The sequence below is a fragment of the Eutrema salsugineum genome, unplaced genomic scaffold (assembly GCF_000478725.1).
Source record: "Eutrema salsugineum unplaced genomic scaffold, Eutsalg1_0 scaffold_3, whole genome shotgun sequence".
In the NCBI taxonomy this organism is placed as follows: Eukaryota; Viridiplantae; Streptophyta; class Magnoliopsida; order Brassicales; family Brassicaceae; genus Eutrema; species Eutrema salsugineum.
In genome coordinates this window covers 6,209,971-6,281,560 of record NW_006256756.1, presented here as the reverse complement: position 1 = coordinate 6,281,560, position 71,590 = coordinate 6,209,971, and the positions used below count along the sequence as shown (strand labels likewise).

Sequence of the window (71,590 nt, the reverse complement as noted above, 5' to 3'; positions counted from 1 at the left end):
TCCATCAGCTTCAGCGCCAGAACCAGAATCTCTCTGATTCGAATCGACGAGCATCGATTTAGAGCCATGACCTTGTTGTTGTTGCTGCTGGGTTTCTAGTTTAACGATTGGATGGTGCTTCTTCTCCACCTTGGGTTCAGGTAAAGGAGGCGTGGCGACGAATGGTCGATTGGTGAAAGAAGAGATGAGCCGGAGGGAGAGATCGAGAGACGGGACTATATCGGGAACAATGGATTGTTGAAGCGAGGAGAGGAGATCCAAGTGAGCATCGTGCTGGGTTTGAATTCGATTCTCTAATCGAGCTCGCATGTCTTTGACGGCGATAATGGTGGCATCGTCGTTTCTCTCCGATTCAGTTTCCATTGTCTCCAAATTGAAATTTACAAAAGCTTCAAAACCAAAAGAAAAAGAAAATCAAGACTTGCAGTCTCAGCTTAAACGGTTAAAAGGGTTTAGCAAGCACGGAGAGTAAAACGATGTCGTCGAATTAAGTAAGACTAGACTCAGTTTTAAGTCAAAGTTTATAAATTATAAGAGCATATACATTAGTGAATCCCTATGACCATTATTATCTCAAAACTCTTTTATGGGTTCTTAAATAATTAAGAACCCATTTTAAAAAACTTATTGCTTTTAATGGATTATTGGTAAAACTTTTATAAGGATTTTTTAAAAAAAAAAAAAATTCTTCTTCACCGAATACAATTTGGATACGGAGCCATTGTTTATCATCTGTGTGCTTTGCTTCAATAAAATTTACAGCATTTAGGTAATATCGAGTGAATCTTGCCTCTATTGTTCTTTCTGGTGTTAGAGTTTAGCTTAGCTTTGTCTTAAAATACAAGTTTTTTTTAGGAAGAACGAACTATCAAATTCATTTACTCATAAGAACATAGAATCCAAAAAAAAAAATCAATTCTTCTGCGATAAGCTTTCGTCCACCTGAAGCACATCGCTCACCGATCCAATTCTTCTGCGAATTATGTTCGAAATGTGTAGCAGTCCAGTGTGGAAACATTTATTGGAAAACGAAATGAGTTCAAAATTACTAGTCACTTAAGAATAATAACGAATAGACTTGAACTAACCTTCTACTACTCTCACCGAGTTTAACTTGAGCTCCATATGGTAAGATTTTAGCAACTGTACCTTGTAAGAGCGTTCCTTCTCGAAGGTTCAGCTTCTCCTGAGACAGTGTGCGATATCATCATTAGTCTCATTGTTGGTTTTTCGTATAAAAGCAAGACCTAAAAGTAAAACCAACCCAGGCTGTTTTTTCACTCAATATCAAGTCGTTTTTGTCTTTGTTCAATCGCGTAATCTGCACAATGAGTCTACGACCCTCCTGTCACATGAAAAAGCTTGAGCAAACGCAGAACGGTGAAACCAAAATCTTAGTGTGACTAAACCTAAAAAAAATAAAACCCAATTGTTACCGCAGAAGAAGAAACTCTTGCTTTACGTTTTCCTTCAACTCGGTGAAACTGTTAACTCTCTTCACCAGCTCTTGCTTTGGAATAAAAGCTCTCAAACCCTGAAATCAAACCAACAAAAAGCTACTGATTTTCTACTTAAAGTTATGGTCTTATGGAGTCTAAGCAACATGTAAAGCCCCAAAAGGAAACAGCATTAGCCATTAAGAGATTCACAACTACCAACTATCAAATTACTCGAACCAAAATCAAAATCAAATATTACCAAAATCAAAAATTAAAAACCAAAAGTGGAGATGACTTTGTTCGACGAAGGTACCGAGGAATTGGTTGGGATATGGTAGAAGAGAAACACCGGCGTCATAGGCATCTCCACCCGGAGGAGACGGGCCTCGCGCCAGAGATAACGCCGGAGATCACGACGAGTAGTCGGTGGAGACGATTTGGTCGGCAAAATTGAAGAGTCGGAATACGAAGAGAAATATGTCCCAGGAATGCAATTTGGCCGAGGAAAGAAAAATTTAGCCGAGAGATTGGTCTGTCCAATGTCTGTTTGCCACGTGTGCGAGAAGAACCGGTTCTCCCAACTCCAAAATAAAGATCGACTCTTCTTACTTTTGGACTTCTGTTTATTATTTTACTAATTTTTTTGGCTAAGAAATCCACTATAATATATGCGATAATGATGCGATTAGAATATAATATTATTATTTTTTGGTTTTGAGTTTTTGGAAGAACATGTCCTAATTTGTTGGTTCAACCTCAAAATGGAGTTCATAAAAAAAAAAATATTTTTAAATTCAAATTTTTTAATTTTGATTATAAATTTAAACACATATTTATTTTTTGTTTTGTCTCAACATTTGTGTTTGTAACGTGATGTGTAATAATAACATAAATGTGTGTTGTTAATCTTCATCTTTGTTCTTTCTTTGAAACATTTGCTATTATGATCCTTCATGTTTTGTTATTGGAGTATTACAGTGTCATATATCGACTGTAAATTGGTTTCTATCTACCACATATCATCGTCAATTTTATTTTTCACTATAAGTCTTAAATGGAGACTATAAGCCATGAGAAGAAGACAATACTAACGTAGCATATTTCTGACATTCTGCGGTTTTCAAATTAATGTACCAATCACAGCAAATAATCTAACTTCAGTATCTTATTAACTTTCACCATGTGTTCGTGATCATCTATATGCTAACAACTAGCATATTCCCTTGTGTAGATATTAGAAAACTGAAACAAAGAAAGAAACAAATGAAAGATTGATTCGCAAAGCGCCACAGCTTCCTCCATTTCACTCAAGTCACAAGGGCTTTGTTCTCCAATGGAATGAAGGAGAAATTTCCAGAGAATATGGACTTTTTATCTGTGCATCACAAAACAGAACATTATAGGAAATGCATATCTATTTAAACTGCAAAATTATACAAGCAAAATTATTTGTATGTTGCAGCTAATAAAGCATTATAAGATAATGGGAGGTTAGTAATGCACCTGTTAAAGAAAGAGAACCAACTTCTCCCCGGACATACCTGGCCATTTCCTGAAACACACAAAAGCAATGTATCTCAAAACAGTTTGATACACAAAGCCTAAATTTGTATGTATGCGTATGTGTATGTTTGTGAGAGAGGTAGAAAGAGTAAAGTCATGCCTTTTTTAAATCCGTTTCATCAAGTGTTGTTATTCCATCATCAGAAAATATGTTCCTACAATCCAATTTACTTTCAAATAAAGCAGCATCAAGTTCTACAAACACATATAATCCATTGATGGATCAACTTGGAACTCTCCTCCTTCCCATGGAATCTTTTAATTGATATATACCTCCCTTCAACTCCAACCAAAGCAGATAAGAGATCATCAATGACAATAAGTTCCTGCATGCCAAAACAGACAACAAAGTCATTGAATTTCTCGATTCATCATCTGTATAACAATTTCAGTACTAAAATAATATGGGCCATTGAGTTTGAAACTCTGATCAAGCAAACTTCTTTAAATACAAATTTGAAACTCTGATCAAGCAAACTTCTTTAGATACAAACTCTGATCAATCCAAACTATACGATCATATGTGAACATCTATACCATCTAGAACCTACGTTTATGAAACTTTACACATTGACCAAGTTTAGCGTATCCAATAACTGAAAAACACTGAAGAGAGACCAGGTACCAATATTACTACGGAGATGGGAAGACATCTTTCACTGCAGAAGCTGCGGTCAAGTAATTGAGTGTATTCCTCAGCGTCTCCCTCTCTCTCTTTAACCTAGCCTCCGTGTCCTCAAGCTCCATCAGCGCTTGCTGCTCCATTGGAGCTCCTTCCAACGTGCTTCCGACGAAGAACGAGAACGGAGTCGGAAACTGATTCTTCCTCAGATCCTGCGCCTCTTTCTCTAGTTTCCCATTCAATCTGTTCGACAATCGGATCACTTCCTTCATCAGAACCTCAATCTCGTTGGCCAATTCGTCCAGATTCTCCTCACCGGACGGTCGATCCTCCAGCCACGTCACCTTCGCGACGAGGTAGGGCTTCGTACGGACGAGATCCGTGATGCAGAATTGCTCCTGGCCTTTACAGATTATGAAGAAGCGATCGTCGACGAGTCGCTTGTGCTTCACGATCTCTCCGAGGCTGCCGATACCGACGGCGAAACCTGATAAGGCGTCGGAGTAGACTTCGCAAACGAGGAGAAAAAAGTGTGGAATGAAAGAAAATGAAATAAACGAAGAGTAAACAAAAAATTTGTCCTCACATTCTTGACGAATCACGTGGCCGTGATATCGTATCTTCAGCATCGTCCAGAAGAGACGGTATCACGAAAAAAATGCTCTTTTTCTTTTTTTCTAAATGGATTGTGCATATGATTTTGGGCCATAATCCTGGATTGATCCCCCGATGGACATGCTTTAATGTCATAGCGGATTAGATAAGTTACAAAGCTGGACTAGATATCCGATTTGATAATGTATGATTCTTGAACATCTTTGAGTTATGAACCATTTTATGATACTTAATTAGTTTGTTATCAAGAATATAGGGGAGAAGAGAAAATACTCGGGGCTGGCCCTGAGCCCAAGCAAAACAGGAACAGATTTGCCGCCTTATTTTTACGACCTATTTTGTCTCTCTAGCTTCTGGCCATATTAAACTTAGGACCGGCTATTCCGTCCTAATATGGGTTTACGTAATAATTTTGGTTTTACCGGTTTCTTCACTTTCGTTGATCAAAATATTTGGTAGGTATGGTTGGTCTAGTTCTCAGCATTGTGTTGGAGTTATAGTATGGGGGATAGCAGCGGTGGATCTAGAACATTTTTTTGTTGGAGGTATTTTCAAGAAAATACATATATTTTTAATAATTGGGGACACTTTTCTATTAACTCATTTAAATACCATACAAAATCAATTTTTTAAAAGTTTATTTAATAAAAAAACAAAAAAGAGTAGGGAGCATATCACCCTATACCCTCTAATTTGCCTCCGCCCCTGGGGGATAGCAAAGAGCTATATAACTGAGATGTGGGTTTCTTTAATTTTCGGTTTGGATGCTGATAGTTTTTTTTTTTTTTTTTTTTTTACCAATGCTGATAGTTATGGTGGCTTCTGTCCAATGTGGCCAGATCCTTTGAAAGCAAGGAGGTTTCTATCGATAATATTCTTGAACAAGTTTTGGAGAAGTTATGAACCATTTTATGATACCTTCTTATCAAAGATTATAGGAAGAAGATACTACTCCCTTTTTATATGGCAATCCCTTGTTAGCATAAGCGTACATGTTATTACACAAAATCGGCATGTTTATAAGCTTGATCCATTCTTACCTAGGGAATTATAGTTAAATCCATCATTGAATAACACACACTAGGTTTCAATTCGATTATGAAATTCAAAAGTTCAAGACAGAATTAAAATTATAGAAGAATAAAAATAATAGAACCAATCAAACCAAACGGTTGAATATCCCTCCCTAGTAATTAATCATCTTTACAATATATATACACAAGCAATCTCCCAACGTAAATGAGAATGAAGGGAAACAATGATATATCTTTGTCAAACATAGGCTAGAGACAGCCGCCATTTCCCCCCACCAAATCCACAGCCAAACTTGATCATTGCAAAGGCCTTTGCCATTTGCCAATCGAATTGAAACGCAAACGCTTTTTTGGTTATGTATATAGCGGGCAACCTTCAACAATAATACCAGGCGCGGTTGGACAAGAGGCCAAAGGGCAACCATCAAGCTCATTTCCCCACCAATCCAAACTCACATTCTCAAGTCCCAAACACATATAAAGCAAAACACCCATGAATGCTAATCCAGCATCCAACGCTCCTGACAAAACATAATTATACCTCTGCCATAGATTTGGTCTGTACCTAAACACAACAAATCCGGATAAAAATCCAGCAAGAACCCACGTCGTGTAGTTCACGGCTGTTGCCGGTGGCATCGAGCTTGTTGCGCTAATAAGAACCGGCATGTTTATAAGCTTGATCCATTCTTGTCTAGGGAACGTCCTTGAGGCTAACCAAACAAGAACCGGTGCAATAGCGCCCACGAGGAAGAACCAATTAACTGATTTGTATAAACCAAGATCTCCAAATATTCTACGTGGTCCAATAAGTCCCCATATCACAGATGCATCGTAGAAGACTTTATCTCCTGGACATGTCCAAACTGAATTAGAAACCGAATCACATATGTTGGGGATGGTCTCCATTAGCCACCAAGCCGTTATGAGGTAAACCAAACATGAGATGAGTGTTCCAACAATCTGAAAATCAATCCTTAATGTGTGAATTATCACATTAAGAGAATGGTATATAATATAGTTGAAAATAGAGAGTGTAAACCTGTGCCATGAACATGGTTCTAGGTGGAATCTTCATGTAATGACCAAGTTTGAAGTCTTGAAGAAAAGTGATGGCTTGTTGCATGCTTATGTATCCATATACTTTAAAGCACATATTTGCAACTGGATATCCTGGATAGATATATCCTATGATATATTCCGTAATAATGTTCAATCCTGGAGCCTACAGAAATATTTACCGGATCGAAAGAAATTGACATAATTATAACCAAGACCGTCTTTTAGGACGTGCAAGTGGTGCATTGCCTCTGATCATAACATTTACATAGTTGATTTATTTTAGTTATTGGCTTTACCTGGTTGGTTATGGCGGTGAGGATACCAATAGGAAGTGTAAAGATAATAGCGATTGTACATGCCAAAAGAACACCCCACCATGGTAACTGAAGTTGGTCTTTGTAATACTCACAAGCAAAGATTGTGACTCCAATATTGGTAGCGAGTATGCACCAAAACCACCACTCCGGGACTTGCTTGTACCTTTTCATTAGCTTCGCGTGTATGTCCAGTTTCTTCTCTTTGAAACTCTCTTTGCTTTGCTCCCATATCTCTCTACATATATCAAGAAACCATTCAGGACCTAAATCCAAACATTTACATGTATAGTTCATAAAATTTGTTTTGATACATTGTAATGTATGAGCTTTATATATACCTTCCATGGAAGAGAGCAACGTGCATGATGGTAGCGCTTAAAGCGGCAAAGCCAACACCGTAACTAATGGCGAAGAAAGTGCTGAGATACAAAGGGCCTTCACGCTCGTAAGCTTGGAGATCAAGGTGGAATTTAGAGTCTATAATGGATGTGATGTTGTATTTTGAACCTTCGTTTGTAAAAAGAGAGCTCGAGAATAAAGGGAAGGTCTTGGCCTTATACACATCGAGCCAATAGCATATCGGTACCAAAACGTAGACCAACAGCACAAATCCCACACCCACATTAGCCGTAGCAAACCTGTTACAAACAAATTCAACACATTTCTTGTAATACAAATACTAAATTGAATTTAAACCAAGACCGAAACCGGAGTTGATTATTCGGTTTGAGTTCCGGTTTAGTCCATTTTGGGATATCATTATTTTTATTCGATTTGGAACCGGTTTATTTTTATTCGGTTCAGTTTGTAGAAAACTTTGTCCGAGCTGGGTCCGTTTTGGATAAAATAATAACTAAAATTGCGTTTACCCATTGGCCATTACTTTAATGTAATTAAAATCTGTTTTTAATAGTATGTTTTTGATAAATGTCAATTTACTAAGTTTGGTTATACTAATAAGGCTTTAATTCAAAGTTGTTCGACACATAAATCATAAACCGAATGTAAACCGGAGTGAGTTGGGACTAACCATGGACTAGCGAGTGGACTACCCAAGTAAGAGGAGATGGTTGACCAGTCGAGTCCAATGGCTCCAACACCTAACCCGTGAAGACCCGACCCGATCTGTTGGGCCATGACTGATGCTGGAAAGAACCAGCAAATCCACGACAATGACGTCAATATCTGAAACAAGTAGCCCGGAAACACATAATACGCGAAACTGCAAACGAATGCTATCAGGAAGAACTGTGTACGTGTCAGCCCTCCTTTGGTCCGTTCTTCTTTCTCGTGCAACGCCCTGTCATTTAGCCAACCACAAAAATAATATGTTAGATCAAGAATTAATATCTCTTGCTTCTAAATGTGATTAATTGGTTATGTTTTGATACATACTGTATGTGACATATGAGGTTAATTGGTTATGTTTCGAGTATGTGTACGAAAATATAAACCACATAACTACCTACTTCTCGATAATGTCTTTATCAGGAATTAAATGTCATGAAATTGTTTGTATTTTCGAAAATATCTGGTAAAACTTTTTTCTTTAATCTGGTAAAACTTGGTCCCATGATAAAAAATATATTTCTTATTTAAAATATGTTGAACATAATACCTTGAAAAAAATATTTTTTAATCTTTTCGCTTACAGTTTGAAAAAATAGACAACCTTAAATGAAAATAACTTTTTCCATATTATATTCAAAGTCTCTATATCTCCTTATTCTTTTTTTTTTTCTTACATCTTGTTATCTAGGTGACTAGGTGAGTAGGTGGGTCTAGTATATTTATTGTTGTAACACGGCACAATCATTTTAACTGAAATGACAACTCCAATTATTGTGACATTTGGCCAAAACACAATTATGCCCTTTGTATTTGTTTGTATATATATAGAAAATATCGAAAACTCAATAACGACTAAAATGAGTGTATTTTACCTGAAAAGTGAAACTTGAACAAGATTCGCCGGCCACCACATCGCCGCCGGTTCAACAAGATATTTCCTGAATATTCCGGCCCAACCAAACCCTAACACCTAAACATCAACCACACTTTAATTGATCAGAAACCATAAACACGATCCGATTCAAACCCAATTTTTTTTTTTTATAAAAAAACTACAAAACTAAAAGCTTAAAAATACGAACTTGGGTGGTAACGATAACGATGAAAGATACGAAGAACGTTAGGTTCTTCATGTAAAACGCCCTCACAACGGTGACAATGTGAATTGCGTAGACAGATCCAGCTCCGGCGTTAGCGAAAATTGTGATCAACACATGCTCTTTAACATTAAATGGACCTGAAAAATAATCAATAAAAGATTACAACTTCTTGTTCTTTTATATAATCTAACCAATAATTAAGAAACATCTAATTTAAAATCGATGCTAAAGTTGACCTGAAATCAATCAAAAGATTAAAACCTTTCTATAATCCAACCAAGAATCAAGAAACATGATTCAAAATCGATGCCAAGGTGGAGCTGAAATCAATCAAAAGATTAAAACTTTTCTATAACCCAACCAAGAATCAAGAAACATGATTCAAGAATCGATACCAAAATGGACTTTGATCCATGTTGATATACCTACCTGGATTCAAGGTGAATTCCCACTTTGACCCTTGAAGGAAAACTCTATCGGAGATTTTAGCAGCCATGAGTCGACCGAGAGGTACTACGGCGATTTGGGCGGAGATTGCGGAGATCGTGAGAGGCTCTGTTCTGTACCAGAAGAACTGGTTGAGAAACGACAAGAGGATGCAGGAGAGAGTTCCTAAGACCCACATACGAAATGTTAAGACAGGTAATGAAGGATCGTCTGTTGTCGGAACGGTGAGTGCTACTTGTCGAATTGGTGAGTTCTCTTCGTCTTCTCCTGAGTCGCCGGAGATTGGTAAACAGAGACCCTCTGTTTCGTCTCTGGTTTCGCATGATGAAGATGATGAGCCCGAGGATGAGTTTTTCTGATCTTTCGGTTTTGTTACTGTCAGAAAATTAAAATGTTTTGTTAGTACTGCGTTATCGATTTAACAATTGAAATTCAAACGAAAAAATATATAGGAGTTGAGTATTGTAATTTACACAGAGGAAGAGCTTGTTCTGATTCTTCCATGGCTGTGTTTCTTCTTCTTCTTGCTCTGTTTTTGTTTTGTTTTTTTTTTGAGATTTAAATCTGACAAGCTGTCTATCTTCTAGTCTTCTTCACGTCTTGTGAAGAGTTGGCCCATTTTTTAATAATTTTGTTGAAGATATCTTAATTACAAACTTTAATTTCTTTGTCAACGGATTTTTTTTTTCCTTTTTAACAACGGTAAGTTGGGAAAGAATAATTATACTGTATTGTTGGAACATGATGCAAATAATTGTCATCTATGATCCAACTACATGATGTATATTCTCATTTTTATTTGATTTTTTGGACACTTAGTTTTTTTTTTAAGAGGATTCCCTTCAATATAAGTACAAACATTTTATTCTTCTTGAAACAATTTAAAAAAAAAAAAATTTTGCGTAAAGACATTTTGTTGTCGTTTTATAAAGCTACACATTTGTACAATAAGTTAGCTATCAACTCATTCAAGTATTTTTTGTTATATAAAAATATCAAAGATACCCATGCACAGTCCTAATTCATTATTAATTTTTTTTTTGAAGGAGATACAAAATATTTGATCTGGACTCAATTTTTTTACTTATAGTTAAAAGTTACTTGTAAATCACCAGAATCTAAATTATTGAAAAAGGTAGAATCCAAAGAAAAGAGAATCTTTTTCCTCGCAGTTTAGTATGGCCACGCTCATATTGCCACGTAGGCAGATCGAACACCTTTCATGTCATTTTCTTACCACTTTTCGTCTATTCTCTCTCAAACACATATTTGTCGGATCAGACTTAATTTTCAGAATATGTAGATACAGTATTAGCGTCACTTGATTACCAACTATAAACCGAATAGACTTTGTTTTTTTTTTGGTTAAAAAATAGTCTTTGTTCTTTCTTATCCTTGACCTCCAAAATCCTAGAGTGTAATTTACATCTGCTCTCTCCAAGAACCTAACATGTTAAATATAAAACAATATTACTTATAATACACTACAAGAAAGAGGGGGTTTTTCCGTCGAATTATTTACGACGATTCGTAGTCGTCGTAAATTTACGACGACATTACGTCGTATTTACGACGATAGAAAATTTCGTCGTAAATTCGACGTAAAAAATAACCCTCGTAAAATCGTCGTAATGTTACGACGATATTACGACGAATAAAGAACGAATTTTATTTCATCGTAATCTTGTCGTAATATTTACATCGATAATACGACGAATTGTCCTCTATCTTGTAGTTGACGTAAAATCGATGTAAATGTGATGTAAATTTTATTTCGACGTAAATTTGATGTAAATATGCAATGGTAATATGTTGGTAACCAAACAAAAAATTCTATATATACCCTTTCTTCTCTCATTATTCCATCAACAAAAAAAACATATAAAGACACAAATTTTTTGAGTCTTTGAATGTTTAAGTAAAATTTTTAGTAGTTGAAATTTCTATCAAATTTCAGAAACAAAAAGTCAAATATTTGTTTTTGAAATGTCTATATACGATCTACGAAAGTGGATGTATACGCCCAAAAATGGTGATGGGTCGTTGACTGAAGACTTCAAAAACGGATTGGAAATATTCATGTACCAAGCCGGCCTTCTGGAAACTGTAATTGAAAGCGGCAAAATGTATTGTCCTTGTGTGAAATGCAAAAATAGGAAACATATTCTTATTGACACTGTCTGGCAGCATTTATTGAATAGAGGGTTCATGCCCCAATACTTTATTTGGTATCAGCATGGAGAGGGATATGGTCAAAGTAGTGGTCATATGGCTGCACGGAGTAGTAGTAATCATCAAGAACATGTGGATTTTGAAGCGTCCAATGATTATCAAAGTAGTCAAGTTCAGGGTGAAGATCATGATAGGATGCATGAAATGATTACTGATGCATTTCATGAAACACATGCTGATACTGTTGAGGAGCCCAATGCAGATGCGAAACGCTTTTATGATATGTTAAACGCAGCAAAACAGCCTCTGTACGAGGGATGTAGGGAAGGTTTATCAAAATTTTTATTGGCAGCTCGGATGATGACAATAAAAACTGATCACAATCTATCTGAAGTTTGCATGAACGATTGGGCAGATCTTATTAAAGAGTATTTGCCAGATGATAATTTGGCTGCTGAAACGTATTATGAAATTCAGAAGCTGGTTTTTAGTCTTGGATTGCCTTCTGAGATGATTGATGTTTGTGTTGATAATTGTATGCTTTTTTGGAGAGATGATGAGAAGCTTGAAGAATGTTGTTTCTGCCAAAAGCCAAGATATAGACCGCAAATTGCTGGGCGTAAGAAGATTTCTTACCAACGAATGTGGTATCTTCCTATCACTGATAGGTTAAAAAGACTATATCAATCCGAACGGACATCTGCGTCGATGAGATGGCATGCAGAACATTCACAAACAGATGGCAAAATGACTCACCCGTCTGACGGGAAATCTTGGAAACATTTTAACACCGTACATCCAGACTTTGCTAGGTCTAAGCGAAATGTTTATCTTGGTCTTTGCACTGACGGGTTTAGTCCATTTGGTATGTCTGGTAGGCAATATTCATTATGGCCTGTGATTCTTACGCCATATAACCTTCCTCCAGATATGTGCATGCAAAGAGAGTTTTTGTTTCTAAGTATATTAGTCCCTGGTCCAAATCACCCGAAGCGGGCCCTTGATGTGTTTTTGCAACCACTCATACATGAGTTAAACCAGTTGTGGCATGTTGGAGTACGAACATATGACTGTTCGAGTGGTAAAAATTTTACGATGCGAGCGGTGCTTATGTGGACAATAAGCGATTTCCCGGCATACGGAATGCTATCAGGTTGGACAACGCATGGGAGGTTATCATGTCCTTATTGTCTTCATAGGACTGATGCATTTCAGCTTAAACATGGTAGGAAAACCTGTTGGTTTGATTGCCACCGTCGGTTTTTACCACCAAACCATCAATATAGAAGAAATAGGCGTTTGTTTATAAAGAACAAATTGGTTCGTCTCCCTCCACCAGTGTACCTAACTGGAGTAGAGCTTGAAGCGCAAATAGATCATTGGGGTGGACTTGAAACGGTCCCCCTTGGAGGAAATTGGCACACTCCTGCGAATATGCCTGACGGATATGGGGTTCATCACAATTGGCACAAGAAAAGTATATTTTGGGATCTGCCTTACTGGAAAGATCATTTGCTTAGACACAATCTTGATGTTATGCACATTGAGAAGAATTTTTTCGATAACATCATGCATACTGTTTTGAACGTCCAAGGAAGAACCAAAGACAGCGTTAAATCACGGATGGACTTACCTGATATATGTAACAGAATTGAGTTGCATATGGTGAGTAATGGGAAAGCACCTGTTCCTGTATTTCGGTTGGGTGCTGAACAAAAAACAGCATTGTTTAATTGGGTATCATCAGCCGTGAAATTTCCTGATGGATATGTATCTAATCTGGCTAAATCTGTGGATAAAGGACAAAATTTTTCTAGAGGATCTTGTAGAAATGTGGTTTTATTACGACGAATGGGTGTTAACGTCGTAAATCCGTCGTAATATACCATCGAGATTACGACAAATGGGTGTTAACGTCGTAAATCCGTCGTAATATACCATCGAGATTACGACGAAATGTAACCCCTAAATCTTATAATCTATCTTTTCTGGGGTTTAGGGGGGATTTTGATGAAGAGAATGAAATGTCTTACCATCTCATAAGGTAAAACAACTTTCTAAACAAAAAAAAAAAATTTCAAAATTTGACATATATGTGTTTATCAAATAATCTTAAGGTGTTATATACATTTACACAAGATGTATGGATTTATCTTACATCTTACTAAATTCTTCATTAAGTTATGTAAACATGCTATAAAGTTATACACACCACATTTATCATGAATAGACATGCTTGTATGTCCTTATGGATGTTTCAATTTTTGAATTTCATCAGTTTTGTATAATTCGTCGTAAATTCGTCGTAATATTACGACGAATTTACGACGATTTGTGGATATACAGCCGTCTTAAATTTTTATGATTTATACGATTCGTCGTAAAATCGTCGTAACATTACGACGATTTTACGACGAATAACACGGATCATCGTAAAATCGTCGCAAAGCCCAGATACAGCCACGTGTGTTTGTCTTATTCGCTTTGTTATACGGTGGGACCTTTGCGATGAATTTACGACGAATATAAATTCTATATATAGGACCTCACCCCTTCCTCATTTCGTCGCTTATCTCTCCTTCCTCTCTCTCTGCTTCGTCCTCTCTTGCATTCCTCCTCTTTTTGACGCAAAAAAAAGGTAATTATTTTTTTTTAATTACTTTAAATTATTTTATTATTAAATAGTTTAGAAATTCAAACGGTTTAGGTCGGGAATTAGTTTAGGCTCGGAATTTGTTAGATTTAGGATAGGAATTTCTTAGATTTAGGATCGTAATTAAAAATTAATTGTAATTAACTTGAAAAATAAAATTTTATCGGTTTTGCAGACGATGACTCGACGGAGGACGCATTACATCAATTTCATGGCGGACGGACACTCTTCCCGGGCGTCTGCCTCGGGAAACACCGGGACCGATGTCCCTTCATCTTCCGGAGCCTCCCAGGTTCCGAATACCGCGGAGCCGTCTCCACCACCGCCTCCACCATCGCCTCCACCACCACCTCCACCGCCGGCTGCCGAACCGGTACCCGCTCCTCCTCATCCGTATGCCCAGTTTACGGTTGAGGATTTACTAGCCCTACCGGGACGGGGGGCTTTACGACGTCTGGTTCCCGGAAAAGCGGAACTGGGCTCTTATTGGTAAGTAAACTTTTTAGTTTTTTATATTTTTTAAATTAATGTTTTAATTTACTTAAATATTAATGTAATAAGTTTTTTTTTGTTTCATAGGTTTAGTTTGGATAATTGTGTCGGTCGGAGCGTTTCCGACACAATTAAGAGTCATTTCGTGGAGCCACACTACAATTGGAGCAAGGTGTCGCAAGAGACGTTCGACACCTGGTACAAGTGCTTTGCGGTACGTAATATTTTTTAAATATTATTTATATCATTTTAAATTGTAGTAAAATTCAATTAATCTTACTTTTATATTATTTATCTAATTTTTTGTTTTCTTTTGCAGCAACGGTGGAACTGGGACATCGGGATCAACGAGACGGTCCGCGAAGCTTTCCGGCTGAAGGCGCAGAAACGCCTAGTCAACACCGTTTCCGATTGAAAGCGGAAATGGGAGACCGACGGCGACGACGTAAAGCCGAGCTCCATGTCCACTACCTGTTGGAACGGGTTGAAGGCGTACTGGCTGGACCCGCATGCCCAAACCACCGCTGCTAAGTGTTCGGCCGTCCGAAACCGGGTCGATCCGGTGACTGGTGAGAAGTTAGTGACCCCGCACACTTCTGGCCAAATATCTTTTGCGGGAAGACGTCTCATGATGGTAAGTAATTATTATTTTAATTTAATTTTATTTATTGCTATAATTTATTAAATATTTTTCACTAATGTTTACTAATTCGTAGGCCGAGGAGAACGGAGGAGAACTACCTCCAATGACGAAGCTCTTCGAGACCACTCACCGGAAGAGGGACGGGACCTTTGTCGACGCTCGGTCCGAGGAGATCTACAATGCCGCTATGCAGCGGATCGCCGAGCGGGAGACCCAGGCCACACCTGACGGTACTATCCAAGTACCGTTGACCGTCGCTGAGCAAGACCAGATTTTCGAGGAGGTATGATCTATTTCAATTTTTTTAAAAATTTATTATATTTATTACTTAATAAATAATTAACGTTTTTATTTTCTATTTGTAGGTTGCTCCGAAGAAGAAGGACCGAACCTTAGGGATGGGCTCTATTAGAGACTGTCCTGCCGCCTCGGCTTCCGGATTCCGCACGCAGGAGGATCCGAGTCAGCTTCGTCAGGAGTTTGCTACGGCCAATGCTGAGATCACCACTCTCAGGCATGAGCAAGTGGCCCAGAAGCAGGAGCTCACCGAGATGCACGGTCTCTTCGACATCATTGCGGAAGCGGTTCCGTAGTTGGCCACCGCAATCCGAGCGAGGCAACAGCGAGCACGAGGGGTCTTTGAGACCGGTGGTACTTCCGGTACTGGACCATCGGACCAGCAGACGCAGGGTCAGTCTTCGGCTCCGGTAGTGCAGACGGGAAACGACGGTCCAACAGCGACGGGCGGCCAAGACGGAGAGCCTCCTCGTGACGTCGATCTGAACCTCGACGATTACGAAATCACATTGTAGATTAGGTTTTTTTGTAAAAAACAATTTGTATTAAATTTTTATTTTATTTATAAATTATTTTTGAATTTAAATTGTTTTTTTTCTATTTTTAATTTTTTATTATTTTCAAAATTCATTAATTAAATTAAAATCGAATTAAATATTTAATTTATAAATCGACGTAAATTCGTCGTAAATTTACGTCGATCTAACGTCGAATATTTAACGACGAATTTACGTCGAATATATTTACGTCGAATTTACGTCGAAAATTTACGACGATTTAACATCGACAATTAAAAAATTAGTTTCCCTTAATTGAAATTGTTCGTCTCCTAATCGTTGATAAATCGATGTAATTTTACATCGATTTTACGTCGTTTTTATGTTGGAGTTCTTTCGTTGTACTTCCGTTGGAAATTTTACGTCGCATTTACGACGAATAGTTTTCGACGATTTTACGACGATTTTCCGGAGTTGGTAATTTTACGACGATTTTACGACGATTTTGGTTTTACGACGATCGTTTTACGACGAATTTTTTTTCGTCGTTAATTCGACGTAAATGCTGTTTTACGTCGATTTTACGTCGATATATGCCGACGTAAAACCCGATCTTTCTTGTAGTGATATGTGATTCTTTCAAAACAAAAATATAATAAAATAGTAACATGTGAAATATCTTGCATCATGTGGTGTGAGATTTTTAAATTAAGGTTTACATCCTTTGATAGTAAACCAAAGGAATTACAGAATATGCATATTCTATATATACACTACACCTCTCCAACCATGCAAATGTATGCATATGGATGTATTCGTGATATAGAGGTTGCTTGGTATGGACTATTATTCTAGACTTTTACTTAAAAATTAAACTTAAAATTTTTTGCTGTTAAAATAAAAATTGTGGTTTAAAAAAAAACGCTTACAAACATGGCTTTAAAAAATTAAAGACAATATAGAGTAAAAACAAAATTTGGGCAGTTGGAAGCTGTAAAGGCTTTAGAGAAAAATAAGAAAGTAAAAACATATTTGGTAAAATTTTGACTTTCAACTTTCTAAGAAAAAAATGTTCTAAAAGCCTAACACCAAGCACACCCATACTCTTACAAATTTTTATAGTTGGAACTTGGAAGATAAAGACTTGTATAATTAACATAGAATAATCAACAACTCTTCTTCTAGATATAGAGTTAGATGACTAGGTAACAAACAGTGAATAAATCTTGATTTTAACTAGTATTTATAAATTCATTAATAGAATAACACAAGATTTTAATAGGTATTTTAGATTAGTGTTCCAATAACACAAAATTTTTATTAAAATTTCAAATCAAGCAAACTACACAAACGAATATTCTCCCCAAATTGTTATGAATAGTGAATAAACCAGAGAACAAAAAAACAAGAAAGCCACAATGTAATTAAATTTAGTGAAAATTCATCAGACTAACCTTTAAGGTTAATGAAATGACAAACCTAATCTAATATATTGAAGGGCTTATTAGACTAACCTTATAAAATTGGTTTAAGTCTATTTTATCCAGATGTTGGATATTATTACGAAAATGTCATTATGATTTTTTTTTTATAAATTTTTTTTTTCGAAAAAACTTTAATTTCGAAAAAAACTTTTTAAAAGATCGAAATTTTTTTTGACGAAAAAACATTTTTTTAAAACGAAAAAGGCAAAAAAAAAAAAAATACAAAACCAAAAACTAAAAAAAAAACCCTAATTCATCTTCTTCTTCTCTCTCTCTCCTGCGCCGTTTTTTTTTCTCCCATGGAGCTGCTCTTCTTCTTAACATTTTCATTCCTCTCTTGCTCTCCTCTTTATCTTTTCTTTTGTTTTGTTAAATTTTGTTGTATGAATATGTATTCTTTATGAACTTCAAAGCTTCGATGTTTCAGATCGAGAAAAACACATCTAGTTCTACCGATTTTTTGTATCAAGAAGCCTCCAACGTTTCCAAGCTCGGAGATCTAGATTTTCCTATGGTTTCTACAATTCATTCTGCTATTATGTGAGTTTCTTTTTCATTTTTCAAATTCTTTGATTTTTTTCTAGATTTGGGTTTTTGGATCTAATATCAACGATAAACTATGGAGATGTGGCGGTTGGCGGTGACTCTTAAACAACATTCTCGCCGCGTCGCGCACAACCGCAGTGGATAGACGTTGTTTCGATGGAATGGTCGGCGGCATAAATTTTTTTTTTCAGGTACGTTTGGTAGATATATTTGGAAATCGATTTTGTATTTTTTTGGTTGTAAAGTTCATAATGTGTGATGGTAGATTTATTTGAAAAACGGTATGTAGTTTGGTAGATTATTAGTTATTTGATGGTAGATATATTTAGAAAACGAAATGTGGTTTGGTAGATTTATTAGTTATTTGATGGTAAAATTATTTTAAAAAACGATGTCGTTTGGGAGATTTATTAGTCATCTAATGATAGACTTATTTGTAAAACGATGTGGTTTGGTAGATTTATTAGTCATTTAATGGTAACTTATTTGAATTTGGTAGATTTATTAGTTATTTATGGTAGATTTATCAGTCGTTTATATTTGAATTTTATATATAAATAACAATATTTGTTTATTTTTTCTGACAGATTATGGGCTTTGCCATGGTGAACAAATCTTTGATGGGATATCCAGCACCGATCCGACATGTTTTACTATGAATTGTAGATTTACATTTGGTAGATTTGTTATGAAATGATGGTAGATTTATTATTAAATTGATGGTATATCTATATTTGAATTTGTAAAAATGATAATTAGATTTTGAATGATAATATTTTTGTTTTCAAATTATATTTGTCGTAAAACATTGATCCAGACATTTCACATTTTTATCACATTTGCTAGTAATGTTATTATTCAATTTAATTTATTTCTTTACTTTCATTATGATGTATATCATAACTGAAATCATTTGACATTGTGATGTTGTAAAAGTTTATGTAAATAGAGTTAAATGTAACAAATATTCAAAAATAAAAATCAAAAGATCATAAGTTAAGAGATGGTTATTACAAATATGACATATATGTTCAAAGTTAATATGAAAAGCAAAATTATCTTAGAGAAAAAATATATCATAGAAAAAATATTCATATTAGAAATTTTTGATCATTGATTATGACATCTATATCGTAAAGAACAATACTCATCTGTGATCGAATCACAGTTAACCGACATAATCTTAGCAAACTCATGCAAAGAAAACGTCAATGGTAACAAAACCAAGTCAAATATAACCATGGAACAAGTCTACCATATGTACGAAGCCTGTTTAACATACAACATTCCAAAACAAGTCTACCAAACCACTAGTTTTTTCGTAGATAGGAGAATATATTTAGGACAAAAAAGTAATTTCAATCCAAAAAGTCAAATGTCTGCCAAACATTAACAACTAAGTCTACCTCAAGCATAGAAAATAACTCTACCATAGAAACAAGTCCACCATAAGCACCTCATATGTCTACCAGATCGAGGTTATCTTTGTAAATACCAAACTTAATTAATCTACCACATATTATAAGAAGTCTACCATACGAACAATAACTCTACCAGATTACATAAACTCTACCAAACTGACAAACAAATCTACCAACATTCTAAGTCTACTTCATGTAGCAAATAATCTACCACTTACCGAAAGAAATTTTATTTCAATTTAAATCTACCACACAACAAACATATTTACCACAAAACAAATAAATCTACCAACATTTTGTAAGTCTACCTCATGTAACAAATAATCTACCACTCACCAGAAGGAATTTTACTTGAATTTAAATCTACCACAAAACAAACATATCTACCACAAAAGCAAAAAATCTACCAACTAAATATAACTCTACCATGAAACAAATATATCTACCGTCACATATTGACAACTTTTTTCACATAAGTCTACTGCCAAAGAACATAAGTCTACCAACTTAGAAATTAAATCTACCTCATTGTCAATAAATCTATCGATAAAGTCAACTATGCGACAAAGTCAACGCTTTTTTAACAAATCTACCAACACGTTTGACAAGTCTGCCATTCATAACAACAAATCTACCAAAACATAATAAATCTATCTCTCATCATCAAAACTCTACCAAGATAAGTCTACCAACATTTGTAAACTCTACCAACTCTCGAATAAATCTACCATCGACCTAATAACTCTACCGACAAAATTTTTGCGTTGACCAAAATTTGATAAGTCTACCATAAAGCCTGGTAGACTTATCAAATTTTCAGCGCTATATTTTGCCTACGTGGCATTAAAAATGTAATGACATTTTCGTAACTATGTTTTTTTCAACAAAGGCCAAAAGGGTGTTTTGAGTATGTTAGGTTAGTTTTGTAAAAAAAATAAAAGTGCGCCAAACAAGTAATATAGATACTTTCTAAAATTAGTGTAGTAATCCTCTCTTAAATTTATAATATCAAACTTTTTAAAGTTATTTGTTATATTCATCAGAACCCATCCAAGGAATGTGGTTTGACCAGGAGGTTTGACCATCCAAGGAATGTGGCATAAACAAAGTAAAAAAGTTGATCAACCACATTATCTAATTTTATTTTCATGAACCGAGCTCTTCCTTACAATATAGATGGAAGCCTGTTTAGTTTGGGAGTGGTTTAGCAACTTTGAGGCTTTCTAAGGATTTAACTACTTTGAGAAGCTTCATTTCCTTTCGAAGCTTACTCAATGGTTACTCCATTGTGTAGATATCAACTTGATTGTAAGCTATCGCAATCTTTCACTACCTTGAAGTGAAGTCTCAAAGTCATTATGCTCTGTTTATTCCTTATGACAGAGCAACTTCCTCTTGAGAGTCACCAACAAACTTCATTTGAGTCTAATTGCTAAAGTCTTTTACGAGCCATACAAATTCCCAAGTCCCACTTGAGTAGTGAACCAGCTAGCTTGAACATAAATTTGTTTAGAAACTCAATTCTCGATTGATCCTCTTGACGCCTCTATAGCCTGAAAATCCCAGAGATAATCACTCAGCAAAACAACATTAACAAGTTTAAGAACAATCTCCAACCACTGCATAATCTTGAGATTACTCAGTACATAATCAGATCATCTTCAACACCAGAAACTCTCCTTTAATTAGCCTCATATTGACATTTGTTCTTCAAACCTGAAACTCACTTAACAAGTGTTTCTTTGTGAGATATCTTAACATTACAATCCAAGTCAATACTGTTGATGAACACATATATTTCAACTGATTTCTCCTGTTGACGAAACAAACCTGAAAAAAAAAAACAAAAAGGGGCAAAGAAACGAAAAAGGGTCTAACCGACTAAATCGTAATCAAGAAATGTTTGCTATGTTATGAATTATTTTTATCAGCGAAAAAGCCAAAATTTGCAAAGCAAAGATAATTTTAATTACATTGATTATCTATATATAGAACCCGTTTGACACAAAATTTCCCTCACACTTTCGTTCATTCCCATTTTATTTTCACTCCCTCTCTCTCTCGCTCTCTCTGATTTCCTTCTTTCTCTCTCTTAGAAGTTCTTGCTGAGAGTTCTTGGTCCGATAATGTATTACAACGATCATCGAGCCCGTGCGAAGAAGGATGTTACTTCTCGTAATTCCTTGTCTTTGGTTGATACCGCCGTTGAGTTGTACGAAGAAGAACAAAAATCCAAAAGCCACACGAAGACGAAGACGAAGAAGAAGACGAAGACGAAGACGAAGACGGAGACCGATCTCTCTGCAAAAGAAGAAACAGAAGAAGAACGCGACAGGAGAATCTTTCATCTCTTCCCGAAGAAGAACAGAAATAGCGGAGTCAACTCACAACAGAATCTTAACGGGGCTTCTTCTTCTTCATCATCGATTCTTCTCGATCATAACACGATCCCGGCTGATTCGGAGACGAGAAACCCACAAAACCCTAATGGGCCTTCTCCTTCTTCTTCATCATCGTTTCTTTTCGACCTCAACACGATCTCAGCTGATGATTCCGAGACCCAAAACCCACAAAACCCTAATTCCCAATTGTCTCTGTCTTTATCCCTAACGGAGAACAAGAGTCCTAAGAAACGTGCCGCGCAAGATATCAGCCCTAGTGGTAAATCCAAGAAAGCAAAGGTTGCTACTTTTTCATGGATAGGGAAAGAGATTCCAGAGAGGCTAACCCAGTTGATGACCGACAAGAGCGAAGCTGTACTTAAGTTGGGAGAGAGAACCGACTTGAAGCTGATCTTTGAGAAGACCCTGTTCAATGAAGATGTCGACTCTACAGAGAACTATCTCTCGATGCCTAGCAGAAAGCTAATCCATAAAGACTTCTTGAAGCCTTTCGAGTTGAGAATCGTAAAAAAAGACATCAACAATGATGATTATAAGTTTGGAATTGAAGGTATTCTCTTCGATGAACGGAATGTAAAGTGGGAAGCGATCTTGCAAAAATTCGAGGTGGAGAAAGAATCAGGGAGAAGAAGCTGGAATTACAATTTGACTTGTGGCTGGAACGAGATCGTCAAGGCTAATGGATTGAAACAAGGAGACAACATCAGTGTTTGGTCTTTCAGGTGGGGTGCTCTCCTCTGTTTTGCTCTTGTGACTCCTCCTCCTTCCCTTGATCTCTCTCTCTGACATGTTTCTTCTGTCTCTTGAGACTATATAACTCGATTGATCTACACGAACGGAGATCTCATTTCAGGCGATTCTGGAGGTTTTTTTTAGGTTTAGTTACTTGTTGGATGTAGTGATTAACAAAACATTAGTGTTTCTCTCCTCTATTATTAGCAACTTTGTCCCTTATTAGCAACTTTACCAAAAACTTTGTCCCTTGTATTATATCAGATATGTCTACTATCGTATGAAAGAAGTTTACGTTTTTACATGAATCTCGTTTCTTGTTTGGTATATTTTAGTTACTGCAATGATTGAATCCCTTTGGTTTTCTGTAGAATATCTCAAAACCTGTGATGTGGAATTGATCCTACCGTGAATCGTGCAAGTGTTTTGATACAATCAAAACCAGCGGAATAAGCTAAGTGCATTACCTGTTTTTGATCTTAATGAAAGTAATCAGACATGAAAAAATACTTTCGTTATTGATCTTCCGCTTTCATACGGATTATTGTCAAAAAAGATCGTAAACATTAATTAGGCAAGAAGATGGTTTTTATTGAAGTCCTCTACTCTGTTTTGTGACTGTAAAGAAAAATCTACAGAGAAGAAGAACAAAGAGAACAGAGACACAAAAACGGAAGTAAAAAAGAAAAAGATGAGAAGAATACATATCACAGAGAAGAACTCAAGCTTCTCTTGTGCTTACTCGTGTAACAAGTGCTTTCTCTTGTCTCATACATTTTTTCAAATCGGCAAAAAAGATATTCTTGAACCCACTTGAAAGTCATTCCAATTCTTTACTTGCAACACACGGCAATGCCGGCCCACACATAGCTTGTATATATGTGTGTCTTCGATTTAAAATTGTATACTTGCATTGCTTCACTTCATTTCATTTCTTTTGGTGCTATATTCTGTTCCAAAACCTCATAAAGAATGAAGCTAAGCGAGTCAAGAGGCGAAGCAGAGAAGCACAGGAGACAATATTTTGATCATGAGCTTAAAAACATGATCTCTTCGTTAACCAACATGGGATCAGAGAAGGCAGGACCGAGCAGATATGAGGAAAAGGCGAATGAGGAAGATGGCATCAGAGTCATCACGCTTTCTGGATCGAACCTAGGAGCCACCATGAAGACCGAGCTCGGCGACAATCATGGAGATAATAACCGCGAGCTTGATTTCCTCAGTACTTTTGTTAATAGCAACTTTCAAGCTGTGAACAACTCGATAATGATGGAGGCTAACTACGAAACTAATGATCCAGGCGTTCATCTTGACATCTCAGGCGATGTGGAGAAGAAGCCTTCGATGAAGGCACCTAAGAAGAAGGGAAAGACTTCTTCTAAAAGTGATCGTTGATAATAATAATTTGGCTTTTGCATACAATCTACAAATAAACAGAGAAAGTAGTGCATGCCAAAGCAGTTTACTTTCTCTTCCAAAATGTTTGTTTGCACTGCGTTTATCAATTTAATTCGATGTATATAGTTCATGAAACCGAAAATATGTTTTTTGTAATCTAAATACACACATTTAGTATGTTATAGATTGCGAGAAAGTGTCACTTATCAATATGAAACCACATAATTTGTAAGAAATAAATATATCAATATGTGACACAACTTCTGAATTATGTGTGTGTATACATGTAATCTTGTCCTCCATCGAAGCAACAAACTAATTATTTTGAAAGAAAGATGCAAAAAGGAGAAAGAAAGAGAAGAAAATCTTAGTTGATCTCAATGAAGAGACTTGCCTGAGGATGCAAACCTGCCTCTTCCAAAGACATAGACTGTTTGTCTCTTCCATACACTGTCCTTGGGAAGTTTGTTATTAAGCTGTACTCTTCTGTTTCTAGCAATCCAAGTGAATCAACGTAGTCGTACAATGTCTCTAACTTGGTTTTGCTTTCAAACCTCCTCCCCTTTCTTTCTCCATTCGGGAACCGTACCAAAACCTACAATCAAGGGCAAATAAACGGTTCATGAAAACCGGAAACCAGACCTTTTCAAGTCCAAAGAATGCAAGTTTCAGACAGTAGAACCTAAAGGCCAAGGAAGAAGGGGAAACTTACTTGTGTAACATCAGGGCCTTTCTCAGGTTCGTCTCCAAGAGCAAGTGCTTTCTCTTGTCTCATCCTCACTCTAGCAGCTTCTTTCTCTGCAGCTTCACGTTCTGCTCTCTCACGAGCCTCTTCTTCTTCTTTGAGTTTCCTCTCTGCCTCAGCAGCTTCCCTCTGTAAACGCTCTTCCTCTTCCTGCCTCTGTCGCTCCCTTGCCTAATCAATCAGCAGAAAGATGCCCTAAATTTAGAAAGTAGACTTAATCATAAAAGATCTTGTAAACTCCGGACGGGACTAAAAAATAAGGAAAACATACCTGATCGGCTTCAAGAGCAGCCCTGTAAGCAGCATCTTGTTCCTCTCTCAGGCGCAAATTGTTTCTTCTTTCCTCTGCCTCAACCCTAGCAGTCACCAGAACAGGTGAACTATCTTCTACCACTCTCTGCAGTATAGCAATCATTTCTTCTGGAGTTTTTGGACCCTCAACCTACCACGAGCAACCAGAACAAAGAATACGATAGACTTAAGAACTATATTAAACAATTAAAAGCTGGAGAGAACTTTAAACTAAATGTAAGACATGTCGCGTCAGAGATAAAACCAGAATCAAACAACTCTCTCTACCTTCTTTAGTACTAATCAGTAGAATGGACTCCGATCCAATCCAGTTACCGGATTCATAACCAAGTCTAACTGAAGTCGATGTATTGCATATTTGATTACATTCTTTAATATATAGGCTACTCAATGAAAGGCAATCCAAGAATGGCCATGTATAATCTGTGATCAAACAGAATAACGACTGTTTCATACTACTAATCACTTCAACAAGCTATTAATGTGGATTCAGTTCCAATGCAGTTACCAATAACCTAAGACAAGTAATAATCTTGCTACCAGATTCATAACCAAGCCTATCTGAAGTTGATAAATTTCCTCTTTCGATTACATTCTTTTCCCTAAATATGCTAATAAACGAAGAGCAATCCAAGAATGACCATATAATCTATGAATTTCAACACAATAATGACAGTTTCTTTACCTGCTGAAGAAGAGCAATTCTCTGGTTAGCAGCAGGCATAACCACAGCGCAAAACGGGAACCTAGAAGCCTTCAAGCTATTACTCATCTTAAACCCTTCACTAGATCGAATGCTTCCTCCCCAGGAAACAAAATTCTCATTCAAAAACGCCACAAACGCTTCGTTGCAGAGCGTCCTCTCGCAGAACACAGGCGTATCAGGATGATCCGGAGAGTGCAAGTAAACGAAAAGGAGCTTGAACGAGCTCCTTGATCTCTGAAGCGCGTCCATGAAACCTTCCAATACAAAATCAGGCTTGAAAGGGTTCCTCCCATAATCACTATCGAACAAGGCAACGAACTCCATCGCTTCACCTGCCGCCGAAGAAACCGACGACGACACAAGCCGAGCCGATGACGAAGACGGCGGAACAGAACCACTTCGACCTGATCCAAACCCTAACATACCAAGCGAATACGATAAAACTCCACCAGCAGCCCAAAACCCGAACCCGATCGCGCCGGAAACTAACCCTAAGCTACCGGAAACGATCGAAATCGGCAAAGTGATGATCCTCCAAGCTATTCCCGGAGGTCTGAATCCTCCTCTTCCGTCATCGCGCAGAACAAGCTCTGAATCGTCGGCGATTCCGCGGGGAGGGTAATCGTCAAATCCGGGATTCGCAGTGTCAGCAAAGACGGCGGAGCGATCACCGTCGACGTGAGAAGACGAAGCGGCGGCAGAAGCGTCATCGCGAGGGTCCGATGATGTGAAAGAGGAGATTGCGAGTTCGAGGTCCCAACCATGAGCTTGAAGGATCTCTGTGCACAAATCGGGATCTTCAAGACCTGTAATCGCTTGGAAGTAACTCAATTTGTCAGCAACATCAACCATTATCACATAAATTGTGATCCAAAAACCCTTATTGATTTTTCCCTCGCTTTTCTCTCACAAAGTTAGGATCTTTTTCCTCTCTCAATCTTATCTCTCTAGGAACTAGAAAACTGTGCTGAAAAATTGTTGATCTGTTCAATAACAATGACGATGGCCTCGAATGTAATTACCGAACATACCCCTGGACTTCAACACGATGACGTTTTGGTAAACCAAACTCAAAATTGGTTCGAGTCATCTTGTTTAGGGAAGAATAAAGATCCAATTTTGGCCTTATTAACTCCATAGCCAACCTTAAAGCTTCAATCTTTCTTTCCTTTGCTGTATACCTTTCTTCTATTCAAAACTCAGGAATATTTTGGGGAAAAAAGGTGAGATTTTTTTATTTTTCCTTTATCGTCATTTTACCAAATGATATATTCTCTGTTTAATTTTCTTTCCTAATTACTCTGGGAATGTCTAAAAGCTTGATTAGATTGATAAAAACAAAGCTAATGTACTATTTAGGGTTCTTCTCTTGCTTTTATGATTTTGGGGTTAGATGTTTAGAGCAACTTAAGAAACTCTATCAATCATTTCTCTGTTGTAATCCCGATTAGTGGGATGTGAAGGAGATTGTTGAAATTAACAAATTTTAGTTACGAATTTGGAAATGGTGTTGTTTCTGGTAATTAGAGCTACTGATTATAGAAAGTTTATGCCTTTGATAGTTTGTAATTCGATTAAGGTAATGCTTAAAATTTGTTACTTGTTCCGAATTTGCAGTTGAAATCAGTAACATCCAAAGAGATGCAGGAAGCTGCCATTGATCTATCACTCAACACTAAGAATGTCTTCTTGTCAGCTCTCCGTTTCGCAATGTCCATTGACACGCTGAAGAGCTCTCCTGAGATTGCTCATGAACTCAAAACCTCAGCTCAAGAACAAGTGGAATTCATGCTAGCCGGAGACGAAGAGGTACGGTTACTGGTTTCTGAAGAGGAAACGAAATCTGTCGTAAGATTAGGCATCTCGAATGTTACATCGACGTTATTGGACAGATTATCATCATTGCTTCTTCTTCTTCCTGAATGTCCTGAGTTTGATGTTCTTACTACACTCTATGATATGGAGTGGCTGTGCAAAGTATTGCCGAGGATGGAATTGATGAAAGATCTTGTCTTTAAGTGGGCAGATATATCGAGTGAGATTCTTTTGATAGTTGAGAACTGTAAGTTAGATTCTAGGATAATGGGTGTGAAGGTGAAGCTAGTTGAAGTTACAGGGAAGGTTTTAGAAGCGGTTGGTTATGGAATCGTGATTGTTCCTTCTAGAAGCCGGGCTTGTCTTTTGAAGATGTGGTTGCCTTTCATAAGGAGGCTAAAGACTTTGGTTGATGCAGAAGGAACTGAGTCTGGATATAGAATGGATGAAGATCTTTGCGAGTTCATTGAAGGATCGATGGTGTCTTTGGTTTTGACATTGCCTTCGAAAGACCAAGCAGAAGTGTTTGGGGAATGGATGAGAGGGATTGGATTGGAAGGTGTGAAGTTTCCGGATTTGAGTGAAGCGTTTGAGGTTTGGTGTTATAGAAGCAAGTCTGCAAAGAGAAGATTGTTGGAAAGATGTGATAGACTTGCAAGTGAAAATGTTTCCCTTTGAATATAAGATATTAATATAGGAATTTGGAAGTGCAGAACATGTAGCTAAGCTTTTCTAAGTTCCAAAGCTTTTCTTCTTCTTCTTTAAGCTGGTCTGCTTATTTCCATGGTGGATGAAGACAGCAGCTTTTGTTCACTTCACAGTTCACACATGATGCCTTGACTTAGACCGTCAGCGAAGATAAGACCGGATAGGTCCAAACCTAGACTGAGAGAAGGAGAAATCGAAGCGCCCGGGATTCAGATCATCTGAATCTCCATTCCTTGTCACATTTGTAATCTTGTATCATCTTTTACTCTCCTTGATCTGCTAGCTGCTTCATTGTAATCGTGGATTGTATTAGGAGTGACAGAAAGCTCCTGATTCTTGTACTTGATTTATGATATATTTAGCGTAAGATTAGTCTGATAATTGTTGATACTTAAGTCTCTTTGTTTCCTGAGAGTTTTTCTTCTTCTTCTTCTTCACAATAAGCTTCTTCTTTGCTTGCCGGTTTTCTCTTTTGTCCATAAACTTCTTGGTTGTAGAATCACTAGTCTTATATACCGACCCTTGAGATAAGGGCGATTCCCTTGACTGCAACATAATACGGAGATCAGAGATCAAAACGGGAAGGTAAAAGACAAAAAGAATTCCAATGCAGATCATCATTTAACTCATTAATGAGCAAGATTTTTGCTGAATTTCTAAATCTGAGATCGCTGTTTCATCTTTCAAACAGTTCACGACAGATTAGTCAATGACAACAAAATAGTATTTACTGAAACACTAGGCAAAATAAAGGTTTTGTTGGGTCTTGCCTTAATACTCTTGCAATTCAAGGGGTTATTACAAACCTTCACAGTATATTAGTTTTCGTTGGTGGAAGCTGAAAATGCTAACATCTTCCCAACTCAACAATTATAGTTGACTAACATTGAGATTCAAAAGGTTTGGTCAACAAAAATAGAGATTAAAACGGCTTGATTAACCAAAATTGGAACTTTTTTGGGCTGTTGGAAAATTGGTTTCTTTGTTTTGGCATTTTTCTTTTATTACAAACTACGAAAATAACCAATTTGATATTTTAAAAGTTAGTGTGGATAAATGAAAAGTACCAAAAAAAAAAAAAACAAGATTTTTGTTTATAGTTCTTTGGGATTCCTAAAAGCGAGATCCAGTCTGATTTTTCTCTTACAAAATTCACTAACTAAAAGAAAAAGAAAAGGAAGATTTCAAGGGGTTAATTAATAAAATATGCCAAATGTAATAAAAATAAAATAAAATAAAAGATGTATACCAAATCTTATTAAATTAAAAAATTAGTGATTTAATATGAAATGTAATACATCAATTAAAGTTTATTTTTTAGAAGAAAACAAGTAGAGAAATAATTCAATACATGGATTGAAAAATGAAAATGCAAAGACAGACAAACTATATATAAGAACACTCCGATGCTCTTAGATTCATATTCTTGCAACGTCTTATTTGCTAGATAGATAAAAATGAATAATTGTTCTTGTGTCTTTCTGTTAATAATTGCTTTGTTCGTTGGATTGAGCGAAGGTTTTGGGCGTCCATGTGCTAAGAATACCGTAACTATTCAAAACAAATTAGCTAGTGGTAGCAATCTTGAAGTCCATTGCCAATCTTTAAACGGCGATCTAGGCTTCCACATGGTAAAATTCAATGATCCTCCATACAATTTTAGTTTCGGCGATAATATGTTCATTTTGACAAAATGGAATTGTCTCCTAAGACAAGGGCCTAACATGGAGTACATTCAAGACTTTAGAGCATATGAGGCAAGTCCTGAAGGTCGTAGATGTGGTTAATTGTACACATGGATTGCCAAAGATGATGGTATTTATTTTTGGGAAGATCATCCACCAGAAGGAAAAAGACTTGACTGGATTAAAAAAATATAGTTAAAGAAGATGGAATATTAATTAATTTCATGTAATGAGTTTAAACCATATATTTTGATTTACATATCAATATATATATATATATATATATAGGGCCGGCCCATAGCTAAGGTCCATGAAGCAAAGACTTCAGGGCAGCCCAGAAAACTTTAATTTTTGGGGCAGCAAAAAAAGTTTCAAAATTTTTTTACAAGTGTGTGTAAAAACATTTATCCCACATCGACCAAGACCAAAAAATGGGAAGAAAAAATTACCTATAAATAAGAGTCATTGTCCCTATTAAATATTAAAAAAAAAAATCGATTCTTGCTTATAAAATCGATTTTGGGTTTCAAAAAATCAATTTTAGGCTTCAAAAAATTGATTTTGGCTTCAAAAAATCGATTTTGGCTTCGAAAAATCGATTTTGGACTTCAAAAAATCGATTCTGAGTTTTAAAAAAATCGATCTTAAGCTTAAACACATAACAAATTATGTTTCAATGATATTTTATATTATTATAATTAAATATTCAAAAATATGCTGCAAAAAAAAAATTTTATTAAGGGCATCATTTTTATCCTACGCTTTAGGCGTCAAATCACTTTGGGCCGGCCCTGTATATATATAAAGTTGAATATGCCCTCGATGTTACATCATCAACTCATAGCTTAACATTTTGACACACCATTAATTACTTTATTTTAAGTTATGTATCTAATTTATTATACTCAAGTTCTCATCATTATTACCATCTATTAACAATAATAATGTTTCTTAGAATTTGAAACGACAATATGAAAAATACAATATTGCTTATATATCATTGATCTAAAAAAACTTCAATTTAATAGTTTTAGTTCTAATAATTTAATAGTTTCGTGAAAATACTCAACGCTTAAGTCCGAATAGAAACATCGAAACTCGCAAGATAAAAATAAAATACAAAAGAAAGATATTGAATATTAGTTTTAAATTAGGTATCTCGAATGTTACATCAACGTTATTGGACAGATTATCATCATTGCTTCTTCTTCCTGAATGTCCTGAGTTTGATGTTCTTACTACACTCTCAATATGGAGTGGCTGTGCAAAGTATTGCCGAGGATGGAATTGATGAAAGATCTTGTCTTTAAGTGGGCAGATATATCGAGTGAGATTCTTTTGATAGTTGAGAACTGTAAGTTAGATTCTAGGATAATGGGTGTGAAGGTGAAGCTAGTTGAAGTTACAGGGAAGGTTTTAGAAGTGGTTGGTTATGGAATCGTGATTGTTCTTTCAAGAAGTCGGGCTTGTCTTCTGAAGATGTGGTTGCCTTTCATAAGGAGGCTAAGGACTTTGGTTGATGCAGAAGGAACTCAGTCTGGATACAAAATGGATGAAGATCTTTGCGAGTTCATAGAAGGATCAAGAGCAGAAGTGTTTGGGGAATGGATGAGAGGGATTGGATTGGAAGGCGTCAAGTTTCCAGATTTGAGTGAAGCATTTGAGGTTTGGTGTTATAGAAGCAAGTCTGCAAAGAGAAGATTGTTGGAAAGATGTGATAGACTTGCAAGTGAAAATGTTTTTCTTTGAATATAATATATTGATTTAAGAATCTGGAATTGCAGTAGATGTTTCTAAGCTATTCTAAGTTCCAAGCTTTTCTTCTTCTTCTTCAAGCTGGTCTGCTCATTTCCATGGTGGATGAAGACAGCAGCTTTGTTCACTTCACAGTTCACAAAAGCCCTTTCATATCTCTTTTATTCTGATAGCAAATTTATTTCTTTAAAGAGATGGAAATTTAAATGTGTTTTCCATTGATAACTATATGATTATTTTTTTAAAAAAACTAGAAGTTGGAGGTTCTTTTTAGAGTCAATTACAGTTAAAGGCACTTTTGTGAGTTTATCTTTCAAAAAAGGCACTTGCAACTATTGAGTGACTTTTGTGTTATTGAATGACAATTATACCCCCTAGTAAATTTTCGTTAACTCATTTACCACACAACCGAGAGTTAAAAAAACCAGACGACGAAGAACCCTAAGCGGCCGCCGGAGAGAGATAGTCGACTGTTTCTGGGCTTCTGAGCGAGATAGTTCGATTCGACGAGGCGATGTCAGGTAAAATTTCCTCTGTATGACTTTGATAATTTGGTCGTGTGTGAACACACGATTGAGTTTTACAGATATTTGTAATTACTTTTGAATTGAATCTTATGTTCCAATTTCGGTGTTGATCAGACGGAGACATTTTGGATGAGGCCGATTCGCGGTTGCCGTCTCGTTTATTTGCCACAGATCGGTTTCCAATCAACCGGATAAATGTGTATTCAAAGCCCGACACGCTTACCTTTCTTAGTGAGAAGTTAAGAGGAACTAAAGAGTTAGACATCATCATCAACTCCTGTTTCGGGAAGTTATTCACTTTCCCCGCTGCTCGTTGTCAAATTTCGTGTAAACTGATCCACGCGCTGATGTCCAGACAGTTGGTCACTAAAAAGAAGTATGAGCTGTGGACAGTTTTTGGTGGACACCCCTTAAGATTTGGACAGTCGTACAAAGTGTCATCAAACAGAGGTGGTATGTCGAACTCCTCGTCATCAAGACTTTCAAAGCGCTGACGAGACGGTACACCGGGTCTGTCCAGCAAATCGAAACCTGGTGGATTGTGTAATGTGTTCATTGAGGCAGGTGTATTTGAAAAGAGTGTACCAGAATTCCCGCCCGGGGCTGATTGGCATGAATTGTTTAAAGAGTCTGGCAATCCATTCGGAGGATCAGACATTAACTCAGCTGCATCTGAACCACCAAACTGGTCAGCAAGCAAAGGAGCCCAGAACTCTTTGTCATACTGCAGGGGAACACCGAGAAGCTCTTCTTCTAGGTCAATATCTAAATCACCATTGCTGCAATCGTCAGAGTCAGATAGTTGAGAGTTGCCGCTTGTCGAAGTAGAGGTCCCTTTTGAACTACCACTCTTAAAAATCTCCTCTAATTGCTCCGCGTGAGTGATTAAATCTTCATCGTCGTCGATAGGCTGATAGTGTGTAGTGGAACTACCGCTTTCAAAAAGGCGTACACCGGGTTCGGAAACAGATGCGGGCTGAAATGATTTGCGTTTTAGAGGAAGCAGTGGAGTAGTGAAGCATTGGACATCCTGTTCTGGTGGGACAAACGATGGACATGGACACTCAAAGTGGACAAACATGTTCATAGCTGAACTGACGCGGGAATGTTTGATATAGTAAGATATTGCACTCTCGGTTAAGATGAGAACCGGCGGTGTGGTAATTCCAGTCACTAATTCCTTAGTATTAGGAGGCCAGTAAGATAATGTAGCTTTCTTTCCAGCGTTCCCTTCAGGGAAGAACTCACGTTCAACGATTTCTGTAAGCTGAACAATATCAATGCCTTCTTGAAATGACACCATTCTCGACATCAAGTTTTTGTCAATAAGGAATTCCCACTTCTTGGCAGTGGTGAAAACCCATTCACCAGCAATAACAAGGCAGTGCTCTCCCATGGAAACCTAGAAAGAAGGAGTTTGAATATAAAATATTGTCCACTACAGTAATGTCCACCGATTTGGGAAGAACAAGAAAAAGAGATTACCTCTCCAACCATCCGTGGCCGTCGCTTGTCTGAACAATGGGGAACAGCAGATTCTGATTTACCCTAATCTACAGCTGTAATCTCGTTTCCATGTAAATCTAACTTCTGATATCTACCACGGAGACACTTGTCAAGCTCTCGTTCTTTGAGATAGAGAACATTTACTGCATATTGAACGGTTCAGATATAGTAAAATTAGTGTGGGACCAATCATTTGTATTATTCACATGTGGAGGCATCCACCTAAGGGTGTCCACGTTACATATTTGGTCGTCCAGATTGGGACTACTTTGTCTGACCAGCATGTAAAAGGTATCCACCTGTGGTCGTCCACTTTGACTTACACGTTACGTTTGGTAAAGAAAATGTAGATCTGACAAACTCTGATATCCATCACAGGTCGTCCACGATATTGTGTCCACTATGTCGAGTATGGTAGGCGACGTGTGTACTGCTTTGTCTGATCCGCGTGTATAATGTATCCATCTCTGATCGTCCACTCTGACGTATCCATTACCTGAATATTGAAAAACGACGAGTGCTGTAAATCTCACAAACTTTGATAGAGAACGGTCGTCCACGTGATAGTTGGCTGCTTTATCTTATTCACTAGTAAAGGCATCCACCTACGCTTGTCAACGTTACATTACACATTATGTCGAGTAAGGAACGCGTCGTGTGTTGTGCAGTCCAGGGATGATTATACCGTATTAAAACGGTATCCACGTATTGGCGACCATTTTTGTCTTATCCATTATGTTGAATATTGAAAACGACGGGTGCTGTACATCTCACAAATCTCACAAACTTTGATAGAGACCGGTCGTCCACGTGATGGTCGGCTGCTTTATCTTATTCACGAGTAAAGGCATCCACTATGCTTGTCCACGTTACATTACACATTATGTCGAGTAAGGAACGCGTCGTGTGTTGTGCAGTCCAGGGATGATTATACCGTATTAAAACGGTATCCACGTATTGGCGACCATTTTTGTCTTATCCATTATGTTGAATATTGAAAACGACGGGTGCTGTACATCTCACAAATCTCACAAACTTTGATAGAGACCGGTCGTCCACGTGATGGTCGGCTGCTTTATCTTATTCACGAGTAAAGGCATCCACTATGCTTGTCCACGTTACATTATACATTATGTCGAGTAAGGTACGCGTCGTGTGTTGTGCATTGCAGGGATTATCCGTATTAAAACGGTATCCACCTATTGGCGTCCATTTTGGCTTATCTATTATATCGAAGATTGACAAACGACGGGTGCTGTCCATCTCACAAAGTATATTTGGAAAAAAATATGTAATCTAAATGATATTACACGTGAGTTTAGTGTACGGGGTTATGTGGATGAAGAGAACGAGTTATGGATATGGATACGGCAGAGATGTCGTTCACCAAATCTGGACTTCTCGAAAACAGGCAAGAACGTGTCATGGATATAGATACGGCAGGGATGTCGTTCACCAAATCTGGACTTCGCAAAATCAGGTCAGAACCTTGTTTCCGACCAAGAAATTTGCGAAGTTTGCCAAAAAAAATTGGAGGTGTCCGGGATTAAGCGGGATCTGCCTTTCCGAGCCAGCAGTTTGCGAAGTTTCCTCCGTTAAACCGGGATAAAAGAGCTCTCTATAAGAGATATAAGAGAGCATCAGATAAAAATCGGAGAAGAATTTGATGAAGCAGATCCGAACGGTCAGTGAAGATCCGAACGGTCCGGCTACGTCGGAAAAATGTATAACGGTGTTTAAAGATTCTTCTGACGAAACTAGAGAAGAGGAGACACTCGGTAAATAATTATGGAGCTCGTTTTACTGAGGGGCAAAAATGTCCAAAAAAAACATGAAAACTCATAAAAATCACCAAATAGCAGAAAGTGCCTTTGGGCGTAATATGAGTTGTAAAAAGTACCTCTAGGTGTAAATATCTCTTCTTTTTATATATTGTTAGGTTTTGTTTTTACAAAAGAGGAAAGAAAAAGAAAATTCAAAGTGAAATGCAGGCTCATCTCCTCATTATTAGGGCCCATTATTGAGCCGACCTCTTCCAATAGATGAGACCCACTATGAGGAGGCTGGAAACGCAGGCTCATTTCGCATAATTTGGGAAGTTTTCATGGTGAACCTCTTTGGGGGTGGGGTCAGCGACAGCGGGCTTCTGCGGCCATCGATAACTTTTAATTAGATAACTTTTAGGCCATCGATAGTATAATTCCATTTACAATTATTGCTAATACTTTAAACCTGTTTCAATTTGCAGTGAAAAAAAAAAAAAAAAAAAGCAAGAAGCTTCCCTTAATCAGTCCGTCGACAAGAAGAACTGGTTTTGATGTTCTTAAGACAATCTATGATCTGGAGTGGCTGTGCAAAGATCATGTCGTTAAGTTTCCTTTCATAAGGAGACTAAATACTTTGGTTGATGCAGAAGGATCTGAGTCTGGATACAGAATGGATGAAGATCTTTGAATCTTAATTGTTTCAAAAGTATATTGGGCAGGAACGTGTAAGAGACATCTTCAGGTTTGCACAATGGATCAATATTATGACCTTTTCATAAAAGTTTCAATGTAGTTTGTTGTTGGCCATAGCTTTGTTATTATTAACTTTCCACGAATTTTGGTTACAAAGGTTTTCCAACTGTGTTTGCCAATTCAGGAAGAGGTCCTCCAAGGTTCATAAACAATGGATCTCAACAACCGAGGGCAATGATCCACATGATGAGATGACCTGTTCGGAATTTCGGATGTTTGAACATAGAAGGCAAGCATCATACCAACCGCAGACATTTCATGGGAATCTTCTCTAGTCTCCACCAATGGGCTGAAATGAGGACTTTGTGGGAATATTTTAAACACCCCCATTGATTCAATTGTCTTCCAAATCGGTAACTTCTTCTCAAAGGGCAAAAACCATTGTTATATATTTGCTTCGTTTTCCTTATCAATAGCAACAGAACTAAGGCCTCTCTTCCTCTTTCGGTTCTTATCTTCTCTAGTTTTCTGCATTATCATGAGGATTAAGATAATCAGCCACCAGCTAACAAACTAACTAGAAAGTGAGAATGGTAATGTTTAAAGTAGAAGAATCACCTTTACATTCTCTCCTACTGTCAAATCTTTTCCCAAGCCATTCTGATCTTCCGAAAGTGTCGTATCGGGCAATGTCTTTCTTAGTGTTTGTTTCAACGGTGTTGCAGTTATGCCCGGAGATGGGGTTACAAGTGGACCAAAATCTTGAGGTAATTGCAATTCACTTGACTGCAACATATTACAGAGATCAGAAATCAAAACGGGGAGATAAAATACAAAGACTCCCAATTCAAGTCATCATTAAGGAGCAAGATTTTTGCTGAAGTTCTAAACCTGAAACTGATGTTTCATCTTGCAAATACTTCAAGAAAGATTAGTCACTGACAACAAAGTAGCTAGTATCAGTGTTAAGGAAAACATTAAATATCTTCCAAACGCCTTTGATGGCCTTACATCGGATAGTTTGAAACTCAACTCCTTGTTTGTAGCCTCTAAAAGCACTAAACCACCATTTCCGAGGAAGAATTCCCGTCACTCGTCCTTGACGCCAGGTAGTACCATGAAACACCTCTACATATTGATACTCTTACCGAAGAAGGAGGTGGTGTAGGCCTAAAACTAGCAAAACCTTGAGCATTCTCATGCTAGCAAAACCTTGAGCATCATTGCTTTCTTTCCAATCCTTATATATAAGACCACAATCTTCCTTCACCACCTGCCTACAAGAAATAAAACTGATGAGTAGTGAATTTCAACTAAAGTCCATACATAAAAATAGAAGTGAATCTCTTTAGCAAGAACCAAACGCAATGGGTTGTGGGTCGAAACCTTTTGAAGCTCAGTTTCAGATAAGAGAAAATCCAAGTCATCAAAAACACGAAGAATCTAAAGATATCCATCCCAAAGGGACAACCAAGCTTCTCTCCTACATAAGAGCCACGGAGAGATCTAGACCACCATCTAAATCAGCGGATTAATCTCTCTCTTTTTAAAACCTTAACCAACCAGTAACCACGTCAATGCATTACACATGTAATGAATAATCCACTTAATAATGATGATACCCAGGCAGATAAGAGGACGTAATGCATGCACTTGATTAGCTCAAACCTCCTAGTAATAAAGATTATATGTAATTACATCTAACTTGATAGAGTAAATCTTAAAGAATGTTATTTTACATCCAACTTTGAAATATTAAAGTATTAATTATAGGAACTAGTGAATTTTTCTGCGCCTTACGCTGGCTAATATAATTGTCAATTTGATTGTTTAAAAATCTAATATTAGTTTGGATTCATTTTGTTTTGTTTGTTAGATTTCTTTACATTTTAATGTTTTATTAAATTTTTCGTTTTGTTAAATTTGAAAAACGGTTGTCGACAGCTACAAAAATAGAACGATATGTACATGATTTATATAAGGCTATATAGTATATGTTAATACTTGTTTAGAAAAACATTAATATATGTTTATCTGATGACTCTATGAATTTTTAGTTAGAATGAAGAAGAAGGAAAAAGTTAGAAAATTTTAAAAGTTGTGAGAGAATTAGAGAAAAGTAGTTGATATTTATACTAAATCATAAGAAATCAGAAACCCTATAAACATCAGCGATACTTCATTAGTTTGAGATATTTTTTTTTTTAAACGACATTCCATTAGTTATATATATGTATATATATTTAACTTTTTTTGTTAAATTTTGTTTTTTTTTTAAAACGACATTCAATTACTTTTTGAATAGATTCCATTTTTTGTTTTTTTTAACCTTTTTGTTAATTTCTTTTTTTAAATTTTGGACACATAAAAAATGATAATTACTAAGAGATGTAGATTCAATTTTTTGTGTATTTTTTTTTAAAAAAATTTTGTATTATTTTAAAAACGTTTTTGTTAATTTTTTTCTAAATTTTGGTTTTATAAAATTTTAAAAACGGTTTGACTGATTACAGAATTAATCATTAAACCATAATAATTTAGACCGATTTGTTTTAAGTTTTTTTTTACACATCATCAGAAAATTAACAAAAACGTTTTTTCTAATACTCAGAAAGTTTGCTTTTTTAATATATATATATGTTAATACTTGTTTAGAAAAATATTAATATATGTTTATCTGATGACTCTATGAATTTTTAGTTAGAATGAAGAAGAAGGAAAAAGTTAGAAAATTTTAAAAGTTGTGAAAGAATTAGAGAAAAGTAGTTGATATTTATATTAAATCATAAGAAATCAGAAACCTTATAAACATCAGCGATACTTCATTAGTTTGAGATATTTTTTTTTTAAACGACATTCCATTAGTTATATATATGTATATATATTTAACTTTTTTTGTTAAATTTTGTTTTTTTTAAAACGACATTCAATTACTTTTTGAATAGATTCCATTTTTTTGTTTTTTTTTTTTAACATTTTTGTTAATTTGTTTTTTTTTTAATTTTTGGACACATAAAAAATGATAATTACTAAGAGATGTAGATTCAATTTTTTGTGTATTTTTTTTTAAAAAATTTTGTATTATTTTAAAAACGTTTTTGTTAATTTTTTTTTCTAAATTTTGGTTTTATAAAATTTTAAAAACGGTTTGATTGATTACAGAATTAAGCATTAAACCATAATAATTTAGACCGATTTGTTTTAAGTTTTTTTTACACATCATCAGAAAATTAACAAAAACGTTTTTTCTAATACTCAGAAAGTTTGCTTTTTTAATATATATATATATATATATATATATGTTAATACTTGTTTAGAAAAACATTAATATATGTTTATCTGATGACTCTATGAATTTTTAGTTAGAATGAAAAAGAAGGAAAAAGTTAGAAAATTTTAAAAGTTGTGAGAGAATTAGAGAAAAGTAGTTGATATTTATACTAAATCATAAGAAATCAGAAACCCTATAAACATCAGCGATACTTCATTAGTTTGAGATATTTTTTTTTTAAACGACATTCCATTAGTTATATATATGTATATATATTTAACTTTTTTTGTTAAATTTTGTTTTTTTAAAACGACATTCAATTACTTTTTGAATAGATTCCATTTTTTGTTTTTTTTTAACATTTTTGTTAATTTGTTTTTTTAAATTTTGGACACATAAAAAATGATAATTACTAAGAGATGTAGATTCAATTTTTTGTGTATTTTTTTTTTTAAAATATTTTGTATTATTTTAAAAACGTTTTTCTTAATTTTTTTCTAAATTTTGGTTTTATAAAATTTTAAAAACGGTTTGATTGATTACAGAATTAAGCATTAAACCATAATAATTTAGACCGATTTGTTTTAAGTTTTTTTTACACATCATCAGAAAATTAACAAAAACGTTTTTTCTAATACTCAGAAAGTTTGCTTTTTTAATATATATATATATATATATATATATATATATATATATATATAAAAACGTTTGTAGGTTTTTTTTTTCAAAAATTTCGGTTTAATCTTATTTTAAAACGGTTTGATTGAGTACGGAATTAAGCATTTAACCATAATAATTTAGACCGGTTTGTTTTAAGTTTTTTTGACACGTTATCAAATGACAACCAATAAAAAAATGACATATAACTGCTAAATAGGGCTAAACGGTCTTTTTGCGATCGAAACTCATTCTATAGCTGACACGTAAGCGAAAAACGGTGAAACTCGTTGTGAGCGCGACACGTAAGCAAATTACTACACAAATAAGTATATAGATAGATAGACATATGTTTTGTTGTTGTTGTTGTTCCTAAACCGATATATAAAATATAAGAATTTTTTTTTTTTTGAGACAACCATCACGTACATATCGTTCTACTTTTGTAGCTGTCAACAACTCTTCAAACCCTACAATAACTATGTCTGACAAAAACCAATTAACAAGCTGGCTCCAATGTAACTGTAATTATCTAGAAGTTTACTCGGATTTTGCTTCTCATTGGGTCTGGGATCAAAGAAAAAGCCAATGGAAACCATGTTTTGTCGTTGATGATGATGCTGAGTATTTTGAAGCTTTTTTAGAGGCAAGCCAATGGAAAATCCAGCGATTTTCACAGCGATTTTCACAGTGATTTTCACAGTGTTTCACTTACGTGTCAGCTCCAGAATGAGTTTCGGCTGCAAAAAAATATTTTAACCCCATTTACCGATTATATATCATTTTTCTATTGGTTTTTATCTGATGATGTGTTAAAAATAACTTAAAAACCGTTCTAAATTATTGTGGTTTAATGTTTTATTTTGCTGTCAAATCAAACCGTTTCTAAAATTTTATAAAACCGATTTTAGTAAAAACTAGGTATCTGCCCGCGTCGCGCAGGCACAATCATTATATAAACCTTATTGTAATTTGATTATTGAAATTCTCGTAACATAAACATCATATTTTTATTTTCAATTTTTGCCAAGCACGAGCTTTATATATTTAAGAAATCGTATAATATTTTTATATTTGAGTTTATGAATAATAGTTAAATTGTATAATATTTTTTGTAAAACTTTCGGTATATATCATTTTTTAAGATGAACAACACTTATTTACAATAATAAAATGAAATTATACCATTAATACTAATCAAATATAGAAAAATTGTACTTTATATAATAAACGAAATAAAATCTAATAAATATTCCTTCAGAAAAAAAATTTCTATGTCTAAGCCTCTAAAAAAGCTAGTATCACAATTATTATCACAATAAAATAAATATTAATAATCATAACAATTATATGTCATTTTATCACCTAGTAATGATTCTGATGAGATTCTTTCTATTTTTGATTTTCATAATTATTATATTATAATTATAACAAAACATGACATATATAGTCAACTAAATTAGCGGTGGTAAATATGACCGTTATTTTTCAAAACATTGCAAACACTACTATTGGTTGTCATACCGGTGGTTTTCAATTTAAAGTAGTACCCATTTGTTACTCATAATCAGATTCTATTCATTGTTAAGAATAACTGCATCTATCTTTGAAAAAAATGTCTCCTTTCACGATGATTTCTGATTTAGGTATAGCATCTGATCGATCTTCTATCTGTGTTCAAGTTATCAAGAGTGTCGAGGAAAGCCTAGGTGTTCACGGTATTCAGCGATCGTTTATATTCGCAGACGAACATGTAAGTATAACTTCAAAAATAACATACTGTATGAATCTTAATATATTACTGTCTGAATCTTAATATATTATCAATATCGCGCAATTACTCCACACATAGGAACTTCGAGGATTACAGTCAATGGTCTCCATATCTGTATCGATGAGGATACTCATGTTGAGAAGACATCGCCTAAATCAGATGACCAGTTGTATTCATTTGCTAATTTTAGAAATGTCCTTGACGAATCTCTGATGGAAAACATAGAAGTTGGTATGTTTTCTTAGTATTTCATTATCTTCAATTAGATTAATTAATACTCTACTTAATTATATGAATATATTGCTCTATGTTAATTGATTTGATCGGAGGTATTATCAAAGTTTGTCAATTGGAACGTCAAGACCAATTTTGGATCGGAAATCAGAGAATCAACTCAAGTGTTCTAAAATTTACAATAAGAGATTTTGAGTAGAAATCCATTGATACAAAGACTAATACATATATAAATCTTTACTATCATATTCTCGATGTTAAGGAAAATGATATATTAATTCTGATTTTTAGGGGTGTTGACATCAATTGCATAGCGTGGGGAAGAGATGCTGAACATTTTGAGTCCTTATGGAAAAATACTCCTCGTCGCAAAATCGTTTTCTGTGTATCGAGATTTTGGGAGATGTGTCGATATGGAGGTTATTTCTCATTCTATCGACCAACCATATATCAATTTATATTTATATCAATTGTAGCTAATATAATTTTCTATATTATACAGATGAAATATGTGTTTGTTCTGGTCGAGAATTCTCTGAAATATTGTTCGATCCTCAAATTCCTGAAGTCGAAAATTCTCATTTTATGTAAGCATTGTTCACCGTTATCATCTTGTAAATTTACTAAACAAAATTGTAGAATATTCGACTCATTATTTATCTTGTTCTTGCAGGCTTGACTACACTGATGATTTTAACAACATTGAAGATGGCTACTTTTTTGATCACTCACCTATTTTCCCTAGCCATTGAATATACCAATTTCATTTGATGTTTTCATTTATTTTGTTTGACAATTCTATTTGACTTTTTTCTCATTATTTTGAATTTTAAAACTCTTTAATTAGATGAAAGAATTATTATACGTAATAAAATTAGAAAATATTAAGATAACACATTAACAATATGATTGATATTGAAAACATTATTAATTACTAATAAATTTAATAGATCAGGGCAATAACCGAGATATTCATAAATTATAGGACTAAACTCTTGACCATCCAAGACCATCACAATTTATTTGTTAAAGGAAGAGTCGAGTTTTGGTTACAACACGAAATTGTTTGGCCTATAAGATGTATACAAATTTTGGGCTCAGATGATATATAATTTAAATGTAACATAATAAATCGTTTACATCAAACAGATTTAGAATCAAACCAGTTATTATATATGTTATTGACATACTTTTTAATAATCCAACACGCGGTATTTTTTGACAGAACATTATTAAGAATAATGACATATGCCTGATTATCCATTCCTTTATTTTATTTACACTCCAATCGATTAAGACACAATTGTTTATCATTTACATGCGGTTTATGCATTGATATTATATATATAATCAAAAATGTTTAGTTTATTGTATATTGGAGATATACATCTACAAAATATTATACATGTACATATATCAAAAACTATAGATATCCATCTATTCAAATCTATCAGAAGTTGTCAGATATATTTTCAAAAACGCAATGAATACTTAGCCCTTTGAGTAGACTATAATTTAAAAATCAAATTTTCAAATCACCATACATCACCAAAAAAGACAAAACACTACAAAACCATTGATATACAAATTTATTCTAAACACTAATCATTCATAACATTCATAATATAAATAAGACATAATCATTCATAACATTCATAATATAAATAAGACATAATGCAGTATGCATAGAGTCAAACCAAAATAGTAGATTAAACAACAACCGATATCATTTAATAAGTATCATAATATAATAGTTTTACAAATATTAAAAAGAAAGATAAGGAATTGACATTCCATCGATGGTGCATTAGTTAAGGCGGTATCGCCTACAAAAAAAAAATCGATATGTTAGATCAATATATCTAAAAATCAACTAACACAATATATCAATAAAGAAAAATTAAATTTAATACTTACTTAGCCCTGAAATCGTCAATCTCGTCATCAACAGGATTACACAGGAAATCAGAGCAAGGAGGGTAAGAGCATAGGACAACTGAATTCTTATCAACACCTATCATTAATTTTACGAATCAGAATTAGAAGAATGCAAGATTAGCTATTTCGAAAATACTAAAAAAAAGGGATAAAAACCTACCTTGACCATTAGTCATCTTCCAAAACCTCAGCACAAACACCACTGATTCACTTTGATTACGCTGATAAACACTAAGCAGATTCTTAGCCAAATTCTCACGGGCGATACATGGCAATACACAATCTCTCCTAATTGATTAAAACAGAACAAAAAGGTTATTCCAGTTTAGATGTCATAAAACCAAAACGATACATTGTTTTTTTTTTTTTTTTTGCATAAACAAACGACATATGGATATAAGCTCATAGATCTTACCCTGCATCAAGAAGTTCGAATCGAAGAGATGTTGCATTATCCTCATAAGCATCGCTGTTTATCTCACAGAGATCACCCATCTTCAACACGGTTCCCATTACATCTATATCGAATACAAAAAAAAAGTGATATTAACAAAACGATATATTATACTAAAATTGTCACAAAACTAACAGATGGTTACCAATATTACCAATTAAAAACTCAAAATCTAATCCGCGAGTCACGATGTCAAAGAAGCGTGTGCAATTGAGATGCAAGTGTAAATTATGGGTTACTGGAGAGATAGGAATCACGACCGTATGAGATTCGAAAATAAACCGATGCCTGTTTACGGTTATGCATATCGAACCACTGGCCTACTTAACAACGAATCGACGAACCCTAAACCAGTAACCTTGTTTAAGTACAGGTCCATGCAGAGCGATTTCATCGGGCATGACAGTTGCGCCGATACGATGACCCTAAGATCGATTTCGCATAAGTTCAAGTGTAAAATCCAAAAGAAAAATTGCTTTTAAAAACAACCCTATGAAATATATAAAGAAATAACAACTACATAACGAAATACCCGATCATCAGCGAGAATCATCTCAATTGTATCACCAAAGAAATTTACATTCTTCCAGAGTCGAACAACTTGCACACAAACTTCACCGCCGGTGGTGTAATAATCTAACCTAGAGATATCAACAACATGAGACATTTTTTTTTTCTCTGTCAAGAACACAAAAGGAAAAGTAAAACAAAAAATAAGGAAAGAGAACACATATATATATACGCGTTACATTCTAGACAGTTATTTCCTTTTCAACCCAATAAACTTATGGAAACATACAACATTGAATATGTATTATTAAAATAAAGATTAATTTATTTATAGATTTTATTTTAAATGACAACAATTGTCTGTCAAAGGCGTCTTTTCATCCGTTAATGTACCTTTTTGAGACATTAGCAGCATGCAATATGAGAGAATAAAATCTAATTGCATCTGGTGTACTAAGCATACACGCAACCGAGATACGCGAGCATACCAAGTCAAAAATAATCAAAAAATACAATAGTTTCTTCAGTATACAATTATTACATGAAGCCAGTGAACGTAATTTTCCTGGACAATATTTTTATAAAGCCAAAGAAACAGTTGGGGAGAAGGGTTACTTTGTTGTTTATTTTTAACAATGTATATGAGAAAATGGGGATATATATAACACCCAAATAACGGTTATGGAAAGTGTCGCGTGAATCAGTTTATTTTACGTATTTTTCAAAAGAAAAATGTTCCATTTTTGGAAAGTTGCAACTTATGATGAATATTCTAAATAGATTATTGGTTAACACATTTTATTTGTTAAAGGAAGAGTCGAATTTTGGTTATAACACGAAATTTTTTGACCTAAAACAGTCTTGTAAATACAAAAAAAAAGTGTCTAACAAAACTAATAATATATATGGATTATCGATTTTGAATCATTCGAATCGGCCCAAACCATTAGACATCATCTGTATCCAGCCCATATAATCTCTCTCTAATCCTGAAATTTCAATAACAAAATCATGTAGATCTAAATATACATATATTTTTTTTCATAAGTCAATTTAAACAACACATCGTAATATACTTACCTATTTCGCAAGGTCAAAACTTCATCAATAGGTGAATCAGTGATAAAACGGGACACACCATCATCATCATGATCCTTGATAGACACATTCTCTAAAACATATATATTAGAATATTGTTATGTTATATACAACGATTTTATAAATAACACATTGATGTATCATCAGAGAACATACCCCCGTCAATTGCTACACACCAATCGGTTAACACACATATAGCAAAGGGACCTTCGTATTCTCTACACTTATCTCTTATTTCAGTTGCCAACTCACCATGTGCAACACATTCTAGCATGTACTCCCTATATTTTGACAAAGAATGTAGTTAATAATTAATTAGCTAAACTTCAAAAACCTACAGTTTGAGATATACTTACTCATCATCTATTATATTAAATCGAATTGATGATGTAGTCGTCCCATCCGGGTATGTAATAGTAAAATATCTAGCATCTTCAACGACTCCAATCAAATCTGCGATTGTAATTAGTCAAAATTAAGACATTAGTGCGAACTATATATTTTGCATTATAAGAAGATACCAAAATATTATTACCAATTAGATAATAATGAGCATCTGGGAATTCATAAATCGAGAGGAATGATGCAAAATTATAGAACGAATTATTTGTTAATGGTAAAGCTGGTGAGATCGTTGTTCCCTGTGTCAGTGTAATAACGTAATCGTGTTTTGTAATACTTTGGATATTAGTCCAGTTGTAAGGATTTAAAAAAAATCGAGTCAACATAAACCATTGATCTTCTTCGCATATTTGATTGAAATGCTCCATCATTTGATTGTTTACCCGAGCCTGTATTCTACAACCCTAGAAGTTTATACGATAACATTAGATCAACAAAAGAACAAATTATTGTATGTTAAAACAATAAGCAAAATCAATAATAATTATCACAAATAACATTTTAAGTTAATGAAATTTACTCTTTCATCGACCAGAATGAAATTTAGACTTCGATTATCGTCCGAGTAATCCACCACCCATTTTTTGAGTATTTTCACTATAATTCTGCAGTCAGATCTTTGAGAGTCCAATTGACGAACAAAATCATAATCCGCCATTGCGTGATGCCTATCGTTTAGGGTTATGCAATTTAGAGTATATTTATAAGAAAAAATGTGATTTTATATTAATATATAACCGAAAATTAAGAATATTAACATTTCAGGATAAATATAGATAAAGAAACAATATTATCTTCGAGTAAAATAAATAGATATATATATATATTGAGATTTTTCTATTTTAAATTATGTTAATATTCCAATTCTCATTTATTAAGATAGTTTACTATAAAACCATCTATATATGTTAAATGACAATTTTATTGCAATGAAAATTTACATTAGCTAAATCATAATCATGCACATCGTTTCGTATCTTCACCCGAGTCTGAAATTAATATTTAAGCATATATGTAAACAATATAGTATCACAAAAAACTATATTAAGGGAGTAGGGTTAATGTCAAAATAATTATCTTACTTTGCCCGATGTGGTTTTGTCTGAATTATCTTTCTTTCTTATAAATTTATTTTCGTTTGAATTATTTTAAGAGAAAAAATTTGAACAGTTACCATTTAAAGCCCCTTTACTGTTAAAACCAACAACAATCCACTAATTTATGTCAAGACACTTCCATATTGATATTGACCGATTTGTTCGTTTCACGTGCCTGGTAAGAGAATATATTCCATGTTTTAAGTTTCACCAAATATACACGCAATCTCAATAAGTAAATATACTATTTTACTAAATATAAACTTTTGCTAAATTGCAACACTTTCCATAAAATAATATGATCTCTCTCTATGGCTTATGTTATTTGGACAATTTTATGTTTCAATATTTTAGGAGATGACATATTCATACAACATCATAACAAAAAATGCCATTTATGTAGACTTTTACGTTATAACTTTATGTTTCTACTTGAGCATTTTTCCTTAAAATTATATGAAATAGGAAACCTGGAAAGTCAAACGGTTAGTTGCAAACATAAAGTCGCATAATCTTCCCCATAAAAAAATTGAAAAATGTGAAGATTGATTATTATTGCACACCTTATAAATACTGACTTGATGGTTTCTTTTAAAAAAACTTTAAAATATTTTTCAAGTACCATTATCGTTTCTGAGAGAATTCATAAGAAGATGGCGAACACAAACGAAAAAAAATTCGATGAAAATGGTTTGTTGATCATCAATCCCCCACCATTGGTAATGAGATTTGGTGTCGTGGAACCAAACTCACCACCTTCACCAACAGATTCCGAGATAGAGCAAGAAGAATTATGGGAACAAATACACTTATTCACCGCATCAAATCAGAAAGCCAAACAGAACACTCCTCAGGTAATACATCCTATTTACTAAAGTTTGTTTTAATCATGTCTTACACAATGAATAATAAAATCTGTATATTCTACTTATGGAGGATGACAAAGGCAACACATCTAATGAGACACCCCAATCAAGTTGCACAAAACGAAAACACGACCTGATTCTAGATCTGGAGATAGGGTAGAAGTGCATGCGTTGCGGTTTTGTGGAGACAGAAATTCGTCACATGGATAACGCCGAATGGGTACGTGATCAGAAATATATTTAGATCTAAATTATGAAAAATTGTCTAAAATCTATGTTATTGAGTCATTATAGTTTGTTATTGATTGCCCATTGAACTCTATGTTGTAGAAACAATTCATGTTTAAATATAATATTGAGTTAGTTCAAAGCTTCATAGTTTTACAAAAATCTAAATCGGATTGTTTGTGTCTGTGTTTAAAGAGAAAGGAGAAGGAACGAAAAAAGAGGAGATCTGGAGTTTAATCAAGAACAATATCAGTTTCAAACCAAATTCATGTTTTTTTTTCTTCTGTTTGTAATGATCACTTTAAAGACAGTATGTACTTGGTTTTATTTTCTAAAAACTATTAAGTTTATTTCGATGACATGATAATTTGGTTTTGAAGCATTCTCGATGAAATGTCAATGGATGCCCAATAATATGCTACAATTAAAGTTTGGTTAAAATATGTTATCGAATAGAGTTTGTCACTGGATTATCCGACTACAGTTAAAAATCAGAGATTAAACCATTAATACATGAGATCCAACTTAGTGAAAAATCGAAAAACGTTAAATCTATTAAAAACTATAAAACCGAATGTAATGGTCTTATACAATAAAAAGAACTAACATATTTCGAGATACATAGAGACAACATATCACAAACCAAAACACAGTAAAAAGAAATATCATATCTTGTCAAAAACCTCCTTGTAGACGACATTCAATGTTTTGTTTTGTGGTTTGTTGTCTTTATCGGTGATCAATATCTTCAAACCTTCTCTTGATGTAACCCTCGATACAGTGACATAGAGTTGCCCATGAGTAAAAACCGGTCTTGGAAGATACAAACCAACCTTTTCGAGTGTCTGTCCTTGGCTTTTGTTTATAGTCATTGCAAAAGCTAATGTGATAGGAAACTGCTTGCGTCTCATCCTGAAAGGAAGTTTCATCTCCGAAGGAGAGAGGAATATCCTAGGAATCAGTACCTTTTCACCAACCTTGCTACCTGTTATTATCTGAGCCTGGAGAACATAATTAGTCATCTTAATAATGATGAGTCTTGTGCCATTACACAACCCATTCTTAGGGTCGATATTTCTTAGAAGCATTACAGGAGTACCCTCTCTCAACTTCAGGACATGATTAGGGAAACTAGACATCTTGATACTATTTAAAAACTTCTCGGTATAAATCATGTTGTTGGAATCACCTTTATTCTTACTGGCTACACTCTCTGAGGGTACTTCAGATGCATCATTGTAATTGACAACTTCTTCAGTCGTATCAATGCTATCACAGCTAAGATAGGTCCTTTCAACACCTGTTATATACAAAACAACCGTCGTATTATATAAATATAAACAAATAAACTAAGAGGAATTAAAACAAAATAAACATACCCGATAACTTTGAAAGCATATAATCATTTATCGTATCTACATCATCGTTTCTTGGACTCAGTATGGCACGGTCTTGGAAAAATTTAGGATCAGTCTTTTTCGAAAACGAACTCCCATAAATTTCTTTGACGATCGTTTTTATAGGATCTTTACAGTCTTTAATCAACAGATCATCAGGAATATCAATCACGGCTTCACCACTACCATCGTCATTTATCGTACCATCACCAATGTCTAAGATCCACTTTGTAAAGGCAGCTCGTTCAAGCATCGCACGGCTATTATCTCCAGATATAAGTCGCATGTTCTGTGTAAGTCTCAACACTCTACATTTGTGCCACAGAGGTGACGAATTCAAAGTGGCCATAAGTATCTCTGTCTTCCCGGCATTTGGAATCACTGGCAATATTTGCCTATAATCCCCTCCTAAAACAATGACCTTATCACCAAAGGGCTTATCAACTTCTAATATATCACGCATCATTCTATCTAGAGTCTCGAAACAGTCTTTACTCATCATCCACGCCTCGTCCCATATAATGAGTTTAGCAACCCTTATCAGGTCGGCAAGATTCGACTCCTTCTTGATTGAACAGAAGGTAAACTTATTAACCACAATAGGGATTGCAAATCTTGAATGCGCAGTTCGGCCTCCTTCTAATAACAACGCAGCAATCCCGCTCGATGCAACCTTGAGAACAACATCACCTTGGGAACGTAGAACAGATCCTAATAGACTCCACAAATAAGTTTTACCAGTACCTCCAGAACCATAAACAAAGAACATACCTCCTTTGTTCTTATTTAATGCTTCTAGTATCTCATCATAAACACTTCTCTGTTCACTTGTTACAGTGGCTAACATCTACTCGTTTCTTACTCTAAGAGTTTCACGATTGTAATTCCTCTCATCCCGAATAAGAGGATTATCACGTGACTCCAGAGTAATATCTTCAGGAAACGGCATAGGTGTGAATTATTTTAAGGATCTCCCACTTACACGTAAAAGAAGTTCTATTTCGACCAGAGTAAAGTCTTTAACTTGCTCCTGAGATAGACTAACAGCTACACAATTTCAAAAAAATTACAAAAGATAAATTAGCTATCAATATCTTAAAGATATATAATAACAACAACGCAAACAATAACTATACGACTTACTTTGATCACTGGCAGCTTTTCTGTAATTATATATGATGTCATCTGATAATACCTGCCACGTAGCATCCCAAACTCTAGAAGGAATGGATATACTTTGAGTAGTGAGCAGCATCACAAAAAGACGACGAAGATAATTGGCAGAAAGCCACAAGCCACCCTCATTGATGGCCTCAATATATTCTTTGTCATCATTCAATAATCCATACGCATAGCAAGCGTCTTTGAACGAAGAATGTAGAACTTTGTTGACCGTTTTTATATCATCAAAACTACGTGATCCTTTGACTAAATTAAGCAGAAGCCTTAAATAATACGCTTCACCTGCCCCAATGGGTACGTACGTGATTCTACCAAGAGCAACTCTCCTTGATCGTGGCGTCCATATTCTCTTTGTGTTATTCCACACAAATCTCGTAGGAAATTGCACATAAGTTAACGTCCTCGCCAATTCATACATATCGTTGCACTCCATCCAAGCAATGAATTTTGACGTACCAACTGAGACACGATTAATAACCTCGTCACCTGGATCATCCTCGTTGTATATGACCATTTGCTGATTCGGTAAATGAAAGGGTAGTTTAATTACAGAAACCGTGCGATGGTGAGTATGATTACGGAAAATTCTCCACGTAGACTCCGAAGGTGCTACATACCTACATAGAAAGACATTATTAAATAATGGAAGATTGGAATTTCAAAGATATAAAATATGTGAACAAAATGTTTAAAACATACCTACAATTGAAGTGTTTCTTAATCTCGTTTTCTTTATCATCATTCTTGACAGTTGCACGAATGTAGTCAGCACCTTTATGAATATATTTGAATAGATACTTTACTGATCGAGATTGTACACACCATTCGACGTTGATATGAGCCCTATAAAGCAGTGTGAGACTCCTATTATAAGGAACCACAAATCCATTATCACATTCAATACCCTTTTTAACGATAACTTTCTTGTCATTACGTCGCCTGTATATAGGATATCCAACATCATCTATTTTAGTGATCGGACTGTAAGGTTTTGGAAAATACTTTGTACATTTTCCTTCAGCCATGCAAACACTATCCTTATTCAAAGCACCACATGGACCATGCATCATAACATCTCCTACTATCTCATACAGCGCTGGATCAATATCCTTGTCAGGAATCTTAGCACATATTATCTTATCAATGTCATCACCAGTTGGTAGCTTGTGACCAGCTTCTAAAAAAAGAACGATGTGTGCATGAGGTAGCCCCCGTTTTTGAAACTCAATCGTGTAGATCGCTGCAACGAATAAATGGTAGTTTTTAAAAGATTAGTTAGCATGATCATCTAGCAATGTTATGGACATTATATTGCTAAACGAAATAAGATACTTAGTTTAATAAAACATACCGGCTTTTACGACACCTAACACATTTTCTTTGGTGAGCCTGTGCATGAGATCATCTAGTTTCATCTTGAACACTCGCGTACATATATCTGGTCTATCCTCTTGCTTCAAGTTATGTCTTTTTAGGTGCCTGGTAATCTCAAGCCATTTGGGATTACACGTAAAGGTTATGAAAAGATCCGGAAAATCAAAATGCTGGCAAGTAGTCATCGCATCTAGATAGTGTTGCACCATATACCTTGTACCACCAGTATAAGAAGAAGGTATAATAATACGTTTACCCTTGTCAGAAAGATCAGTGTCACCTCCATCAAAAGTTTTCTTTATTTTGTCATAATTTTCGCAACGAAGTTTAGACTGATTCATTGATATGAAACGTAGTCTATTAGTCTCAATCATCGTGAACGCATCCACTAAAAACTGCTGGAACAATCTTCCAGATAAAGGGATGATTGGTGACTCACCAACCCTCTCTTGTATGCGGTAAGCAAAAAACTCTCTCATAGTAATATGCAACCTTTTCCTCCCTTGAGTATCTACAAAACCAATATCGATACCAAGTCTGAACCCGTCCTCACCATAGGGAAACAATAATGGATATTGCAAAGGCAGATACGCAGGATGTAGTTTACTGATCCTTTTGAGATTTCCAGTCTTTTTACACTCGATGATGATATCACGTGCATCTACCTCACCATTGAAATCATTAGGTATCAATGCAGCAACTTCATTAGTAGCTGGTAGATTCTCAGTCCTTCCATCGCTTTTCCTGTCACACTTTAAAATTATCCTTAACCGGCTTGTATCATCGTTAGGATCAAACCTTTCTCGAACGTTTCGTAATGCATCCACATGTTTGTTATGTTTATCTAGCATATTTTTTATTTTCTCAACAACCTTCACTCGCAATTTATCAGCCGGTCCTGTTTTCCTGTAAATTTTTTAAAATAAATTCTTATAAGAGTTAAAACCATATAACATTTAATAACAATACATATATGTTTTAAAATTGATCTCAATGATTAAATTTAATATAAACCAAAAGAATAATAATCATACCCACAAGCAGCTATTCGGTTAGATGTTTCATTTGCGGTATCATATATATATAGCTGTAAAAAAGCTGGTTCTTTTCCAGGAGGTGGTAGCAACTCCCATATAGAATGGTAGTTCTCCCCACTCATTTGGAAAATGTAAGGACCTTTCCCGTCGTTGATTTCTTTATTTATTTTTCCTCCAAGAGAAGTGAAAGAAAACATCATATTATACGCCCGGATAAACTCACAAAAGTGATCACGCAAATCACCATCATTATACATCAATGCTAATAAGGATTTCGGAGGGGTTTTAAGAAGTGGAAGAACGACTTTACCCTGACCACAACACATGGAGAATATAGGCTTCCCACGACGATATCGTTTACCCAACCTCTCTCCATACCACATATAAGCCTTACAATTACCACATATATATATAGGATCACCATCGTCGTAATAACCTAATTAAAATAATATTCATTGCTTAATGTTAATTACACAGTAGTTATATATTATGTATTGAATGAAATATATTAGTATAATAAAAACCATAACCTCCATCTTTCAGACCAGGACTAACTGATTCTAATAAATCTGTTCTAGTAACAACGGTCTCTGTTGCATCCCCATCACAAAATTCAGAGGTTTTAGCACCTTTTTTGGGTCTTCCTTTCTTTTTATTACCAGGCCTCGATTTTTCCACATCCTCACTTTCCGACATAGAGTCTTCATCATTATCCATATCGGACTCAGAATTAGTAGCAATAAAGCAAGCAAACTCTTTGGTGTTGATAGAAGTAGCCAAAAGATCTGTTTTTTTTTTTTTTACGGAAAAAATAATAAGTGAAAATCAGGCATATAATTATTAATAAACATTGTAATTACGAAAAAGAAGATCAAACCAATAGCTTCTTTTCTTTTTCTCCTCTCACGCATGATATGCATTCGTCTCTGCTGTGCATTACGAATTCCCGAGGGTGTTAGATCAGGAACTTCATTGATATTGTAACTGAACAAACCTCCATGTTGGTCTCTATCGGTTACACTGGTAGGAGCATATCGTGCGTTCTTAGCATTACCACCTACAAATTACAATTAATAGTAAGCAAATTTATAACACGTAAATGTCTTAAAAATGTAATTTACTTAAAAAACACCTTTATTTGGAGCAATCGACGAAGATGAACTTTTTTTCTGAGGACGCCCAAGCTTACGTTTCATTTTTTCTGGTGAACAGCACGAACAAAAAAAAATAATAATGTGTGATCAAAATACACAATCATTAACAAACTATATATATGAAATATTATATTGCGCGATAATGCAAAATATACATTTTCGCTTCTCATAATAAATTAAGATTTTGGTAATAAAAAGGATTTCGAAATAGAAAACCGCACGATAATGTTAACATTACTTATTCTTCGCGATAATATGCCTATCTTCTCTAATATCGAAAATTTATATTTTTCGTGATAATGTTAAAATACTATTGAAATACTTCTACATTACAATAACGCGGATCTATAAATAATTATTTATTATTCCAAATATGCAGAGTTAATCCTAAAAATATATCTCTACATTACAACAAATATATTATCCTAATGTTTTACGAAAACCGAAAAGACTATCGTTATATTTCTTAGAAATTGAATATTCTCCCAAAAATATGGTTATTTAACATATCATCCAATAAATTACATCACATATTTTTTTTTCCAGTGGACAATTATACTACAATTCGTTACGCAGGCGTTTTGGGGATAACTATGAACATCGAAATCCATACATGAAAATAATAATTAAAAAATCTTATTTTCATACACTACATCACAAGTCAAGTTTTATTCAAATCACATACGATGTTTAACACAAACCACAAAACCTAAAAATAAAAATTGATATAAAATAATTCCTAAAACATTAGCACGGAACTCGTAACATCAGGGTTTAACGACTGGATATCAACTCTCGAAACTGATAGACCTCGAAGCATGGCGAATTTAGAATAACTTGTGTGCAATCACACGACGTAGTTGCCAAGAAACACCCTATATTATCGAAGAAACGAAAATCAAATCATATTTATCGCATATACTTTACAACCATCTCATATAAAAAATAAAAATATACCTCGTCGAAAAATTATCTTCGCAAAACGAATGATGCAAATAATGACATCTTGTTTACATCCACCCAACTCACGAAGAAAAGTTTCAGCATAATCACCTTTCAAAAAACATGATAAACGTCGGTTCCTTAAGTTTCCCATCAAACAAATAACAGTCTGAGTTAAACTTAAAAATTCGTTTTTTAAATTCTATTAACATAAAATAGATTACCTTTCGTTTTCGAGATCAAATCTTATTATAGGCTGTCTAGAGTATCCTAAGGATCCAATTCTATCGTGAGAGTTTCCAACGTTGACAACCTTACCGATTAGATCTGTTTTAAAAAAAAAAATGAATATCAAATAATCAACTGCATGAGAAATCGGTAATGAAAAATACACAGAATACTCACCCACACAGTAGTTAAAATCAATAGTCCCATTCATAATATCTTCGAAAACAACGAACGAAAAATAACCATTGATATCTAAAGTATAAGAGCTTGCACATGTTGTATCACTGGTAAGTTGAATCATATAAGGATGTGTACTTGGCTTAAATTCACCAGTAAGAGGCAATAGATTAAAATTTATTAGAAGAACCCAATCACCCTCGTTACATATCCTCGAATACTTATCATAAAATTCAATCGGTGCAGTTACATAAATCTTCTGTCCCTGAGAAGTATGGAATAAAACATTCAGACATTTATCATTACAAAAACTAAAATATAATAATGAAATTGATGTGTTATACCTTCCAGTCCCCCATTATAAAGTCTAACGTGCGGTCACATTCAGGAAATCTTTTAAATTTACGTAAGACTTTCAACTTAGTCTTCCATATACGTTTGGTAGGATCGAGTTCGGAAATTCCAAACAGATTTTGATCATATTTTTTATACACGGCGGCGATAGATAGTAAATAAGCCATTTAGGTTAAACGCAAACCCAGAGCCTCAAAACAACTACAACAATTACGTCCAAAGATAACTTAAATAAACATAGCAGAGACAATACTTAAACCAAACATTTGTTTCCTATTTATACAATTTAAAATAAAAGGATATATCGAATATTTTACATTTTTGAGATACCTTAATGCTTATTTTACATTTTTAGGATAACATAGGACCTTGATAGAAAATTTATCACGATCACAGGGATACCGTTTCCGATTTGTATTAGGGATCTATTATAATATACTATTATAATTATAACAATTTTCCAATTGGTATTAGGAATATATCGTTATATATAAAAACGACGTATTAGCATTACCGAGTTATATATGACGACTACTTTTTAGGTTTTATAGGCACTACATCATGTCGATCGCTGCTTGTCTTTTAGCAATGAAAAATATGACTTACACCAATGTCTCCAATATAACTCCATCAATTCAACTACGACGTATTCGTGTGAAAATACTGCATATGTTCGAGCACATCGGTGAACCTGATAACACTTTAGATTTGGTGTTGGTTGATAAAAAGGTATTCCGGTGACTTTATATTTTTTGTGCATATCACGTCTCTGATATACATATTTTTGTTTTTTTTAGGGTGATAAAATACATGGATCAATATCAAAAGGGTTTATAGACAGTTTTACATCAGAAGTGAAGCAAGGAGATTCAATTATTCTTTACCGTTTTGGTGTAGTCCCTGTCATCGGAGACTTGAGGCCGACGTTGCACAATTATAAAATAATATGGAATTCTCAAACTTATTTTTCAAAGATCCCTTTCTATGATAACAACAACTACCTAAGTATCGTTGAATTTGGTAACATACACAACAATCTCCGAGACCCATTGTTTTTCGTTGGTATGACTTTAGATAAATTAATAAATAATAACAAAAAATATATGCTATTTTATATCTATAAACTTTCTCAACTAATCTTTTTATTAGATATAATTGGACACATCGCGGTGATTGGAACATTTAGTCACAAATCCTCCAAGAGCCAAAGAAAGTGGGGTAATGTTTACGTGGAACTCCGTAACGAATCGTAAGTTTTTTAAATATGTTTCTCAATTGCAATCACTGTAATTATCAATTTTTACTACATTATATGATTATTATATGTCCAACAGAGATGTTAGATTGCAAGTGTTATTACGGAACGACTATGCACTGGACCTGATGACTGCTTTATCACGGAAAGAACACAAAATTAACATTTGTGTTATACGTTTCGTGCAACTGTTCAAATTTGCACATGCTTGGGCAGCGATAACTGCATACGATTGTACCGAAATTTTACTAAACCCTAACCTACTAGAAGTCGAGAGAATGCGGACCACAATCACGGAATCAGACAATGGTATTATATTAAATTTTTGAATAGTTTCTTTTTTCGCATGTTTTATTTTCTTTTTTTTTATATGTTTTTATCATTTGATTCAATAAACGATGGTACTATATCAAAAATCTCCTCATATTATTATTTTCGTATACATTGCTTTTTTCAATTTTTTAAAATATATGTTTATTATATATATACATATTTATTTTTCTAGTAAAATATTATAATACTTTTAAATCAACAACAGTGTCAATGGACTAAGAACACAATATTGCATTGAAAACAAAAAGTGATATTCTTTGTAAATAAAAAAAAACGCTAAAATGAGATGCTTTGCGAAACAGATGAAGTTTATAGTGAAGTTTATAGATATTGAATATTTTATGTATTACAATAAAAATAAAAAATAGCTATGTTGTTCAAATACACAACCTATAAAAAACGAAATAAAAATTTAATATTTCCTACGGAAACTGATCTTCATATTCATCATTCAAAGGGGTAAAATCAACTGCAGTTTCAAGCCTGGTACAATATGACAATATTATAAAATCATAAAATAGATGTCAATAAAATACATATACAGGATATAAAATCAAAATTGGAATCTACATACCTCATCTTTGCTATTGCCACTTCTGGAGTAGGAGGATCCTCGAGAATATCAGATATGAATCTTTCCGATTCAACTATCCACTCATCTAATAACATATACATATTCAGTATGCATGTGAAAACAATAAATCTGTTAAACTTCTGATTAATTGCCATATTGAATAGATATTAATAGTTAATATTTACGTACCCCTCCACCTATTGAAAGAGAAAAATCGCAATACAATAATATGCCTTGAAGACTTATCACGATTCGTCCAAAGTTCTTCAAATTTCGTTGCCAAGTTATCCTAAGCAATACATTTCAAGGAATTTCTACTGTATATATTTACACCAACATAGAAGATAATTAACATATTTTAATATATCAAGAAACACAAATCTGACACCAGTTACTCTGAGGATAAGTTGTACTTACCCGAGATCTTCGAGTACAAAACGAATAAGTGGACGTTCTGTGGGTGTATCCGATGTATCGGACATATGAACTCCTCTTTGAAGTTTCTGAACAAAAGTGACAACCCCGAGAAGATCAACTGAAAAATCAAACAACTAAGTTAGAAAAAAATTCATTTCTCAATTAATGAGATAAACCAAGATAACAACATGCATGTAAGATACTTACCAAGATATCGTTCTGTTTGAATGGATGCAAACAAAATATCTATGAATGGACAGAAAGAGTATATTTCTCTGGAAGACTTCGGATCGGTTTTCTCAGTGATCGTACCCTCGTTGATACGTATATGACAGTTGTTTGATGATATACTTGGATGTGGTAATTTGTCTGTAACTGCAAAATTACCAAAAAAAATACCACTCTCCTTCGAGCAACACATCCTCGAATTTGTCAATTATTTCAAATGGCATGGTACACAGGATGCGATTGTCCTACACAGTTTTAGTAAAAAAGAATCAATAAACGATTACATTTCCAAAACATGAACAGGGATAATCTTTTAAAATCTCATAAACTTACAAATTCATCAGCGAGAACTAAAATCCGATTAGGGCAACCAATGAGAGTAAAATCATAATAATTTCTAACTACTTGGACAAAAATACGTTGCTCGCTGTTTATCTTCTGAAGTTCAGAAACTCTATTACATGGAGACATTCGTTGTTTTTATTTAGTTTGGAGATGAAAGATGATAAAAATGAACGTTTCTTTTTATAAGACGGAGACAATGAACGGTTATGTTTTAAAAGGCGTGTTTAAAATACTTTAGAAATGACGGTTCTGCTTTTAAAGGCGGGTTTTATATACTTAAGCAACGATTCGTCAAAACTAATAAAATTAAATGACAATTTCCAACTAAAATTAACTTTTTTTGTTAATAAAAAAATACGATAAATATATATAAGATCCATTTTCACATAAAAGTTTATTTTATTATTTTATGATAAGGTAAATTTCCCTTCGGAGTTACAACGGATCAAATGATGATATATTCATTGGAAATATTCCAAAAATAAGCTAGGGTTGATCCGTGAGACGAAAGAAAAGAAAAACATCAATTCATAAACATTATAAATATAACATAATTTCAACTCGGAAACCATGTTTTGTTTTTTCTTATGACGGTAAACTATAGGAGACTTTTTGATAAAAATACGATATTAAAATAAACCTTAGTAATTTCATTAATTATAACGAAAACATTTTAGTAATCGTAATATGCCATATGAAAATATAAAATTAAATAAAAAATAAAAAAATAACTTAAAATCCTAATGCTTAACTTATGAAATTTATAAATTGACTAGTCCCATCGCATGACATGCATCCTTGAAGGTAGGATACACGATACCAGCAACAGTCCTAATATCCTCATAAGAACATGGGCCCTTTATAACAGCCAACAAAATCCTGAGATAATAAGCCTCGTCAGATCCATCCGAACAATCTGCTATAACACTGACTCCAGGGTCACCAATGACAATTCGTCTCCATAACTTTTGCTTACGATCCCAAACAAATTGACTTTGAATTTCTGAATACGTAAGCATCCTAGCTTCCGGGTATTTTTTGTTGCAGTTCATCCAAGCCGTGAATTTAGATGTTCGATTAGGACCAAGATTCTCGCCTTCATCAGTCATCACAATCTCAGATTCAGGAAGATGGAAAGGCAAAACGTTTAGACGAACACTTCCACGTGTATTTGCACCTACGAAACATAATTAGATCTAAGTTACAAACCAATATAAATATGAAAGCAGAACTTAATAAACACAAAACGATATAACGTTGGATGTATAGTATACGATATCAAGTGGATGTATAGTATATATCGCACCTGATGAGTTCATTATAGAGGTATAAAGAAAAAGTACACAGCAAAGAATAGAATAAACCACGATATGACACTACATCTATATATAACCGAGTATTCTAGGGTTTTATTATAATGTTGACATTTTTTCTATTGGAAATTTGACATTTTTGTTTTTATTTGATAATATTTGACATTTTTGTTTTATTTCATAAATATACGCACACGTAAATATAACAGAATAAATCTTCTCTAGAATCTTCGAGAATCATTAAAACTGAATATATAATTCATTTGTTACATATACTGGATACTTATTCGTACAAATATTATCATCGTAATATATATATATATATATATATCACGATATTTATTTAACTATATCGTGATATATATACATTTTATTAATTTTGATAATTACAACAAAAAAAGGACAGAGTTTAGATTTATATGAATCGGGTCGCAATAGAATCAGTTTTCAAAGTCACGACAGTTTCCAGGACGTTAGGTATATGTGTTCAAGGATAAACCTAAATCACAAAAAACGCTTCAAAAGGTTTATTGATTATAACCCACTATCATATCTAAAAGAATAATAAATGAATTATCGACATAATATCAACTTGATAAGCATAACAAAATAAATGCGATAAAAAATGATTTACAGACATGATGTGAATATGCGATACACGCGATGATTGTAAACATAAAATTGAATAGAAACAAATTAATTTTAGAAAAGAAAAACAACTCTTTCAAATTAAATAAAATTAAGTAAACATAAAATCTAAATCATTAATATTCTCAATAAAAAGGTTCTACCAAAACTCAAAACATAAAATTTAAGATAATATAATAGCGAACGCATTATCACTAAACATCCTATGACATAGAATTCTTCTTCCTTCTAGATCCAGATGTTTTGACAGGAGTAGGAATGACGTCAGGATCCTCACGATCTCTTTTAGAACCCACAGGAGCTGTCTTCTCGAGTGTGACATTTGTATTTAGTTTAACAATGTCATTAGGAGCATCACAGTCACTTTTAGAAGATGCAGGTACAATCTTCTCGATAGAATCTTCTGCATTTACATCGACATTGACATGAGGATCATCACAATCACTTTTAGAACAGGCAGGCAGAGTTTTCTCAACATGTGATCCTCTATCTTCATCGACGAAGGTTTCCAAAAACGGAGGCTAAAAAAAAAAAACATATCAAATAAGTAATCCGTTATGCATAGTTATATATCCAAATATCCAGACAAAATAAGAATCAAAAGCATACCTCAGAATAGACCTGACTACAGAACGTCTGAATCATGTAGTCATCATATCTAAACTGGTCAACCGAAAACGAATTCTTAACCTTTTTGACATTATCTTCAGTTACAACAACCTTAAAAAGGAACTCTTTTCCTTCTAGATCATGCAGTGATTGAGGCAGTCCAGACGAATTATCCTACAAAATATATTACAAAAATATTTTAATTGAGGTATATAATCATAACGCTTATCAAATAAAACGATAAGTGTACCCCAACAGACTCTTCGAAAACTTCCTCGACAGTCTTCTTAAACAATTTTTGAGCAATTTTGTCAAACACGACAAAGACTGCCGTCCCTCCAAAACCATCGTCCACAATCAACAACAGAAAGAAACTATAAAAGAATAATTATACAATTAATTTTATAAATATAAAAAATATAAGACGTAAAGATTAGAAAGTATGTGGACGCCGAATTCAAAGAATAGAGATTGACTACCTAGCAACAACTTCAGACTCATAAACATTACTATTGCAATTAATGCATTTCCAAGACGGCGGCGAAGGAGCATGGTCTCTCTCGGGTATAGGATGAACCTTTTTTTCACACTTCTTGCATGCTATGTAATACCACGAATTACTATTGGCAACCGAGCGTATAGTCGCCAATGTCACATACTTACCAACCTGCTTACTCGAGATAATCAACGACAACCACCGATATACAAATTTTTTTTATAAACATAAATAATAGAGTATCGCATATTCACATACCGTATCGATCGAATGTATAGAACTTAAATTTCGCCTAATATTAGTTCCCAAAAATTCATTGTTTAATGAATCTTTAGAATCTACACCCGAATCATCTTCGTTAGGAATGAGAATATACTTATCTTGAGGCAACCTAAACGGAAAAAATAAAGAAACTAATTATAGTAAAACGAACATACGTACAAATAAAACCGTACTATAATTCCATTAAATAAATCCTTACTCAGATCGGAATTTCACCACAAGAGGACAAACTGGATCAAACAAAATCTGAGTTGTATTAAAAGCATTTGAGACGCTCATCTCACCTAAAAAGTGTAAATAAATCGATGTATCAGAAATATATATAATCTATGATAAAACTCTTCATAATCGTCACTAAAATTGAATCAGTATAAATCATTAAGTAATATACCTCGATAGTTTTTGATACACGCAAGCCTTATAATAACCACAACGACGGATGCGCAATTACGTTTAACATAATCAGCAACTTCTTTTGCATAATCAGCCCAAAGAGTACATGGTAATTGTAGATCGCTGTTATAATTAATAAATGATCATGAGTTAAATCATATAACTAAAAAATAACACATAGTAAAATAAATTATTAAATTAGAACTAAGTATGTTACCTCTCATCCCTAAGATAAATCTTAAGTCTAGAACGACGTTTTCCTTGAGCCATAACGTCCTCAACATGACCAACTCTTACGATTTGTCCGACCACGTCTTAGCGTTTGTAATAAAATAGGACGAAACGAAAGAACCAAAACAATTACCGTGTCATAAAAAATACCGTGTCATAAAAATATTTTTAAAAATATGCGTCTCAGTTTAGATATGTTACCGATCAAGTAGCCATTGTCCAAATCAGTTGATAAAATATCTATAAAACTTTTCATATATTTCTCAGAACGTCTTGAGGAAAATCCAAGCATACAGAGACAGTCGTAGTTGCATAGAACACTATCTTGAAAGGTGTTCGTGTAGTTCGATACTCAGAATTATACTCAACAACCTTAAAAGTATTGATAATCACCGATCTCCCCTCGATCAAATCTTTACGAAAAGATTTAGCGAAAAACCTTTCAAGAGTTGCTTGTATCCTATCACCCTAAGATCCAAAGGACAATAAAAAAAAAATTAACCAACAAATAATTGGCTAACCGAGATATTCATAAATTATAGGACTAACCTCTTGGTCAACCAAGACCATCTCAAGTGAACACCCCCCTCTACCTTTGAATCCATCCCAAATCTTGAGGATATTAACTTTGATAACAAAGTTATCAGAGCCAGGACGTAAATCCCTAACGAAAACATTAGATGCTGATTTTCTTTTAAAAATCGACATAGTTTAGACCAGACGATATTATAACAAAGAGAAAAGATTGGGAGAGATCAAGACGAAGAATGGGTATCTATATATATATAGTAGGAGACATGATATATATATGTAAATTAGACTTAGTTCGGATATGATTTACAACTTTTTTAGAATATACATATATCGCAACAAAAGGTAAAGACGATCAAATCTTCTATTTTTTTTTTATTTTAAAAATGTTAAAAACGATAAAATCTTCTAATTCTCTGTATAAAATAATAAAATAATACTCAGATAATATCGATTTAGATATACTTTAACGGAAAATTAACATCATGAAATTAAATTCAATTTAAAAAATGGCAAACATTACAGTAATTGTATATACAAAGTAGAAAATATATTTAATAGATAAATAATTAGCGATTTAGAAAAACAATTTAAGGAATTATTCCTAAAAGATGTGTTTAAGTTACTAAAAATGATAATACATATCAATAATTAAGTGTAACAATAAATTAGATAAAATGCGATCAATCAAAATATTTTTACGGTTTATCATTTGTATAATTTATCCTCTGTATATAACATTTATAATTCTTAAATAACATATCGCATGAAAGAACAATTATTAGTCTAAATATTAAATGAACAATTACTATAATATATTGTAAAAATCGCGCACACACGCAGAGATATATAAGATAATTCATATGAGAAGAAAATGAAAAATAACAAACTAAAAAACTGCAATGTAGTTTTACACGATATAAAAAAATTCATAGGCTGTTATTCCAAGATTTATGTATTTGTGGAATGGAAATCAATATTGATCGGTTGACACCAATGCCTCCCGGAGACGTACTACTTCAGGAATAGCTGGTGCCAACATTATCCGTGTGTAATTAGGAGCCGCTACAGCCATCCAATTACCTTATATCACAAAAAAAAATTGAAATAATTAATAACTTAACAAGCACTTGTAGTTTTAATATAGTTATATATATATTCGAGAAAGTATCATAAATTCCAGCCTTAGAATACCTCGAATGATATCAACTTTTGCAGCCAGAACGATACATATTATCATATCATCATCACAATGCGTCAACCCATCGAGAAAATCTCGACCAAAATTACCAACCAAACGACATGGTAGACGACATCTTCTAATAATTATAAAATAAAACAATCAGCGGAAAATTAGTTGTAAATAAGTAGCTCTGAATTCTAAACAGTATGATAATACACAATACCTCTGATTCTCCAATTCGATATATATCTCGTTCATCATGTAGCTTTCAAAAGGATATTGTTAGTTTCCAACAGTCATAACACGTCCAATTAGATCTTAACGGTAAAAACATAAAAAGGCAAGTCAACACTATAGCGATTTATAACTTACAAAACATAATATGTGTCATATCACAAGAACATACGTAATACACACAGCTTACCCACACAACTGTTAACGTCGCATGATCCATCTATTATATACTCGAACTCGGTAAAAGAAAAGCAACGATATGAGTTATCCATCACAAATACACCGACCGAAGTTTGCAGTTTGCAAAACACCAAAAGAATGATAAACAACTCTATATATACGGCGTATCATATATAGTTATTTTATTTTAATTTGACAAAATATAAGCAACGATAAGATTACGGAAAAGCGGAATAATAATATGTTATAATTAAACTTTATTATTATAACAAAACTGATATATATAATTATTCTAATATCATTTATTATATATTGCTTTTGTTAAAATAAGAAATAAGTATACCACGATAAAGAAACTAAAAAAAAACATGGTAAAAAATTACTGTCTTCTGATAATCAACCAACGAACTAATGCATGGTATGCACTTCTAAACGAAGGATAAACGACTCCACCAACAGTCCTAATATCATCAAAACTACGTGGACCCCTAACTATGTCCAATAATAGCCTCAGATAATACTCTTCTCTGTACTCAGTCGGCGATTCGTCCACAACACAAGCACTAGAATTTCCTTTTAGTCTTGGCCTCCATGTCCTATTTTTACGATCCCATACAAACATAGAAGGAATCTCCGAGTATAAAAGATTCCTTGCCTCTGGATAAGACTGATTACACCTAAACCAAGCAAGGAATTTAGGTTTTCTAGCAGCAACACGTCTATCTAAATTATTAGAAAACACAATATTTTCTCCCGGGAGATGAAACGGCATAACTTGCCAATTAACACGTGGTCGCCTGTGAGCACCTAGACATATAAAATAGAACAACAATCATATATACAATAACAACAATCAATAGAATACCGTAAAGAAAACTAACGATTAGTGACGTCCTCAAAAACGTAATACAAAACTCATTTACCAAACGCTTTCATCGAAGAACCCAAATGCAAACAATTCTAACAATGCAGACTGATAACCCGTGAAGTCGCGATAGACGCATATATATACCTATACCGAAATATATGCATATATATAGAGATATAAGAATTATGTGGTTTACGCGTTGTTTATTTTTTTCTAGGGTTTCTTAGAATGTTTTCCTTTATTTACATTTTATACACCTCTCAACTACCGAGTTTTCCCTTTTTAATAAGTAATTAATCAATTCATTCAAACACCATGATTTTCATAGCTACTAAATGAAAAAAAACAAAAGTTGTGGTATGATCGGGGATATATTCGAATCCTATTAGATATTTATAAATATGAGTTACTTGGAGTCCAAGAAATCAATAAAATAATCCATTCAAACACCATGATTCTCATAGACACTAAATGGAAAAAACGAAAAGTTGTGATATGATCGGGGATATATTCGAATCCTCTTAAATATTTATAAATATGAGTTACTTGGAGTCCAAGAAACCAATAAAAACATGCGTTATTATATGAATATATAACTTATATTATTTTCTCCGCTTTCTATACTTCAATATCAAACAACAATAATAATTTCATTAAAAAAATATATTTATTGATTGAAATAAAGAGGTCTGAAGAACAAAGAATAATTAAACTATAATTTCTATACATGGTAAATCATTTTTTTAAATGATATTCAATGTAGACGTCATAACACTATTCAATGTAGACGTGCCACACTACCACGCGTGCATGGCCTCTTACGCGGATATCTGCATTGTTATAAAAAAGAGTTGAGAGAGAGAAGGCGGCCACGAATTAATACCAAAAAGTCAAAATACAAACATTAAGTATTAGAAACTCACTGTTCCAAAAACTCATCTAACTCAGGAATACGGGGATTGAGTTCGAACTTAGTAGGAGATGTGGAAGATATAGTGATCTTGCCTATGTTGATAAAACAAATACAGAGTCAAAACAATAAAACGAAACGAACATAGAGAATATAAATTATTATACTAAAAATACCTCCAAAATAATCAATAACGGCCCATCTAAGCACACACACAATGATATCTTGATCACAGCGTCTCCAAGATGCATAAAAGTTTTTCGCCATCTCACCGAATAATTCACAACTCAAATCAACACCACTAAATTAAAAACATGCCACGCATATTCAGATGGATAGAATAATTAAAACGACATTATACAGTTTAAAACATTCAGCAGACAGTACCGTTTATCTTTAAGACAGAAACGTGACGGTTGAGTATGAACCCCATATCTCGGAATCACATATATCATTACATAGACTGCCATATGAAGGAAAAGAATGCTCTCCAGTCAGTAAACCACAGGACGTTCCAGATAGTCTTACATTTAAGACACGACCTATCAAATCTTTATAGACAACAAAAATTAAACAATGTTAACATCAGTAAGATAATAATAACGAAATTCAATAACTAAATCAAAAATAAACACACCAACTAAATAGTCATCATCATGGGCACGATCCAATATCCTTTGAAAATCAACGAAGTCAAAATAGGCATTTTCACATCTACGTGAAGTCTTGTCAATGATAGTTGATGGTATGAACAATATTTTGTATCTATGAGAAGTCGGTCTACAACTATCCTCACAATCGATAACAGAAAAACGACTGATAATAATCCAACTACCAACATCTATGCAGACGATGCAACACTGATCTCACCATCACTAACAGTGGCCTGAATTTTTACACCCTGTGAATAAAACAGCTAATTAGACACTGACAAAAATTTAGAATATTTTTGTGTAATAGTACAATAAATACCTGTTCATCCGACAATATGAGCTCCATAGAAGAACGTTTCGAAATTAGCATATGCACCCACGTTTGTAAAACCTTAACAAAGATAGTACAATCATCTTTGGAAGGACTCAAACGTGAAACACACCTACCAAAACACATTGAACCAAGAGAAACTGTATAAGTCCACACCGAATCCTGGTGTCCAGATATACTAATATTCTTTTCGATGAGTATATCATTCAGTTCGACGTTTCGCTGATGTTCACTATCATCGTCAATATCAGTCTCATCATCCAACATAACATCTTCATCATCATTTTCATTATCATCAGTTGAATCGGCATCGTCATCATCTTCATCTTCGTCATCACCGCTATCATCTTCTGAGCTATCACTTGAACCATCAGATTCTTCACAAGTCTCATCGTCGTCAATAAAATCATCCTCAGAATCATACTCATCTGTTTGGTCCATATCATCAGTATCTTCACCCGTCTCTGAATCAGACCCCATATAATCCTCAAAACCATAATCATCATCAATACCACGACCCGATAAAACCTCGGTATCATCAGAGTCACTATCTTCTGCATAGATAAATATATGTAAGAACGGTGTAATTAGTATTCTAAAAAAAAAAAAATCAGTGTTCAAAACAAAAAACAAAGAATTGAAACCATTAGATTCTTTATTCATAACCCAAGCATTCCTCGCAAAATCCCATAGAAAAGTCTTCTGAGCATGATCACTCGTATTAACACGATCAGAAACTAAATACACAAAACAAACATTAGAACAAACATAAAGACTTAATATACACCATTAACAAAAATATATTTCATTAAGAGCAGAAATACCTCCTTTGATAAAAAGCTCGTGATCAAGAATAGATATATGATACGAAGAATCAATATCTACATAAAAATTGAAAACGTTCATAGATTAATATATAATAAGGGTATGCATCTGAAAGGCTAAGATATAACAGTAAAAACTGTAAGATTAATAGACAGGACTACCTTCGATAACAGGATTATATGTCCGCAAGGTCCATTCATCGATAGCAGAATCGATAAGTAGCTTGCATGGATAACCTACAAATACAAACAACTACTAATAAGTATTATAAATTGAATGAATAACCTAAAGAGGTTCAACAACCTTTTTTTTTGGTGATATCCACGAAAACATATGGAGTCACGTAACGATAATCAGTCATGTCTTTGTTATCCATATTCTGATGATGCGATTTCAACACAGACTTTAACCCGCGAGCATAAGCCTGGTTATCAAAACCTATAGTCGTATAAATTTTTAGAACTCATCTAAAAAAATTGAGAGCATACATACTATTATTAAATTTGATAATAATTATACATATATACCAGAATCGGTAGACGGAACTTCCCAAGTGATGATGACTTTAGATGGATGATCAAAGCTGTACTTAGACGAACACATTGTTAGCTTTGCATCCAAATAGACAAACATGCTGAATCTTTTCTAAAGAGATCCAAAAAGTTAATGCTATTATAAAAACCCTAGCAAAATAATTACAGAACCCTAATAGAACAACTAATGCGTAAATTATGAGAAGTTTGGTTGAAAACGCTCATATTTATACGTCTAAACAACCTAGGGTTTATTTACTTGTGAAAAATACTAAAATGTAATTATTGATCTACATGCGATATTATCTTCCCATGAATTTCGTAGTTATTAATAATAAAAATGTAAAGATTCCATTCTAGATAATAACAAAGAAATTATGGAATATTCCCTTTTATAAAATATTTAATAAATACAAAATATTTCCAAAAATCGAATTAAAAAAAAAAAAACTAATCACAGGATTCGAACCCGTGAATCTTCGATAAATGGACAAAGCACTTAACCAACACACTAACATCTCAATCAGCACAAACGACGTATTGGAAGGTATGTATATTTTTTTTTGGGTTTGAAATTTGGGCCAATTTATTCGAGAGAAGAGATTATGGCCCAGACCCTTTTTACTTGAATTAAAGAAGTTTTCCATTTTTAGAGCAACTAATATCGATTTTAATGATTTAAAATTAACTAATCCAACTGATGCGAGCAATACAGGGTTTGTTGTTTTCGTTTTACTAAGCTTCAGGTTTTAAATTTATAACCCCTAAATGTCTGCAAGTGCACAGATGTGCGCTGTAGTACTTAGGGTATCGATCCACAGCGACTTAGTTGTTTCAGTACGAATTCACTGCAACACTTAAATCAGATTAGAACTAAAAGGGTTTTGGTTTTGGTTTTGGGTTTTTTGGTTGTCACTAAATCTAAACTAGAAAGCAATTAAATAGCAATTGAAAGAAAACTAAAGCAGGTAAAGCGATTAAACAAAGCGAATAGAAGGCAAGTAAATAACAATTAAACTAGGCGATTGAAAGCAAAGAACAAGCAAATGAAAAGCAAACTGAATTGAAGGTTGTAAGCGATTAAAGACAAACGTTGGGGCTCAAGGGTAATTCGCAGGGGTTCATAGTCTATGCTATGTCGATTTCAAGCATATGATAAAGGTAATCAACTACGTATGTTCTAGAACTCGAGGCACGGAAGTATGAATAGCCTACTTTCGCAGCACTAAACAACTATCTCTCGCAACCCTAATCAGTAGGTTTCCACTCTGATTCTGGAAAGGAGAAGATGCAATAGCAGAACAAGACTCATCAATATTCACAACTCAACTACAGGTAGGTTTCCACTCCTATAGAAGAATTGCTCGTTTCACCCTAGTTCAAACAATCAATGAAAGCTTTTGCAACATATCATATCAGATCGGCTTCTAAGTGGCCAGCAAAGAATCACGCAGTAAGATTAAAGGCAAACGAAGAACATCTAGAAGATTAATAATCCTAAATCTATCGATTCATAAGCAAAGACACATGAAATTCCCTTTGAATAATCCTTTTAAACCCAACTGGGTAACTACTCAACCATATTGTAAACAATCATCACAGAGTATTGAAAGTTG

At 34.2% G+C, this 71,590-nt stretch overlaps 10 protein-coding genes and 1 pseudogene across 11 annotated transcripts in view; 4 read left to right on the top strand and 7 right to left on the bottom strand.

Moving 5' to 3' along the window:
* Positions 1–1,891, bottom strand: part of LOC18015206 (N6-adenosine-methyltransferase MT-A70-like) — a 5,275-nt gene extending 3,384 nt beyond the window's left edge. Inside the window, exons 1-5 of one of the 2 annotated variants that reach the window (XM_024154111.1) lie at positions 1,699–1,891; positions 1,437–1,534; positions 1,265–1,345; positions 1,089–1,186; positions 1–389 (exon numbers count right to left, since the gene is read on the bottom strand). The exon at positions 1–389 is cut by the window's left edge and continues 732 nt beyond it. In XM_024154111.1, coding sequence (XP_024009879.1) covers positions 1–389; positions 1,089–1,125 — 426 coding nt within the window. In that variant the 5' untranslated portion in view covers positions 1,126–1,186; positions 1,265–1,345; positions 1,437–1,534; positions 1,699–1,891. The remainder of the gene's footprint in view (positions 390–1,088; positions 1,187–1,264; positions 1,346–1,436; positions 1,535–1,698) is intronic. The other variant, XM_006396951.2, reaches the window with a different exon arrangement.
* A 670-nt stretch (positions 1,892–2,561) lies between these two features.
* Positions 2,562–4,253, bottom strand: LOC18015205 (lon protease). The gene is made up of 4 exons (XM_024154517.1): positions 3,628–4,253; positions 3,103–3,328; positions 2,943–2,991; positions 2,562–2,814 (listed from the first exon to the last, which is right to left on the bottom strand). The coding sequence occupies exon 1, from the start codon at positions 4,251–4,253 to the stop codon at positions 3,636–3,638; it is 618 nt and encodes a 205-aa protein (XP_024010285.1). The 3' UTR covers positions 2,562–2,814; positions 2,943–2,991; positions 3,103–3,328; positions 3,628–3,635.
* Positions 4,254–5,338: 1,085 nt separating this feature from the next.
* Positions 5,339–9,824, bottom strand: LOC18015188 (oligopeptide transporter 7). The gene is made up of 9 exons (XM_006396948.2): positions 9,744–9,824; positions 9,253–9,645; positions 8,806–8,960; positions 8,596–8,693; positions 7,683–7,952; positions 6,991–7,290; positions 6,632–6,887; positions 6,316–6,498; positions 5,339–6,236 (listed from the first exon to the last, which is right to left on the bottom strand). The coding sequence occupies exons 1-9, from the start codon at positions 9,772–9,774 to the stop codon at positions 5,628–5,630; spliced, it is 2,295 nt and encodes a 764-aa protein (XP_006397011.1). The 5' UTR covers positions 9,775–9,824; the 3' UTR covers positions 5,339–5,627.
* An 11,777-nt stretch (positions 9,825–21,601) lies between these two features.
* On the top strand, positions 21,602–22,663 carry LOC18015187 (B3 domain-containing protein At3g25182). The gene is made up of 2 exons (XM_024154516.1): positions 21,602–21,667; positions 21,731–22,663. The coding sequence occupies exons 1-2, from the start codon at positions 21,602–21,604 to the stop codon at positions 22,661–22,663; spliced, it is 999 nt and encodes a 332-aa protein (XP_024010284.1).
* An 856-nt stretch (positions 22,664–23,519) lies between these two features.
* LOC18014245 lies at positions 23,520–24,141 on the top strand. The gene has a single exon (XM_006396946.2). It carries the CDS (start codon positions 23,582–23,584, stop codon positions 24,005–24,007), a length of 426 nt encoding a protein of 141 aa, XP_006397009.1. The 5' UTR covers positions 23,520–23,581; the 3' UTR covers positions 24,008–24,141.
* An 81-nt stretch (positions 24,142–24,222) lies between these two features.
* Positions 24,223–26,745, bottom strand: LOC18014244 (plant UBX domain-containing protein 10). The gene is made up of 4 exons (XM_006396945.2): positions 25,753–26,745; positions 25,027–25,197; positions 24,723–24,926; positions 24,223–24,605 (listed from the first exon to the last, which is right to left on the bottom strand). The coding sequence occupies exons 1-4, from the start codon at positions 26,623–26,625 to the stop codon at positions 24,378–24,380; spliced, it is 1,476 nt and encodes a 491-aa protein (XP_006397008.1). The 5' UTR covers positions 26,626–26,745; the 3' UTR covers positions 24,223–24,377.
* Positions 26,746–26,816: 71 nt separating this feature from the next.
* LOC18014243 (BTB/POZ domain-containing protein At3g05675) lies at positions 26,817–28,665 on the top strand. Its single transcript, XM_006396943.2, has 2 exons — positions 26,817–26,996; positions 27,391–28,665. Exon 2 carries the CDS (start codon positions 27,415–27,417, stop codon positions 28,264–28,266), a length of 852 nt encoding a protein of 283 aa, XP_006397006.1. The 5' UTR covers positions 26,817–26,996; positions 27,391–27,414; the 3' UTR covers positions 28,267–28,665.
* Positions 28,666–30,048: 1,383 nt separating this feature from the next.
* LOC18014994 lies at positions 30,049–31,730 on the top strand (annotated as a pseudogene).
* A 17,692-nt stretch (positions 31,731–49,422) lies between these two features.
* LOC112085311 (ATP-dependent DNA helicase PIF1-like) lies at positions 49,423–51,001 on the bottom strand. Its single transcript, XM_024154515.1, has 2 exons — positions 50,137–51,001; positions 49,423–50,057 (listed from the first exon to the last, which is right to left on the bottom strand). The coding sequence occupies exons 1-2, from the start codon at positions 50,999–51,001 to the stop codon at positions 49,423–49,425; spliced, it is 1,500 nt and encodes a 499-aa protein (XP_024010283.1).
* Positions 51,002–51,150: 149 nt separating this feature from the next.
* LOC112085310 lies at positions 51,151–54,943 on the bottom strand. Its single transcript, XM_024154514.1, has 8 exons — positions 54,880–54,943; positions 54,625–54,804; positions 54,407–54,532; positions 54,278–54,337; positions 52,688–53,554; positions 52,036–52,576; positions 51,350–51,953; positions 51,151–51,201 (listed from the first exon to the last, which is right to left on the bottom strand). The coding sequence occupies exons 1-8, from the start codon at positions 54,941–54,943 to the stop codon at positions 51,151–51,153; spliced, it is 2,493 nt and encodes an 830-aa protein (XP_024010282.1).
* Positions 54,944–61,918: 6,975 nt separating this feature from the next.
* LOC112085309 lies at positions 61,919–64,434 on the bottom strand. Its single transcript, XM_024154513.1, has 6 exons — positions 64,276–64,434; positions 64,021–64,194; positions 62,804–62,991; positions 62,575–62,698; positions 62,325–62,498; positions 61,919–62,236 (listed from the first exon to the last, which is right to left on the bottom strand). Exons 1-6 carry the CDS (start codon positions 64,432–64,434, stop codon positions 61,919–61,921), a joined length of 1,137 nt encoding a protein of 378 aa, XP_024010281.1.
* Positions 64,435–71,590: the final 7,156 nt, after the last annotated feature.

Coding starts and splice junctions, on each gene's coding strand:
- LOC112085310 (XM_024154514.1), bottom strand. CDS start 54,943: ATGAAACGTAAGCTTGGGCGTCCTCAGAAAAAAAGTTCATCTTCGTCG. Junction 54,805..54,879: donor GTCGATTGCTCCAAATAAAG/GTGTTTTTTAAG, acceptor TGTAATTTGTAG/GTGGTAATGCTAAGAACGCA. Junction 54,338..54,406: donor TGTGGAAAAATCGAGGCCTG/GTAATAAAAAGA, acceptor GGGATGCAACAG/AGACCGTTGTTACTAGAACA.
- LOC112085311 (XM_024154515.1), bottom strand. CDS start 51,001: ATGTTAGCCACTGTAACAAGTGAACAGAGAAGTGTTTATGATGAGATA. Junction 50,058..50,136: donor TATGCTTTCAAAGTTATCGG/GTATGTTTATTT, acceptor TGTATATAACAG/GTGTTGAAAGGACCTATCTT.
- LOC18015188 (XM_006396948.2), bottom strand. CDS start 9,774: ATGGAAGAATCAGAACAAGCTCTTCCTCTGT. Junction 9,646..9,743: donor AGAACAAGCTCTTCCTCTGT/GTAAATTACAAT, acceptor ATTTTCTGACAG/TAACAAAACCGAAAGATCAG. Junction 6,888..6,990: donor GTTGCTCTCTTCCATGGAAG/GTATATATAAAG, acceptor TGATATATGTAG/AGAGATATGGGAGCAAAGCA.
- LOC112085309 (XM_024154513.1), bottom strand. CDS start 64,434: ATGTCGATTTTTAAAAGAAAATCAGCATCTAATGTTTTCGTTAGGGAT. Junction 64,195..64,275: donor TGGTCTTGGTTGACCAAGAG/GTTAGTCCTATA, acceptor TTTGGATCTTAG/GGTGATAGGATACAAGCAAC. Junction 62,699..62,803: donor GAGTCTGAAGTTGTTGCTAG/GTAGTCAATCTC, acceptor ATTCTTTTATAG/TTTCTTTCTGTTGTTGATTG.
- LOC18014244 (XM_006396945.2), bottom strand. CDS start 26,625: ATGGTTGATGTTGCTGACAAATTGAGTTACTTCCAAGCGATTACAGGT. Junction 25,198..25,752: donor GAATTGCTCTTCTTCAGCAG/GTAAAGAAACTG, acceptor TGCTCGTGGTAG/GTTGAGGGTCCAAAAACTCC. Junction 24,606..24,722: donor AAGGCCCTGATGTTACACAA/GTAAGTTTCCCC, acceptor CCTTGATTGTAG/GTTTTGGTACGGTTCCCGAA.
- LOC18015187 (XM_024154516.1), top strand. CDS start 21,602: ATGTATTACAACGATCATCGAGCCCGTGCGAAGAAGGATGTTACTTCT. Junction 21,668..21,730: donor CTCGTAATTCCTTGTCTTTG/GTTGATACCGCC, acceptor ACGAAGACGAAG/ACGAAGAAGAAGACGAAGAC.
- LOC18014245 (XM_006396946.2), top strand. CDS start 23,582: ATGAAGCTAAGCGAGTCAAGAGGCGAAGCAGAGAAGCACAGGAGACAA.
- LOC18015205 (XM_024154517.1), bottom strand. CDS start 4,253: ATGCTGAAGATACGATATCACGGCCACGTGATTCGTCAAGAATGTGAG.
- LOC18014243 (XM_006396943.2), top strand. CDS start 27,415: ATGCAGGAAGCTGCCATTGATCTATCACTCAACACTAAGAATGTCTTC.